The sequence below is a fragment of the Dreissena polymorpha genome, chromosome 1 (assembly GCF_020536995.1).
Source record: "Dreissena polymorpha isolate Duluth1 chromosome 1, UMN_Dpol_1.0, whole genome shotgun sequence".
NCBI lineage: Eukaryota > Metazoa > Mollusca > Bivalvia > Myida > Dreissenidae > Dreissena > Dreissena polymorpha.
Window position 1 is genome coordinate 169,251,589 of NC_068355.1, and position 72,089 is coordinate 169,323,677.

At 34.5% G+C, this 72,089-nt stretch overlaps 1 long non-coding RNA gene and 1 other non-coding gene across 2 annotated transcripts; both read left to right on the forward strand.

Moving 5' to 3' along the window:
• The first annotated feature begins 18,552 nt into the window (after positions 1-18,552).
• On the forward strand, positions 18,553-18,634 carry Trnat-agu (transfer RNA threonine (anticodon AGU)). Its single transcript has one exon. It is a non-coding gene; the product is annotated as a tRNA-Thr (tRNA).
• Positions 18,635-28,780: 10,146 nt separating this feature from the next.
• LOC127860272 (uncharacterized) lies at positions 28,781-35,156 on the forward strand. Its single transcript, XR_008039663.1, has 2 exons — positions 28,781-32,169; positions 32,270-35,156. It is a non-coding gene; the product is annotated as an uncharacterized LOC127860272 (long non-coding RNA).
• The last annotated feature ends 36,933 nt before the right edge of the window (positions 35,157-72,089 follow it).

The window sequence follows — 72,089 nt, forward strand, 5'->3', positions numbered from 1 at the left end:
TGGCATGTCGCGTGCCGTCCTGGTTGACTATCGTACCACGCGGGTCTTGCATCCAACCAGTGAATTGCAACAATTTGCAAACATAGGGTGCGACACTGGTACTGAATTTCACGCTTAAGATTGTTTTAAAGTTCAGAGAATAGGTGTTAATGCCTAAACCATTAGTTCACAAACTGTGTTCTTTTAAAAACACTAGATATATCACCGTTTAGTTGTTAAATGTAACACAAAGTTCTTAATCAAACGAATTGGAAATTATGTCTTATTTATTCTCTTCTTGTCCTGTTTTTTCTTTCAATGTTAGAAGTATTAATACAACTTTAACATTCTATTATATAAGGTGATGTCAAAAGTAAAACATATAAGGGACATTTTAGCAGCCACCGCTGATTATTTTTTTCTTAAAACATCATGCGGGTCAAAAGAATAATAATAATAGGAATAGGGGACTCAGGGGAAGGGGTATTGCAACTCTTAAAAACGTAAGGACCTCGCCCTAATGGAAGGACTATAACGAGTTTTTTTTTGTAAAATAAGTAGTGAATGTACATAGCATAGGGGCAAAGAACAATGAGCTAATTATAGCCCCATCTATTCGGATGGATCGACATGAAATGTCGGTACGTTGAGAAACAATTAGATGCCAAAATTATGATAATTTCAATTAGGAAAAATACATTACCCGGAAAAACAACTGAAAATATCCACGGCTTCTTCCCTTTTCCTCCCCGAAAAAAGCACGTAAGACGCCATGCTGGTGGCAATAAGTGATTTATTCTTATCTAAGGGAAAACTACGCGTAAAAAGCCACGAATGAGTAACCTCTCCAAGACAGCAGCAAATAGCAAAGATCTTTTAATAAACATGTTTAGTTAAAGATCTTTGCTCAGCGCCACTCGTTTTTCGTTTACCGCAATATCAAACCAAGAACGGTAAACGTAACCAACAATCCGTTTCAAGTTTTAATCATTGATTTTCTTAATGTGAAAATTAAAACGAAATATGAAAAGGAAAATACATTTTGTGTTTTGTTTTATAATTAAGTACAACGAAACACTGTATAAAGAAGTTAATTTTGTTTTCGTATTTTGTTTTTGTTTCGGTTATTAGACAATCGGAATAGGAACTAATATGCGTTAAAGTTAATGTTTCGTTGTTTCGAATGCAAAACGAAAAACGAAAAGACGGTTTATACACGGACCAGTAATAGTCAGTAACACCAAAATCTTTGGGCGCAACCTTCGTGTTTTGCGGAAACTGCGACATATCGTATTTTTTTTATATAAATGTTCATATGTTTTCCTCAAATACTCTACCACGAAATTGTTATATATTAATACACAAATAATTTAAAAGTAATACTTTATTGATTTTTTTTTTGCGAAAAACACTGTCTATAACTGCTTAGAAATAGGCCTCAAGGCTTAACTTGAGTTCATAAAATATTGTGAAAAAAACATATTTCAGTTTATCCTTCTATTCGATAGTTTTTATCACTTCCTATAGCTCGGCCAACCACTTGTTTTAAAAATAATGACACTTATCTGATATAACTTGAATTAACTCTTTTTTTAAAAATATCTATCACATAAATGGTTTTTGGCTTAAAAATGTCAATTTTATATATAGTTTGAAAAAATATATGTAAAGATTAACAAATATATTATAAAATGCCAATAATTTTGAACATATTCCCTTAAAACTAGTATGTTGGTTTTATTAGTCAATAACAATATAATTTTATTGATTTTTTTTAAATTTATTACAAACATTAAATGTTTTCGAATAAAATGATGACACAACAGATTCATAGGAAGATATGACCAAATCAGGGTTTCTAGGGTGCCCGCCTAAATGTCACGTTAGTAAAGAAGAACCTGATATCTAAATTTATTATATACCTGTTTAATGCTTTTAACAAAATACATATCAATCGTTGAAATAAAAATCCCGTATTACGCTACTCGCTGTTTCCAATTCCGTATTACCATACTAGCCGGACTACTTCGACCCATTTAATGACGTCACATTACACGCACCAAAAATAGAAATATTTTATGTTACGAAATATATTACGTAGTACATCGTGTGACGTCATTTCTGTGACAAAACACAACAGTTTTTTCTAAACTCTGTAAGGACATGTCGGACGTGGTGTTTTTTAACAGTAAACTATGTGTTAAAAACGTATTCTAACACGGCACGCGACTTGTTTTCTATAGACAAAGAAGGAAATCAAGTGTGGGTTATTCTGCAATAACTTATGGGCGGAGCTTAATGTTTCGAAAATAGTTCCGAATAAATAAAGAAAATATTGCAGTAAAATGCACGTGCTAAAACCCGCCCTAAAAGAAATGTAATAAATGTAGCATGTATATAAATGTAATGAAACAACAAATTGTATATTTGGTGATAAGTGGCATAACCACACCTACAAAGAATGTTATTGGTTAGGTAGCGTAATTCAGAAAACATTTATAGCATATCAGCTTTTCAGTAGCATCAATAAACGTGACGTCATTAAGTTTCTACGATAGTTGTTTTCAATGAAAGTGACGTCATTTGCAAAATATTTATGAATGAAAACGACGTCATATGTTTGTACAAGTCAATGACGTCACTAATAGTGAACTTTGTACTAAGAAGGGCGGAGTATTGAAAAATATAGTTCACGTCCTAAAGCTTGAACCAAATCAATCAGAATCGTGTTAGAATCGAAATAATATTTTATATGATGGTTTGTTGTCGAATAACCCACAGTAAGTTGTATAGATGCGTGTTATCAAATCACTCGTGCTTCGCACTCGTGATTTAATTCCTACGCATCTATACTCCTTACTGTGGGTTATTCGACAACAAACCATGATAGAAAAATATTATTTCTTAATTTTGGAGAGTGTGTTTTTCATGCATAAATGTATATTTCGTTAGGAATACAATAAAATAGTGTGGTTTAAACTAAGTTTCGATAAAGACATGGAAGATAGAAGTGGAAGTGCATATAGTTTAAACATTTTTGTTATTAACATCGGATTAAAGTTGTCAACTTAATTGTTATAAAAATTGGATTAACGATGGCATTAAAAGCGTGTCGGAAACCTGTGTTTTCCCGGTTCGAATGTTTACACGTTAATTTACATAATCTTTATTTATACGCGTCTTAAATAAACTATGGCGTACCGTTTTAGTCATTGTTTTGTCAGTTTTGTTAAAGTAAAAAATACATTTGTTAACTGTTTTTGTTAGTTGTTGTATATAATAAAAGGACTATTACGCTAGTTATATTGTTCCAAGAGTTTGTATCACTCTCGTGGCCTGTGCTATTTCGCATGACATTCGAGGCTCCTTCTCTCGTGTGATACGTCATCACACAAGCCACTCGAGTGATACAAACTCTTGGAGCAATTGACTAGCGTAATATTCTGTATGTATTTGCTTTTATTTTATGTTATGACATACACTTTTTAATTTAATGTTTCGAAGTGTTGAAAATACATCCATTCAGTAAAAAAAGTAAATTTTACTCTAAAGTGGCTGAGAAGAGCTTGTGACTGAATAAACGGGAAAAGAGGCTATTTTCTTTTCAAGAATAGACAATATAATTATAAATGTTTTGAAGAATGTGTGCATTTCATCAAGAAATAGCATAGAACCATTTTTTGAAAGTTCGTAACCCCTTGTTGCCAAAATAAATCATGAAAACTATCAGTTTTAGAGTAATCTATTAAAACAAACAGAAAATGCTTTCTTAAACCCTAAAAGTATTTCTGCTCTCATTTGTCACCGATTATTTATATTTAAAAAATCAATGGTTCATGCTACATCAGGTCTAATATTAGAAAACCCTTCCAAACACTATTAATGCCACATGTATGACGTTAATTACAGTAAAACTTAGTATGAATATTTTGCTTGACCTTATCTCGGCAAAGATCAAAACTGGGTCATTTTAAGCGAATAAAAGAGGTCGAGTCATACATAAATGCAGATCAGTGCTTTGTAGCCAACAAGGCCCTCTGGTTTAATAAAAACAGCTTTTGATTACTTATTTTTATGGTCATCGCCTATGAAACTCGATATAACATAAAGATCCAGTGAGTTTGTATTAAAACTGAAAATGATATTTTATCATCCACTAAATTTCAGTCAACAGAACATACACAAGCTCCTTATTATAATATATTGAAATACCATTCTCTTTTACACAAAGTACAATTATACATTACCATCTTTGCACTTGAGTTGTTTTGATATTATATCTAACTGGAGCTGGTCTGAAATAAATAAGTGAAACAAATTTGATACAGAATTTTATGTTAAACTTACTATTCCCTACTTTAGTTTGTATGTGCATTAGTCCATTCTATCTGTCCGTCTAGATCCTGTGGATTGCTGAGATGGTCTTAAGTAACCTCATAACTAAGATGAACTAGACACATTTATAAACTGCAATGTACAACTTTTTACTTTAACAAGAGTTTTGAAGGTAAGGTAACTGTAATTAAAAATAATAAACAAACTATCATTCATTAATAACAGATAATAATGCCCCTTGCAGTTAGTATATATTACAATTGCATAACAATTATAATTTAAAAGCAATTAAATTATTGCGCAGTTGGAGATTTATTCATGTTAAACAAACCATTGACTAGAAAATCTAAAAGAATCATAACTCTTATCAAGTCATGACAGATAGGATACATTCTGCAAAAAGCAAACAAAACTGACAACTATGTTTGAATATAAATGGTTACATTACTCTAATTCAAAGTGGTCAGAATAATTATTTTGAAAATATCTAGGCAAAGTTTGCATCAAGGTCACGTGTTTCCAAAGACTATGTCGTGGTCGTTTGGTTTGTTCTTAGCATCCAACTGAGATTAAAATTGACCTAGAATGTGACATATGTCCCAAAAGTATGTGCTTCATAAGTAGGGGGGGGTAGGGGCACTTAATTGACAGTATAGAATGTAGTGAAGACAAATTAAAAGAAGAAAGAAGAATAACAATGGAACATGAAACATCATATCGTCTTCATGTGAATTAAAATTAACAAGAAATATCTTACTAAAAGATATTCGGCGTATATAGTGACTTTGAAATTAAGGTAGAAAGACACGTTGTTTAAGTAAAAATCAAAGGTTTAAGTTGTGTTGTGTTCTTTGTTTTTTCATTAATAGAATAGTCGCATATCCACTGCATAAAATGTTTGTTATAAAGTGCATGTATATTATATTATAACAGCCGATTCCTTCTCAGATGAAAGGTAGGGACAAAAAACTATTTAAATAAGTGATCAATATAACAAATATTTCATTGTGTAGAGCAGAAAAAGAAAAAGAAAATTGTTTGTTTTTTTTCAATATTCATATACATTCCATCTCTGTATTGTTCATAATGATAAGTTAAATACTGTTAATTGAGAAAATTCACGACAATCGGAAATAATTTATCCATACTCGCTTAAACTCAACAGAAAACAACAGTAAGGATTGTTTTGATCATTTCCGATATTATTGTATTCGATATTTGTTTTAATAATAAATCGCATTTAGACTTGGTACTTGGTCACTAAATCCTCTGAGGAAGACATAAGGGACTATCGATAAACGTTGATAACACAGTATTGCTTTCAAGATGAAGAAAAAAAAACTACCGAAATAACGTAGTGTCTTGGTAAGACGGAAATTGTTTCATTATCTAACCACAAATGTTCGCGTAGTCGTTCAGTTGGTATGGAAATTGTTCTTTAAAGACTGAATAGGCAACCGAAAATTGCCAGTTTGCTATAAAAAACACTGTTTGACTTCTCATCTATCGGAAAGTATTGTGCTAAGATGTTCCATTTATAAGAAACAAATTATATTTTTAGACCCCGTCATGCGAAAATGGGTGGTATGCCATATGCAGGAAGCGTAGCTATGGTCCAACCTGCGCATCTCGGTGTAGGTCAAGAAATACCTAATGAGACAATGAAACCTTACGTTATTTATAGAGGACAGCGCCTGACCAGACTGCACAACTGCGCAGACAGGGTTTGGCTACGCCTAGAAAAATAGCGTCGCTCCAGATGACAACGGTATTGCATTACGCTCGTAAAACTTCCAAAGCAAAGCATTATTGTAACCCTTCTCCAGCAATAATACCGTATCGGACAGTTTAAACCGTCCCGGACGGTTTATGCGCACGAACGGTTCAAAACTTTCCCAAACCGTCCCTGACGGTTTATAAACTGTCCGGGACGGTTAAGAATAGTTTTGGACCAGTTCGTACACAAAAAACCAACGGTGGCGGTTTTCCCCTTGTCTATCGCATGCTATATCGTATTTTTCATATTATTTGGGTTATAGTGCATGGTATTTGCTTTATATGAGCGACGAGTAAACAGTCTAATTTAGGAAGTAAGATGTATACATATTCTGCAATTTGGTAGATTCTTACTCACTAATATATATGGTTATAAGTGTGTGTGTAAATAATTTAACAAATACCATCTTGTCCGTGCACGCTGGCTCTGTTGACATGACCCACCCAAAATGACAAAACATAAGAATGATGACGGTATTTATTGTTGTTGTTTTCCCTACTGTAGCGTAGAGCATCAACAGTGCATGGTGCCCGCTATATGACAGGAGTGTTAAATGAATAAGTTAAGTAGTTCTAATGTACCCATGAATGCAAACCAAATCAAAGGCAAACATAAAACCAATGGTGGCGTTTTTTTACCTCTTGTCTATCGCATGTTCTCTCGTATTTTTCATATTATTTGGTTTATAGTGCGTGATATTTGATATTTATGGGCGACGAGTAAACGGTCTTATTTAGGAAGTAAGCTGTATACCTATTCTGCAATTTGCTAGATTCTAACTCACCGCTCATATATATGCCCTGTTTGAGCATTAATTGATTCTTAATTTAAATACTATCTTTTCTTGTAATTTACATAATCTTGTAATTTAAATAATTTGATAAATGTTATTGCAATTTACATAATCTTGTAATTTACATAATTTAATAAATGTTAAAAGCCTTCATCCTAAGAATATATTTTAATAACTGTTAAAAGCCCTGTTTAAGCATTATTGATTCTTAGTTATAATACTATCTTTTCTTGTAATGTTTATAGCGTATATATGTTCTGAACCTAATAACGGCAGTATGCTACATATGTGTTTTTATGCATAAATTTGAACTTAAGATAAAGAAATAATTAATAACATGGAAACATTTTCATCAAATCCAGAAGCTTTGCACTTAGGAACACAACAATAAAGCACCATAATTACAGAGGAATGTATACAAGTCAGTGATAAACTGATATGGACAGCCTGGCTGGGAAAATCTTTGTTTACCTGTTTCAATTCACTGGCGGTATCTTGTCGATACAGTGTATACTTTGTTTTTGTTTTCAAATTTACACTGCAACGGTTTATGGATAAACCATGTATAATTAGGTACAACCTTTTTCTGCTAATGCAACACAATAATACATCAAGTAATGTGAAGCCCAACAAGGCTTATCAGAACAGACAACATATTTGCTGGGAAACTTTATCCCTCAACACAACACGTATCATGATCAAACATCAACACATTTCGTGTGATAACCCCCATAGGAACAGTTCACAACAAGGTATGAATTATGTTTTAAATATTTAGTAGTGCATTTTTTTATTCAAACAAATTAATAAACTACGTGTACGTACAAATTAAGAGTTATTATAATTAATAGATTACAATATTGTAATTAAAAGTAATGTTGATTGTGTAAAAGTGGCAAAAATGTTTGTTTTGACACATTGTTTATGTTATAATAACTGCATGTATGTATGTATGTATTTATTTATTGCTGTATTCAATTATTATAAGTTGAAATAAACTACTCCATTTTCGTTTAGCTTTTGGCAGATGTGGTCTGATTCTGAAGATGACCGCTTGATTAAAACTGCTATATAACTGGAAGTTACATATTTCACACAACAAGAAGTTGCCCATAATGTTACACCATGTTGCACTGAGCAAGAGAATCATCAACAACAAGAAAATACAACACATATAATGTATAGCATGTGTGAAGAAATGCCCACAAATCAAACGGAAACAAAGGAGAATGATTATGTTGAAACAAATACAAATGTTCAACCAAAAAACAGCATACGAGAAACTATTAATCGTGAACAAGGAACTATCACTTCAGAATTAGAGAGAAATAAATACCAAGAAGAAACCGATATCAGTGTAAATGCTGGATATTGGTCCAGTAAAGTGGCCGACTTTCTTCCTCTTGCACTCGCAAATCATACTGGATTAACAGTGCATATTTACACCAGCAAAGCTGAACAACCTGTTATAGTTGTACAGCCTTCATTTGCCCCTTGTCGAGCTTCTGCATCTATTAATATTGCGTACATATCGGCAATAAATGTTCTTGAACACTATGACGCACGTGAACCGATAGCGACCACCAGCAATGGTGCAACTCAGACTAATTGTGAAAATACAGCTGCATCAGCTCATGGAAACGAAAATGAGCAGATGTTAATTGCTACTCCAATACCAGCATCACAAACAACTACAAGGACCCCACGAAAAATGGCGAAATTCTTAACACATCCAAAGAAAAACTCTGCAGAAAACGAAAGGCAACACCAGAAAACTGGAAACGGAATGTTCGCAAAAAAACTTATATTAAGTTGACAGGAATACACATCTGCAATTGGTAAAATTATGCCAAAGAAGTCTATTAAACCCTGCAACTGCTTCATGTGTAGATACAAATGTAACCAAAAGTGCACAGAGGAAGACCGAGTAGTAATATTTACTTCATTTTGGGCACTTGGATCATATGAACGGCAATAAGATTGTGTATGTTCAAGAGTTCAACAAAAGAATTCAAAAACATTGCTTGACGACCATGAACACAAAATATCAAAGAGGAAGCAAGTAACTAGGAATTACAGTTTTGAAATTGGCAGTGATATTATTAGAGTTTGCAAAAGATTTTTCTTAAGAACACTGCCTATAGGTGAGGCCTTTGTTGTTCATGCTTTAGAAAATAAAGTTGCAGGACACTGCGAGGAAAGGAAAGACGTGGTAAAGACCCATCTGCTAATAGAATCAATGATGCAATGCTAAACGGTGTTCGAAGTCACATTAAGTCTTTTCCCACTGTTGAAGGGCATTACACAAGAAAAGATGCCAAACGACAATACCTGGAAACATCACTAACCGTTCCAAAAATGTATGAACTGTACAAAGAAAAATGTATAAAAGAAAAGCAACAGCCTGTTAAATTATCCATGTATCGACGCGTGTTTAATGAAGAATTTAATTTATCTTTCCATGTTCCAAAAAAAGATCAGTGTAATTTATGTTCAACAGCTGACCACGATGGTGTCTTAACTGAAAAAATGAAAGAAGAATTCAATCTTCACCAGCAGCGAAAGATAAAGGCAAGGGAAGAAAAGGCCAAGGACAAGGAATTAGCAAAAGGAGATAGCAAAATCCATGCATGCACTTTTGACTTACAATCGGTCCTGTAAACCCCATGCAGTTTAGTCAGTGTAATATATTATATGCGCAAGTTATGTGCTATAATCTCTCTTTATACAATCTCGGAAATTGTGATGGTTCTTGTTTTGTTTGGTCCAAAGTAAATGGCAAAAGAGGTTCTAGTGAAATCGCGACATGTATACACCTTTACCTCAAAAGTCTTTCGAGCACAACTGAACACGTGATACTATATTCAGACGCATGTACAGGCCAAAACAGGAATCAAATCATGGCTTCAAGTCTCCTGTATGCAGTGAATCGAATTGGAAATATCAAATGTATTGACCACACATTTCTTGAGCCAGGATACACACACATGGAGTGTGACAGTATGCACGCTGCACTGTAATTACCATGGCAAGAAGGCACAACCCATACCACGTTGTTCCACTCAGCTACAATGATTTCATTGACTTTATCGATCTGAAATCAAGAAATCCCAAAGCGGTGAATACAGACAGTGGTGTGAAAGTTAACTGGACTCACACGAAATGGATGCGGTTTACTGCCACTGACCCGGTGCATGTCTTTTCAACTACGATTCGAATGATACGGATTGTGAAAGAATTCTATTTCTAACTCAGAACCAAAAAGTACTGAAAGACTTACTGAAGAAGTACACATCAAAATTACCAATAAATTGTGCGAAAAAAGGATTTAGTAACGCTCTGCAAAAATGGAATCATTCCAAAAGAATTTCATGAATATCATCGAACATTACCAACCATCCAATCTGCGAAGGATGTACTTCCAGACACTGACATTCAAGAAAGTGACATTTCAATTGATGATGATTGATCTGCTTCAATGAAATATAAAGATAAAATTGAAACAAAAATGCCTTCCCAATGAAAATACTGTATTTACATTATAATTGTGCTTGCACACTTCCTTATTTTCGGACATGTATATAACAATACACCATTTTTATCTTATGCATTTGTATTTTTGCTATGTTCCATTCGAACTATAGACCTGTATTTCCATATAAAGGGTTGATGCACAATACAAAGCATAGAAACGAATGGTTTTGATTTGTGTAAAACTGCTGCAGATGATGATACTATATTGTTGCAGGATGCATTTTCTTATTGTGTATTGTGAATGCTTCCAGCAAAAATCAAGGATTGACATTGTTGGTGCAAAAACAAGTTTTGCTTAAATGTTTGATTTAATAGCATATTATCATAAATCTTAAACTACATGATTAAATACATATTTCATAATCTTACTGTCAAGTTATGTAACCAAAATAAGGATATCAACAAGAATAACATGTGTTTTGCTTTTCCTGAAAACTTTGTAAAAGCAGAGATACTAGGTGTTTGCTCAAAGCCCTCGATATAGTCATGCACATGGGCATGCGAAATCACGTCCGTACACATAACATCATTAACTTAGGAAAGGGAACAACAAAATATAAAGTTTGGTATGATATACATGTGTAATTTAAGAGCATGGTGTAATTAAAGAGCATGTCAAGTTTTGAATATATCTGCTGAAACCCACAAACGTTGTACTGTAACAGAACGTTTTTTTTACGATAAGTGGTACAGAAAATACACGCCGAATATCTTTTTAAAGATAGTTCTTGTTGTTATTGTAGTCGTTCAATCAATTAGCGTTTACCGCATATTGATTATCAAATAATTACAGTTTTACCATTTACGTAGTATTAAAAATAATTAATATATTAAAGACAATGTCGGGCATCATCCTCACACATTTTAAATGAAACAAGAAATATCTTTTAAAAAGATATACGGCGTTGATTGTGGTTGGAGTTTGTGAAAGGTAAAGAGTTCAATGAATGAGATCAAGGATAGCGAATGTCTTTTTCTGTGCAGTTCTTAGCTGAATCACACGCAGAACGGGATGTTACGCGGAGTTTTCGCGGCTTATTTTACATTATTACATATTGCTGGTCATAAACCTATAGATACAAAACAGAAAACCAAAAGAAGAATGGAAGTACAATTAAAACATATGAGTCAACCGGCCACACGCGAAGTATCCGTACATATTTTTAATATTTATATGCGCGTTCTTTGAACAAACCTGTTGTAGTGGTTTGTCGGGCATTGCTATTTGATTCGATTTTTAACAGTATCGAGAATCATCGCACTCATGCTTAATACATTAGTCAATATGGTGGAATAATTCTTGTTAAATTAATTGAAAATAATATGTATCATGGTATTGTTAAAAACACATTAAGAATCTATTATTGACATACCATAATTATATCGCTGAATATCTTCATTTAACATATTTCTGGTCTAAAGAAAATTCCAGTTCACCTAGTTCACACAATAGCGTCTATATTATATAACGATTATTTATTGGCCGCGAACTCAGGTCAGCACATAAGGTAGTCGTGAAGACGCAGCAATGATCTGTTAATAAACTCTGACATTCACACACACTTGCCGCGAACTGACCCTGATACCTCGCGGGTTGAAATGCAATGCATTAAAGTGAGGCCACGTTTCCACTGCTCTTTATACGTTTACATGTGTACATGTTGAAAGGAATATGGAAGTCAGTACTAAATATGAGAACATAGCCTTTAAGTACAAATGCTCTTGCGCTAGCAATACTCTGAAAATAAAAGGTGCACGCACAATCTGTATTGATGTCGAGATTGAGTGTAAAACTGTTCTATATATTAAGCCTTTTCATTAGAGATAAAAAAAATTCATGATGAACACGCAGTAAAACAGTGTTACAAAGACGCGGACATGTTTCAAATGTTCTGGTGGTATTCTCAAATCAGCCCATGGGATAAATGAAGTGTATTCATTCTGACCTAGCCGCGAGAAATTTTATTTGAATTTTATTGGACAGTTACAAAGGTCAGGTAAGGTGAAAAGCTGGCGTATACAGCTACGTCGAAAAAAATAGTTACTTATGAAAAGTAAAACGCAAATGGTGAGCAATTGAATCCTTATGGCGAGTAAGTTGTGAAAACAATAACCTTTAAACAATTTACGCGAAAGCAATTTAATATCAGTACATGTCTAGTTCGCATTGCAATAGCCACGTGTGAATATTTGCTTATTAAAGTGCTTGTGTACGCATCTACACCATTCGCTTTACATGTACGCCATTTAAAACCGGTGTTTTAATAATAGCGCGAGCGCAAACGTCGTCTGTCAAGTTTGTCACGCATGTAAAGCGTGCGTTTTGCAACAGACCAGGTGCTGTAACTACATACAGACGATTAATTTAGTACATGTCTTATTTTATGATGAAAAATTTAAATCGGTTTAAATGCACACGAGGAATAAGAATTGACCCATTCAAACTTTAGAACAAATACGTAAATGTACGACTTGTACATTGCGGTAGATAGTACGTTTGTTAAATAATTGGTGACCAGAAGGCGGGGGGGGGGGGGGTTGGAGAGGGAGAAGAGGAATGTTGATGTCAGTACATGAAAATGAATTAAAATGAAATGGAAATAAATTAAATGAAGCATATATTTTCTTATTTCGGGCGAAAACTGTGGAATGTGTTTGATATGGTTTGATTATGAACTAAATAAATTACATTTATTATTATAAATATTTTGTGGTTAACACTTTGTTAGACGCACATACTTTTTCTTAGACCCAACTTAGATATACGTTTCATATCCTGTTTCATTTCTGTAATCATAAGTGGAGTTTGTGTGAATCCTGTATACAATTGTAAGAGATTGTAAATCAATGTCATTTTCCTCCTTGATGTTTTTGCAAAATTTAACCACTGTAGAAAAGTAAATTACATTGGTGTTTGCATTTTTCGTGGCCATTCGATTGGCTAACCTAAAAAAGTCGAACTTCATGTCCTGATACTGTAATTAAAATTAAATACATTCAAAAGGTAAACAACTGCAGTGTTTTTAGCACTTTGATTTGCATTTAGCATCAAATGATGGTCCTCTACCAAGTTTCAATCATGCCCCTTGTGTACAAAATGGTCCTTGCCTGGAGGCAACTTGTTTCCTTCGTATGCATTAAGTGAAAACTTAGATGGCATGCTCCTCTGAAACTGCAAGGCTTGGTATGTGTAATGAAATATAATGATAATAAGTATCCACTACCAAATTTGTTTTCTTGTTTGAAACATCTTAACCCATTTCTTTCATATTTTGATTTTTCATCTGGAGGTATTGCACCAAGTTGGTTCCAATTAGGTCTCAGCGGTCAAAATTGGCCACAACCTTGTTGTATTGACGTCGATTGTAAGATATTTTCAAATAATGCACATGTCATCAAAAGTAGACCCGTGTCAGTGGTCTCTTAGTATAGAACCACTAATTTAATTTTTTCAGGGGAGCGTCCAAGGGCCCTCAGAGTAAAGTTGTCCTGATTGTAGATTGAGTGAAACTGTAAAAAGTGTTTGTCCAGCTAAGATTTCTCATTTATCGCTTTGTGAAAAAAGGTAAGGGAGTCATTGCTATAATTGTCCCCTTGTTGAGCCTGGTGGAGTCTTACAGTAGGTCACTTTTTTATAAATTGGTATTTTGGTAGAATCTTACTAAAGTATTGTAACCACTATAAAAGTCACATTTATTATGTGCTTTCAACCACATGATACTTGGTAAAGGCTTTTATCTGGACTGTGCATTTTTGGACAGATGTGCCCGGAAACTAGATCAGATCTAATAAATTACCTTGTTAACACTCTATAAGCCGCAGTTATATGGATCTTTATGACAGTGGCTCAAAATGTTTATCAATAAATTTAATCTGTGTGACGTTATTCAGTTTACTTAACAACGCCATGCGCAATTTGCCGTAATGACGTTGCTTGTATTAACTGAGTGAATGCAGTTCATTACACAAGGCAATTCTTTTCAATCCCAATATTGTCAATTTCTCCATATAATAATTATGTGGTCAAATGTATAACAAAGACATAGATTAATTCAAATCCAATTTAATTTATATTTCAATTTCTTTATGCATAATTAAGTCCTCAAAATATACAACAATTGTAAGTTCATAAATGCGTCCGTATATGACTTTAGTACATTAGTCTTTTCTAACTTTTCTTTTAATATCTTATTAAAATAATAATTTCACTAAACACAGTTAACAAAGATATGCTTAGTCAAAAATAAAATCCGGGTCTGTCTCTCCTCGTTTCTATACGTCTTTAAATACCAAATCAGAGCTCCAGATAAGGGTCGTATTTTCGTAATTAAGAATTATTTTCAAGTCCGTTACGTATTTATTTAAAAATCTGGTCGTACCATTAAGAATTACACAATAAAGTTACGAATATTATTTTTTTACATCGGTTCGTATCGATTTTTATTGAGTTCTTTTCGCGTATTAAAGATCTTTTCGGTACTTATAAAGAATGGTTATCGGGTTTGTTAAACGAAGTGCTTTTTTCCAATTAAAGCGGCGTGTACAGTCGTTCTGTCAAAAAAATGGCTGCGTCCACAGGACGTCCTAAAAACTGCAAAGAGTGCACAAAACACGCTTTTATTATATTTTACGCGAAGTGAGCTGAAGTATAATCTTAAGAAAGACATTATAGAAAAGAATTTTAAGATCTTATTCGATGACACCCATTATTATTTAGTTTTAGGTCATTTAGAAAAGTTAAGAATTAATTTTCAAAAACTTAGTAGTAACGTTAAAAATAAATTTTTAGAGAAAAGAATTATTTTAGAAAATCTTGTAGTAACATTAAGAATTTCACAAAACCTTATCTGGAGCTCTGCCAAATGTTGCGGACATACAACCGGGAAATTAAGGCATATTAACTATCAGTGGAGTATAACCGAATCGTAAGAACATGTCAATAGCCGGGAAACAACCCGTCTATTGAGATGTAATTTACGGTCATTTCGGCTTGCTTATAACATTACTGGTCTATTAATTGAAAAAAATGGACGAAATGACTCGGGATTATGAATATTATTGACAGCTTTACCTTTTGAAACAGGAATCGTTTACATCAATGGTTCGCTGATCACGCGTTAATACGTACTTTAATCGGACAATTTTCGAAACTTAAACAAAATAACTTTCAATACGAATTTACGAAATTGGTATTTAAATTGTATATATTTCATAAAGATAATTTCTTCACGATTTAATAATAACAGTCCCGTTTTATAAACATGATTTATGCGTGATTTAATATTTAGTATATGTCTTAATGATAATAGTTTCTATTTGATTATACAATAATAATCATATTATTTATTACTTTTTAATATTTGATATTTGTCTTTATGATAATAGTTTCTACTTAATTATATAATAACAAATATATTCTATATTACTAATTCCTATATGATTTAGTAAATGTTCTATGAAGATAGTGTTAACATAACTTGATATACTTAAATAATCTAAATTGTTTTCGTATCTGTTTTGTATGTATTACATGACATCTTGGTCAAGTGGGGTCTAAAACTTGGTTTTCCAAGTGAAAGTATATAAAGTTGGGTGGAAAACTAGGTCACCAGATAAGTTGAAAAATAAAACTTTGTTATCATGTTTAGGACAATCTTTATGAAACTGTGTCAGGAGGTTTATCTTGATATTTGCAAGTTTGATTCTGGTTTTATAGTGTCCGAAGCTAGGTCAATCGGTGAAATCTGACAAACGCCTTTTTGTTGTTCTCAAGGCCACTGTTGACAAAAAGTAGGTCTTAAATTTGATGTCCGAATCTAGGTCGCTAGTTCAAATGGACTTAAAAACTCAATCATCAAGTTAAATCTAAGAAAAACACTGTAACCTCTATAAAATTCACATTTATAATTTGGTTTTCATGAAACTTGGTCAGAGGGTTTATCTGGGCAATCTGGGCAATACCTAACGGATTTTGATCAATTCTTTGCAAGATGTGATAAAAAGATTGGTTTATAAGCTTCTTACCTTGCTGAAGAAGTTCATCTGATCCATGTATTTTCTCTTGTACTGTACCTTAAAGCAAGAATTATTATTAAAAAAATTTATTTATCATATGTCATCATTATAAAAGCTTACTATACTCAAATTACTACATTTAATATAAAGAAGTGAAACTCTAAGTTCACTCTTGAAGCCCAACTGTTCACACTTAGACTATTGAACATTGTAATTGATTTCCTTTTAAATATCGACTTATGACTGAGATTTTTTTTAGAAAGACACAGATCAATTAAGTTAAACTGTTTGGCAACAAATAAAGTCTGACCATGTTTATATATATTACCTTCAATAATGAAATATTAATAACTTTATAATGTTAAACTCGTTTGAGCAAAAGTTGCTCGTGTTGAAGTTTTGTTATCGCCGACAGCTCTTTGTCAGTAATTGTTATTCAGGAATCGTACCAGGTCATCATTTACCTTGTTGACACTTAAGGGGACACATTTTTTTCAAATCTTGATGAAATTTGGTAAGAACATTTGTTACAATACTATCTGTACTTGGTTGAAACTGGGCCATGTGATATTGAAACAAGGTCACTTTATAAAACCTAAAAAAAATGTCTCGGCATATTTTATGTTAAAACTTGGCTGAGATATCATTCGACAAAAAGGTTTTAGTTATAGGAAGATTAGACTAGGTCATTGGGTTTATAACGTTCAATTTTATTTATATTTTCTCTCTGATAGGCGTTTCTTGTTTGATTTAATTATTATTATTTTATTTTTTAGCAGTCACATGAACAATTAATCAATGTATTATGGAATTTTTACACCCATTATTGCTGCTTCGTCCTGTTTTTGCGCGATGATTATCTGAAATATTAACTTAATGACGCTAAATTCTTAAATCTTTTTCTATAAAGAAGGAATGTAGTTGACACTTGTTTGTAGTTTCATTTGATCGTTTGTCAAAAAGTTGTAACTCTGTTGCTCTGGTATCTTCAATACCATTGATTAATTAAATTGTAACTAAATTGAATGCGTTTTAATTCCCTTTTATTTTATTATTTCAATTAAATGTATTATGAAAATTGCTTGGCCAAGTGTGAGGTTAAGCGCTCTATAACCGGTTTAAACCCCCAATGCTTTGCATTGACCGTTCCAAGGCGGTGACCCCAGCTTTATTCATATTTTGTGTTTATGTTGGTTTGTATTGTGCTGTATTGTGCTGTTTTGTACTGTTTGGAAAATCGGTCACTTGCCTTAAATAAAGGACCAACTAATTGTTTATAATGAGAATTCAATACTGCTCCAGCAGCTGGAGTTTCACTTCTTTATATTGAGATGTAGCTTCTAGAGTGTAAAGAAGCTTTTTCTTTAATTATACTCAGTAGGGCACTGAGTTTTTAACTCATGTTACACAATGTCAAACTTGTCAAGATCATTTGGACAAATGGTGTAAACAAGTTTCATGAAAGTTGGAAATAAATGTAACCTCTAGAGTGTTCATTATGTAACTTACTATTATTCACAGTTTATTCTCATTTGTGGTTTTTGTTGGTTTAAAACCATTGTCACTAAAATCAAAAAGATCAAAGAGTTATGGCTCATGTTATGGATATTGTTTTTTTCAAAAAGGTTTTAGGTGTACTTTATCTACACAAGTTTAAATTAGGACCAACGCACTGTGCAATCGTCTTTGGAGATACAACTCTGACCCTGTAAAATGTCAAACGAAGGCTAGAATTTGTAAAATCAAGATTGCAGATGTGTCACTCCATTTATAAATCTTGTTAAGCACAAAACACGAGCGCTTCAGATATCAATTTCAATGATTATCTTTGAAAGGACAAAAAATGCTAGCAAAAGATTACAAAAAAGGCAATGTTATATAATTGAACAAAGTTTAATAAAAAAACTAAATATTGCTCAACATGCATCGCGTGTATCTTTTGTCTGTCGTAAATCAATTATTGAATTAACTTTATTGCATACACTTTATATGGAGTTTATACGATTTATTATGGTAAGTCTCGCAATGTTTTCACGTATATATCGAATAATATAGTTTGAGGTAGTGCACCTCTAATGATTTCCCGCGATTTCTTCGAAGGTTGAAGAGCCTACTATTAGGTGCCGTAGCCTAGTGGTTAAGGCTATAGACTAGTAATCTTTTGGGATATTCCCGCGCAGGTTCGAATCCTGCCGACGACGTATACTTTTTTGCGACGCGTTTTATTTATTTTCTAACGTAATTTGATTTAATATGGCATATAAGCTATATTTATTGTTAAATATGATGCAATTTTTATGCACATTCTTCAATTATTAAAATTAAAACAACGTTATGGCGAAATTGGGTGATTTACTGTTGAAAATACGAACCATGCATGTTGCATTTTTATTTTTATTTCAAAAAGTAAACGGTAAATCTGTCTACTTCTTGGTATTTTTGCTGTATATAGTGTTTCTATAAAAACTAAGTTTAAAATATGACTTAAATGATACTATTTTGAATTTTATGACACTTTGTTTTTAACCGACCCAATTTTTACTTGGCTGAAATCACTTACATTTCATGGCGCTCTTCCATAGATAAAAATTTGTAAAAAATAAATGTCTGTAAAAGAATACTTATTTCATCTTGTTTAAACTTTAAACACCTTTACAGCATCTGTACACACCAACTGCATGCCCATATTTGGAAATTTGAATGAATTATGGAACTTTTATATACCCCAGGGGTGAAAATAAACTGGACAAAAGCCGAGCGTGGGGGTGGTTTTGGAAAAATCGGTATATTTTTTTAAAAAGCATGGAAAGCCTACCTACAAATTTGCATGTAGTTCAGTGAAATGATGCTGATTAAAAAATTAATTAATTAGATTATATTTGGATATGTGCCCATTAGAGGTGCGCTACCTTAACTATACGGTCCCTGTGTCCATTTTTAAATAAGACAATATTTGTCACGCACTCGTTTAATCTGAATGAACGTCACACATGTGTTTGATAATTTTCGGTAAATGATTTTCCTTATATAACAACTCGATACTATTTCTCTAGTTCTTGTTCTCACCATGCAAATAAATTAAGAAGCATTTAATGATAGGTTTTCATTTTATTTTCTATAATTCATATTTTTAATATCTTTAAAGCAATACTGTGTTATCATCATAAGACAGTAAATAAAGCCAATTCTGTCTTCCCCTGACGATTTACTGACCGAGTAACTGGGCCAAAATATGTGTTTATGTATCGGATACAAATTAAATAAATACTTTCCAGCAGCGTTTATCCTTCATGCTATACTGCACAACAAAGAAAGAAAACTAGTTTTGTTTAAATAATAATTTAGCACTTTTTGAAATCAGTGCAGACATTATTTATTTTGCTTAGTTAGGTATTTTTACGCATGCGTACATTCCCGGCTATTCATTCGGGAATACTGGTGGGATATTTCTTTTAAATTTTATTGGCTGTTGATTTAGGTCAACTCAGGTGTAAAGCTGGGTTAAACAGCTTCACAAAAAATATTTTGTCTGTAATACATCAATTCCTGTCAAGATGTAAAGTGTAGTTGAATGGAATAAGGGCGCATGCAACTCGAAAAACTGTTCATTTAATTTTCATTAGCTTTTTTTACATGAACGCTGTTCAAGCCCTAAAAATAATCTAACGAACAAGATACTTTTGAATTACGAATACATGTTTTTGAGACTCTAACAAGCCTTGCTAAAACAAGAAATTGTGAATCCTATATCTCTTGCCGTCCGGCATGTACTGGCCAAAGTAATGCAGAAAGTGAATGGTTATTTACCCATGAAATGTCGTGTGTAGGTAATATACATCGTTAACTGTGTAAATTAAACAGGGAATTTTCAGCTAATAAGCAATAGGTGTAATTATTGAATGACATTCACGCATAGGGGATTGGTAGGGTATTGGTAAATCTAATTTATAAATTGACATAGGGCCACACCATGAAATTCGTATTATTGTAAATACAAGGTTGTATCAATGTAAAGAAGATAAGGTTAGTTTGTTTCACATACAAATAGTTTTATCTCGGTATGAGAAACTTTTGTGTTTTAATTGTTCGATTCTGGGGCATGTCCGTTTTTAACATTTTACATCATTAACATTTTAAAGGCTATATTATTGGCTTATCTTCTTGAAAATATATTGGTCGTAACAATTTATATGCAATTGTATATAAATAATATATCTGGCAAAGTTCTTTAATCAGTCATGTGGGGTTAAAACTAAGCCAGTATTTCAACAAATACCTGTGTAAAACATTTGATGTTATATTGTTTGCATAATCATCATGAAACTTTTGTTTCAATTATAACAGTCAAAAACTGAAATAATTGCTTACCTTTACCAGTATGTGTTGTCAGAAAAAATGCTGTTGTTCCTTCATTATTAAAATGCACGTTTTTTTTATAATTAAAAGCATTTATTGAAATACTATAATGTCAACACTTTATACAAATCTGCAATAATTTGGTACTGACCTAAAAAAAAATTGTAAATATCAAGAACCTATTCAATGTACAAAAACGGTTAACCTTCCAATTTTTCCCAACGGACACTTGTTTAATTCACCTATTAAAAACAATGTATTTTAACACTTTGCGTGTCATTTTTTTATGAAAGTGATAGTGAGCCATTCTTTGCACTTGTTGAAACCCAAGTGTTGAAATTCTGTGCAGGTATATTTTGCAAATATATGGTAAATCATTGCTAAAAAAAACCAAATGCCTTGTTTTATGTGAACAAACCAATACATATCAAAGTTTGTTTGATAACTTATTCTGATTTCAAATATGTAATACAGTTTTTCTTACACTTACCGGTACAGTTTCCGGAGCTGGTGCTTTTGCCACACTTTGGGCAGAAATTGGCGTCATCATCAATTTTCACCCCACAATGTTTACAAAACATTCTGAAAGAAGTACATTCAAATTACTTAGTAACATAATACATATATATTTAAAAAAAAGATATTCAACGCTTATTCGACTTTGAAATAAAGGTACAAAAGTTCCATTATAAATTATTAAATTAAAAACTAAGGTTTAAGTATTGCGGTGTCCTTCTTTTTACTTAAAAGTTGCATATTCACTGCATGGCATGTTTTGAATGGAGTGCACGTAAATAAAACCATATAATAGTGTTCGAAGATACACGTTTTACTAAGTGTGATCACATCATATGTGTCGCCACACCGCTTTAAAAAAATCTTGTCATGACACATTTGATACTTGATTAAGACGCAGTTTTCTTTCCACACATTCAAATAACACGGTTACATCCGCGTCATGCGAAAATTGGTCTTATAGCATATGCTGCCAGCGTTATTCAAGTAGTACCCTCCTAAGAATGCATATTTTGCGAATGCGCAGGCTTGACTGGAGCTACCTGGGAAGCATATTGCATTAGCCCATTTTCGCATGACGCGGGTCTTTAAAAATTTCATTGCATGTTGTAAATTGAATTCATAGTAATTGTAGGTGTATTATGACATAAACAACAATTTACTATGCATAAAATATTTTTAAATGTACTGTCCTAGGTGGTAATGAAAAGTCCAGACGGACTCATATGACATGCAGGAACGAACAAACACAATATAGTTGATTAACAAATGGCATTTAATATAAAATGCCGTAAAGATGATTAATATGAAAGATTCGTAAGTGAATGAAATAACAAGTGGTAAAAACGTCACGCCACAAAGGGGATTTTATGTAGATTTCAGAACAGGACATCATCGACAAAATTATCTTATTGCCGTGGTATGTTTCTTCTATTTATTGTTATGCGGATAAATTTTTAAAACTTGCAAGATTCCTTTTTCCTTTTAAATTCGAATTCAACTGACAATCATGCTTTGCCTGTATCAAAACACGTGTTATATTATAAGCAATCACATTGCTTTGCTTTGAAATGTATCAAATCACTTAAAGACCAACCTCCAAAGTATGTAAATTCGTTTAAGATTTTATGACCATTTTTACGGAAGAATTTAATGTATATGTCGTCATCTTACTATGTATTTAAATCTAAAGATTCATATTAAAACAAAAATGGTAAATCAAATTACCTGGGGCATATGTTGGCACAATTTTCTTTGATCTCATTGATTTCACTGATTATATGCTCATATTCTTTTGCTAACATCAATGCATTCTTTGTAAAAATATGTTTTTAAACACTTCCTATCAAATTCTGTATTTTTCTCTTAAATCACCATTCATTTGTAAAATAGTGTGGTTATACCTTTTGAGACCATATCAAACTATTTTATATTTTTAGAAAAATAAGTGAATAGGGTGAAAATGGTTTTGTAATTGAATCTTATATTGCTTTTTTCATAAAGTTGGCAAAGTGACTCAGTTTAAATAAAACATTGTTTTGTCAGTTGCAGATCATTGTCACGTACATCTATGGCAAGCAAAGTGTAACATAATGAGGGTTTGAATTTAAGACTACTAACTTTTAATAACTAAATTTCTATAAAGATTTAACTTTGAATTATTCAATTAAATATAATATGAAAACAGCTTACATGTATGCGAGTGTCCTTGTCTTACTTTAAAGTAGTATTTTCCTTAAGTCAGAGGTGTTCATGCTCTGCCTATTTTATCTTGGCTATGGCATTCAACATTTACTTCTTTATACAGCATAGAGAGTGTGCTATTTTCTGCCAATCAGGTTTCATCAAACAAGATAAAGACGAGGTAAAATAGTCATCAACCGCTTAGCTCACCTGAGCACAACATGCCGATGATGATATTTTATTTGTGAATGTTGTCCCTATCCTTAGGTAGATGGATAGATGGATGGATGGATCGAAGAATTGATAAATGAATGGGTGAAATTTAGGTGTTTGGATTGATGAATGGATGGATGGATGGATCGATCGATCGATGGTCCTTAAGGGGATCTTAAAAAATAAGTTTCATAAAACATGGTATAATAATTGATGCAAATCATTTTCTACAATAAGATAATAGTTTATGCATTGTGCGATTAAAATTATGTTTTAAAAGGGCCTTTTCACAGATTTTGGCATGTTTTGAAGTTTGCCATTAAATGCTTTATATTGATGATGTTAACATTGGATATGAAAAGCTCCAGTAAAAAATCAAGAGTGAAATTTAAAAAAAATAAAAAAGGTAACCCTCAGCAGGGTCGAACCACTGACCCCTGGAGTCCTGGAGTAAAAAGTCTCCCACTTAGACCACTCGGCCATCCTTCCAGATACAATGTCAGGTGTATTTTATACTTGATATAACCAATCCTCGTAGTTTCACAAAATATAACGACAACAACAGAACTCTCCAAATTATTAATTCGTTTCGCGTTGCAACGCTTTATAATTTTCGGGTTTGTAAATCGTCAAAAGATGCATATAATGCCTATTTTAGAGCATAGTTAATGTTCAGTATTACCGTTTCCTCACAAATATCATAAATAAAACGAAAATTTGCGAATCTGACACAACTTTTTTCAATTTTGTTAATTTACCCAAGCGTGAAAAGGCCCATTTAATATTGGCCTTTTATGTGGACTTTCGTATGGTTACATATTGACTTCATTATTATGAGTATTCTAAATATCATTAGGTTGGACAGGGTCATTTACAAAGAATGATAGTGCAGTTTGTTGTTGCGTTGTGTACTGTCATTTCTGCGTACGGTTATTGATACATGAGTTTGAAACCCTTAACTGCTTGGTGGATTTTCACGAAATCTCATAATAATGAACCTGAGAAACTGTTTTTCAAAGTTGTTTAAATCCTTCCAGTCCGCTACATATGTATGTCATAATAGATAAACATAGATTTAAAAAAGTGAACATCTTTATCATTTAAACCGCAAGGTTCAGAGGTTAAATATTTGGTATGTAACATTGTCTAGTGGTCCTCTACAAAGAATGTTTAAATAATTCACCTGGGGTCAAAACTTACCACGCCCCACGGGTCACATAATTTATTAAGACTTATAGTGAATCACTTAAGAGATCCTCCTCTCTGGAACCGCAAGTATACATGGCTTCATATTGGTTTGTAAGATTGCCTATTGGTCCTCAACAACGATTTTATAAATCATGCAATGGGGCCCATAATTTATATTCATGTACACTACGTTATATAATTAATAACTTTGTAAAATCTTCTCTGAAATCATGAGGCTCAGAGATTAAATGTTTTTGTAAGTAATATCATATATGGGTAATATAGATAGTTTATCCAAATCAAGCCGTGTGGTTAAAACTGGCGACTAAGGTTTAAGTATTGCGGTGTCCTTCTTTTTACTTAAAAGTTGCATATTCACTGCATGGCATGTTTTGAATGGAGTGCACGTAAATAAAACCATATAATAGTGTTCGAAGATACACGTTTTACTAAGTGTGATCACATCATATGTGTCGCCACACGGCTTTAAAAAAAATCTTGTCATGACACATTTGATACTTGATTAAGACGCAGTTTTCTTTCCACACATTCAAATAACACGGTTACATCCGCGTCATGCGAAAATTGGTCTTATGGCATATGCTGCCAGCGTTATTCAAGTAGTACCCTCCTAAGAATGCATATTTTGCGAATGCGCAGGCTTGACTGGAGCTACCTGGGCAGCATATTGCATTAGCCCATTTTCGCATGACGCGGGTCTTTAAAAATTTCATTGCATGTTGTAAATTGAATTCATAGTAATTGTAGGTGTATTATGACATAAACAACAATTTACTATGCATAAAATATTTTTAAATGTACTGTCCTAGGTGGTAATGAAAAGTCCAGACGGACTCATATGACATGCAGGAACGAACAAACACAATATAGTTGATTAACAAATGGCATTTAATATAAAATGCCGTAAAGATGATTAATATGAAAGATTCGTAAGTGAATGAAATAACAAGTGGTAAAAACGTCACGCCACAAAGGGGATTTCATGTAGATTTCAGAACAGGACATCATCGACAAAATTATCTTATTGCCGTGGTATGTTTCTTCTATTTATTGTTATGCGGATAAATTTTTAAAACTTGCAAGATTCCTTTTTCCTTTTAAATTCGAATTCAACTGACAATCATGCTTTGCCTGTATCAAAACACGTGTTATATTATAAGCAATCACATTGCTTTGCTTTGAAATGTATCAAATCACTTAAAGACCAACCTCCAAAGTATGTAAATTCGTTTAAGATTTTATGACCATTTTTACGGAAGAATTTAATGTATATGTCGTCATCTTACTATGTATTTAAATCTTAAGATTCATATTAAAACAAAAATGGTAAATCAAATTACCTGGGGCATATGTTGGCACAATTTTCTTTGATCTCATTGATTTCACTGATTATATGCTCATATTCTTTTGCTAACATCAATGCATTCTTTGTAAAAATATGTTTTTAAACACTTCCTATCAAATTCTGTATTTTTCTCTTAAATCACCAGTCATTTGTAAAATAGTGTGGTTATACCTTTTGAGAACATATCAAACTATTTTATATTTTTAGAAAAATAAGTGAATAGGGTGAAAATGGTTTTGTAATTGAATCTTATATTGCTTTTTTCATAAAGTTGGCAAAGTGACTCAGTTTAAATAAAACATTGTTTTGTCAGTTGCAGATCATTGTCACGTACATCTATGGCAAGCAAAGTGTAACATAATGAGGGTTTGAATTTAAGACTACTAACTTTTAATAACTAAATTTCTATAAAGATTTAACTTTGAATTATTCAATTAAATATAATATGAAAACAGCTTACATGTATGCGAGTGTCCTTGTCTTACTTTAAAGTAGTATTTTCCTTAAGTCAGAGGTGTTCATGCTCTGCCTATTTTATCTTGGCTATGGCATTCAACATTTACTTCTTTATACAGCATAGAGAGTGTGCTATTTTCTGCCAATCAGGTTTCATCAAACAAGATAAAGACGAGGTAAAATAGTCATCAACCGCTTAGCTCACCTGAGCACAACATGCCGATGATGATATTTTATTTGTGAATGTTGTCCCTATCCTTAGGTAGATGGATAGATGGATGGATGGATCGAAGAATTGATAAATGAATGGGTGAAATTTAGGTGTTTGGATTGATGAATGGATGGATGGATGGATCGATCGATCGATGGTCCTTAAGGGGATCTTAAAAAATAAGTTTCATAAAACATGGTATAATAATTGATGCAAATCATTTTCTACAATAAGATAATAGTTTATGCATTGTGCGATTAAAATTATGTTTTAAAAGGGCCTTTTCACAGATTTTGGCATGTTTTGAAGTTTGCCATTAAATGCTTTATATTGATGATGTTAACATTGGATATGAAAAGCTCCAGTAAAAAATCAAGAGTGAAATTTAAAAAAAATAAAAAAGGTAACCCTCAGCAGGGTCGAACCACTGACCCCTGGAGTCCTGGAGTAAAAAGTCTCCCACTTAGACCACTCGGCCATCCTTCCAGATACAATGTCAGGTGTATTTTATACTTGATATAACCAATCCTCGTAGTTTCACAAAATATAACGACAACAACAGAACTCTCCAAATTATTAATTCGTTTCGCGTTGCAACGCTTTATAATTTTCGGGTTTGTAAATCGTCAAAAGATGCATATAATGCCTATTTTAGAGCATAGTTAATGTTCAGTATTACCGTTTCCTCACAAATATCATAAATAAAACGAAAATTTGCGAATCTGACACAACTTTTTTCAATTTTGTTAATTTACCCAAGCGTGAAAAGGCCCATTTAATATTGGCCTTTTATGTGGACTTTCGTATGGTTACATATTGACTTCATTATTATGAGTATTCTAAATATCATTAGGTTGGACAGGGTCATTTACAAAGAATGATAGTGCAGTTTGTTGTTGCGTTGTGTACTGTCATTTCTGCGTACGGTTATTGATACATGAGTTTGAAACCCTTAACTGCTTGGTGGATTTTCACGAAATCTCATAATAATGAACCTGAGAAACTGTTTTTCAAAGTTGTTTAAATCCTTCCAGTCCGCTACATATGTATGTCATAATAGATAAAAATAGATTTAAAAAAGTGAACATCTTTATCATTTAAACCGCAAGGTTCAGAGGTTAAATATTTGGTATGTAACATTGGCTAGTGGTCCTCTACAAAGAATGTTTAAATAATTCACCTGGGGTCAAAACTTACCACGCCCCACGGGTCACATAATTTATTAAGACTTATAGTGAATCACTTAAGAGATCCTCCTCTCTGGAACCGCAAGTATACATGGCTTCATATTGGTTTGTAAGATTGCCTATTGGTCCTCAACAACGATTTTATAAATCATGCAATGGGGCCCATAATTTATATTCATGTACACTACGTTATATAATTAATAACTTTGTAAAATCTTCTCTGAAATCATGAGGCTCAGAGATTAAATGTTTTTGTAAGTAATATCATATATGGGTAATATAGATAGTTTATCCAAATCAAGCCGTGTGGTTAAAACTGGCGACGCCCCATGGGTAACCAGATTTACCGTATAGACTTACATAGTTCATTACATTAAAAATAATAAATATATTTCATCTTTGGTTTCAAAATTTTACAAATATATAAATGGGTTCTTCTTAAAAACTAGAGTTCTAATGGGATGTTTGCTGTTATTTTGTGAGTAGGTAGCTTACATTCAGATGTTGGGTAAAACGTTATTTATATGTAAATAAATAAACGGAAAAAATCTAATTTCTTGGCAAGGTAATTTTTCTGGTTTAATTTATACAATTTCAGATTTACAGATACTATATTACTACTATTCAATTTCAAGTGTGACGTTTTGGTAATTATATCAGGCAATTACAGCAAGAGTGCATCATACTATCAAAGTTGAAGAACACTTAAGGGCGCTGCCTTGGGACAGCTCTTGTTTATCAAACCCCGTATCAGGGATCTAAATGTTATCAAAGAAGTGCCTATTTTGTTCAGGTTTAAGCATATTTACCAAAGCTATTTAATACCGACTGGATAAACAAACACTTATTGATTGGGTAATACCAAATATCATCAAGGACTTCCATGAAAATTGACGTTGCAAAAATCATCGAGATAACTGAGTGCACACGGCTTAAATGCATTTTTTTAAATGCCTATAAGATAAAACAGTTTATGACATGAAGTTTGCGTTATCTTGTAAAGAGCAAATCAATAATATTTCTACAATTTATATACATATTGCTTTTTCACAATTCTCACCCACATTGCATATATTTATCTTTCATTTCAATAAATTTTCAATACAATAAATTCAAAAGATTAAGCTTGTTGACAAGATTACATAATGGACTATAAAATGTTAACTAAATTTATAATATTTTATGCACACATAAAAGATTTTATGTCATTGTACGATTTCTTAATTGTTGAACATTATATTGGTTCAAGCCTTATATTTAATTACTTGTGTATAACCTCAGGGTGGGGTCACATGGGCTCTTTTGACCAATCAAATTCAGTGTTTGCCATTGTGGCCCTTTGTATCCTTTTAGACTAACGAGGAATCCAATATGGTCGAAATTAACAATTACGCTCTTAGGCGATACTTCCAAGGATTAATTTTAATAGGATATGATGCCGTTTCATTCCGTTTATGTGAAGGATTATCTCTCGTTGTACGAAGACTTACACCAATGGTGTTATCCCGTGTGATACTAAGTTTAAAGGGCAGTTGAACGAGTACACATGCTTATCACTATCAGTGCCGTGTGCAGAAAACTTTGCGACGTATACGCAGTCTACCGTGAAAGGTTTCCAAGATGGCGGCGCCCACAGCGTAATTAGCGCATATCGCCAGTCACTTTTTTATGCTGATCAGCTACACAGTTGTCGCTGCCCTGTATCAGTCATACTGATTCAGTTCAGATAAGTATTCAAATATCGTGTTAACATTTGTGCCTGACTTTAAGTTCTGGCTGTTTAAATTATTATTTTTTTCTGCCTTTTTAAGAATGATGATCAATTCGGGTCAGCTCTATATATCTTGTATATTTATTATTGTCTTATTTAATTTAAAGTTCAGCCTGGGCTTATACTTTATGAATATTTACGACACATTTGTATTGTCAGTTTAGCTGGGTTTCCCACTGTCACATTAACAGATGTCTTCACGTTTTTATGAAATAAACAATGAAACACCCTTTCATTTTAGTCTATATTACCATACCTCATTTATATGGTCAACTTGTGTATTTTAAAATTCTTGTGATGTGTTTTGTTGTGCTATTGTTGTTCATGTTTTCTTTATGGCAATTATTTGGTCGTTATATTTTCATTAACATATCCTTGTTAAGTCTGTAACTACTAAAAACTATAAGTAATTCTAATATTCTTAAAAGCTTCATATTCATATATATATATATATATATATATATATATATATATATATATATATATATCTTATTTGTATGTGGTGTGGTGTGTCTTATAGTCACAATGTAATTTTAACCTTCAAGTTTTGTCTTGTAGTCACATCTGGTCAGTCTATTTGTGACTTGTAGTCACAATAGTTCACATAAGGTTATACCCAAGGAGTGTCCGTAAAGGTGACCGGTAGCTGCAGAATCCCCCAGCCCGAGCCAGAGAACAGAAATATCCTTTCACGTATCCTTCAGTTAATGAAAAAGCGTGTCTTTATGATGCCAAAAACTTGCTGAAGTTTCTTTCTACATTTTTATTTATCAAACTATTTTCCATTATTATACTTTCATTAATGCTTCATAAGTGTAATATCTATCAATTTTAATTTTTTTATATCAATTTTATGTACAGGTATATGATTTGTAAACACATTTTGATTTATATAATTATATACATAGGTGTTTCATCAAATAAGCAAGTTTCAGGTTTCAAGTATTTGTGTACGTATAACATTTGTGCTCATTATAAGCAAGACATATGTATTTGTATCTATCTAAAACACACTCTAGTGTTATTGTCACTAAAAGCCATGCTCGCTATTTAATATACTATCATTTACCGGTATGTGTCTTTATGTACTTAAGCCATGAACAATGTGAATCATATTCACAATCTTGAACTCGTGGGTTATATACTGTATGAGTTATAAAAAAGCGGCTCTTCTTAACATTTGATTATGTTTTCGACTCACAGTATATTTTACAATAGGATTTTGGAGACAATTATTTATAATCTCTTTAGCAATATTAATGTAATTTTTGTTATCTGTCATTATATTTTCAAGATTATACCAAGTTTAAATCATTTTAATCATCTGTTCTGTATGCTGCTGGTTTTATAATATATGCACGCTGTTAGTTATCATTTCAGGCCATGCCTACCTCTCAACACCGCAATACAAAGGACCTGTCCGCTGGCTGGCACTTCCTGTACAAGTACTACAAAGGGGCGATAAGGCACGTTCCCAGCCCTTCCTTTGAACACTACATTAACCTGCCTACCTCTCAACACCCCAATACAGAGGACCTGTCCGCTGGCTGGCACTTCCTGTACAAGTACTACAATGGGACGATAAGGCACGTTTTCAGCCCTTCCTATCGAACACTACATTAAACCACGAAGGACCAGAACGAACAATTACGGCTAGAAACAGGAAGACTTCACTCTTCAGAACATTGTGTTTTATCTAGTGATCTTCAGTTTTTTAGTTTTATATGTCATGCTTATACATTTTTAATGTTATGTCCGATTATAGTTATCAGCTCAGGCTGATACTAATGGTTTAGTTCTCTCCGAAGTAAGTATGTATATGCCTGATTAAATTTTTTTCAGTTTAGACTGATATTGATGTTATAGTTCTCTACGAAGGAACTATTTTTATGCAGGCCTTGATTATATTTTTCAATATTCGGCCTGATTTTGCTTATACCGTTCAGGCTGATATTGTTGTTATAGTTCTCTACGCAGGAACTATGTTTATGAAGGCCTTGCTTAATCATTTTTCAATATTTGGCCTGATTTTGCTTATACCGTTCAGGCTGATATTGTTATTATAGTTCTCTACGCAGAACTATGTTTATGCAGGCCTTGCTTATTAATTTTTCAATATTTGGCCTGATTTTGCTTATACCGTTCAGGCTGATATTGTTATTATAGTTCTCTACGCAGAACAATATTATAGTTCTCTACGCAGAACTATGTTTATGCAGGCCTTGCTTTTATATTTTCCATTATTCAGCCTGATTTTAGTTATACCGTTCAGGCTGATATGGATGTTATAGTTCTCTACGCAGAACTATTTTTATGCAGGCCTTGCTTATTATTATTTTCCAATATTCAGCCTGAGTTTAGTTGGACCGTTCAGGCCGATATTGATATTTTAGTTCTCTACGCAGAACTATGTTTATGCAGGCCTTGCTTATTATTATTTTCCAATATTCAGCCTGATTTTAGTTGCACTGTTCAGGCCGATATTGATATCTTAGTTCTCTACGAAGGAACTATGTTTATGCAGGCTTTGCTTATTATATTTTACAATATTCAGCCTGATTTTAGTTGGACCGTTCAGGCCGATATTGAGATTTTAGTTCTCTACGAAGGAACTATATTTATTCAGGCTGTGCATATATTTTTCTATATTCAAACTGATTTTCAGTATTCCATTCAGGCTGATATTGATGTTATGGTTCTCTACGAAGGAACTATGTTTTATGCAACCCTTGCTTATATTTTTCAGTATTCTTCCTGATTTTAGTTATTCCGTTCAGGATGATATTGAGGTTATAGTTCTCTACGAAGGAACTATGTTTTATGCAACCCTTGCTTATATTTTTCAGTATTCTTCCTGATTTTAGTTATTCCGTTCAGGACGATATTGAGGTTATAGTTCTCTACAAAGGAACTAAATTTATGCATGATTTTAGTTATTCAGTTCAGTCCATGCTTATATTTTTCAATATTCTGCAGGATTTAAGTTATTCAGTCTAGGCTGATATTGATACTATAGTTGTCTTCGAAGGAGCTATTTTACCTAAGTTGGGTACCAGATCAGGTCATGAATGTACTTACATGTTCTGCCGATTCAGATATCTGGACATGCCATGCATATATTTATCTTTTAATTTCAGCCCAGTCAGGCATCGTTGGGGTTTACACTACCCCTCTAACTAAACTTATTTCTATTTCTTATGACCAAAGTTTTTAACTTATTTTCCCTGTTTTTCTTATTGGTATGTGCCAATTTTACCGTATATGCCAATCTTAACGGGTAGTTATTCTAACAGTTCTAGTGTCAACACATCTTTCCCATTATAAACCTGTGTGCTGGCGTACTATACGAATAAAATTGCCTTCTGCCCGATAATCTTCATCTCCCAAAAGATGCTTCTGGGTCTAAGATTTTGAAGCTACTATTGGGCATATGAGTATTTCATATCTCTGAGTTAAAGGGAATGTCGCCCCACAGGGATCTGCCACATCCCTATGTAAATAATCATGCTCCACTAAGTCACACCAAATAAGATCAATACGTTTCCTAGGTTTTGTCCTCGAAAGCCATTACATATATATTTTCCATCATAATCCATTACCCTTTTTACTTTGCTTACTCATAAGCGATAATCGTTAGCCCAGTTCTTTCACGTTTTAAATCACGGGCTTGTTACCCGAGCTGTTCCATATGGTTATTCCCACAGATATTCCTCTGGATTATTGGTATTTGTTGTATATGTCTCTTTAACTGTCTGCCAGTTTACATCTGCAGCCCAATTGTTTATTAAATTTTGATTGGTCGCTCTTTTTCAAGTACATTCCGAATCTTACTTTTGTCAAGGTTTTTCATATTATGTATATATGTTAACTGACAGTTTATTGTTCTAATGGTCTTTTACTCATTTACTGGTACATGTACTTCATGTCAATGCTGGTTGTCTGTCGGTTCCAAACCACAGCTCCATAGTTGTACTACACAGTACATTATTGCTTTCCCTGTTTATGTGTTACAATTATTAATTTGCTTTTGTTGTGTTGCTTGACTGTTTATGTTTAACCAACAGTTTAACCCCGCAGGTAACCTTTTACCTATTACCAAGGTCTGTTATCAAGGCAATGTTTGTCTTTTTTATCTCATTGTCTGATAGTTTAAGAATGCAGTTCCATTGTTTTACTATATGATTGCTTACTCCTGTATGGGTACATATTTTTACTTTTGTTGTTCTGCTGTACAATCTATGTTTACCTGATAGGTAAAGGGTGCAGATTGTATTTAAAATTTTACCAATACCCTTTATTCAAGCCAATATGTGTTAAATACTTTTCATATGTTGTCTGATGGTTAAGGGCAGCCCCTACATTGTTTTACACTGGGTTCATGATATCATACTACTTAACCACTACATTTTAATATTTTGCTTCGTCAGGTTCTTGAACATTTAAGGTTAATCTTATAGTTTAAAGCTGCACATTCATTTTCACCTCTTAACAGGTACCTGTACTTAGTCTTAATTCCAAAATCTGTTGTATACATCTGTTTGGTCATCTTGTTGGTTTAAGGCCGCAGCTCCATTGTATAACATATTATTGTTTACTTTCTTATCGATACAGGTAATTTTTCACCTATAACAAAGGCCTGTAATTAGGGCCATATCTGTTGTATATATCTCCTATGCATGATGGTTTAGGGCCACAGATCCATTGTTTTCCTATATTATTGCCTACTTTTTACCGTTACATCTTTTTTATATTTATTTTCGTTGCTTTGCTTTACAATTTATGTTAACCTGACAGTTTAAGGCTGCAGGTAATTTTTCATTTATTAATAAGGCTGCTGTTTAAGGCAAGTATCTGTTGCTTATATCTCCTATGTTGTCTGGCGGTTGAGTGCTCGGATCGGGGATTATACTATATTATTGATTGCCTACTCTTTTACCGGTACGTTGTCTTATTTTATGGTGTGTTGCTTTGCCGTACAATTTAAGTTTACCTGACAGTTTTAGGCTGCAAGCAAACGTTTCACCTTTTAACAAGGCTGTTTATTAAAGCCATTATTTGTTGGATATATCCCTTATGTTGTATGACAGTTTAAGGCCGCAGATACATGTTTTTTTTTTTCTTCATGATTGCTTACTCCTTTAAGTGGGCATCTTCTTACTTTACTTTTGTTGTTTTGCTGTAAAAGTTACGTTTCCCTGACAGTTAAAGGCTGCAGGTAGTCTTTCACCAGTTTTACTAGCGCTTTTACTTTATACAAATATTGGTTGTTTTATGTCTGACTGGTTAAGGTCGCAGCTCCAATTATTTACATATAGGTCTAAGTCAATTTTGTTGACAATAAGGTTAAGCAGTTCTTATTAACACTGCTTTTTTCTGGCAGTGTTTTTCTTATGGAGCATACACATATAATTAAGTTATGCTTATTCTAGTGATCGTTGAACACCAATCCTATTGTTTTCAATTAATTTACTTCACTAGGTTTTATAATTTGTTATTAATTAGCAGATGGATGATTTAAGCCTAGCTTATAATGCTTATTTGTCCTTAATTTTCACATATCTGACCTTAATCGTAAGGCTACGTTTATATTCATTCAGGGGCAACTACCCCCTTTTCGAATTGCGGTCCTCTCCCGTACTTCATGGGCGGCGGGGTTCCCGTTCCGGTCCCCTTTGTGGCGTGTTTTTACCACCCATTATGCCTTTCTGGAAAGAATCTGTTCTATTTTTATCTTTTTTATGGCATTTTATAATAAATGCCCGTTTTCAATCAACAATATTGTGTTTGTTCTTTCCTTCAAGTCATACGAGTCCGTCCGGTCTATGACCTTTTCATTACCACCGAGGACAATACATAAATAATATTTTATGCACACATAAAAGATTTTATGTCATTGTACGATTTCTTAATTGTTGAACATTATATTGGTTCAAGCCTTATATTTAATTACTTGTGTATAACCTCAGGGTGGGGTCACATGGGCTCTTTTGACCAATCAAATTCAGTGTTGGCCATTGTGGCCCTTTGTATCCTTTTAGACTAACGAGGAATCCAATATGGTCGAAATTAACAACCCACCTCCACCCCTTCTCCGCCATAAGGTTTTGACTCCCGTACTATGTATGTTTTTACCTGTGTGTAAAACACATTTGTTTCTTATTTTACTGTTATACGCATCAAATATTTTTCTTTTATACTTATTTTGGGCGTGTTTTTCCCGCCGTCATCACATTCAAATTCATGTTTTTGTATGTGTATATACGCGTGGCGTGTTTTTACCACCCATTATGCCTTTCTGGAAAGAACCTGTTCTATTTTTATCTTTTTTATGGCATTTTTTACCACCCATTATGCCTTTCTGGAAAGAATCTGTTCTATTTTTATCTTTTTTATGGCATTTTATAATAAATGCCCGTTTTCAATCAACAATATTGTGTTTGTTCTTTCCTTCAAGTCATACGAGTCCGTCCGGTCTATGACCTTTTCATTACCACCGAGGACAATACATAAAAAAGAAAACACATGGACTGAATTATATCAATTACAATATGTTAACAATGAAAATATTGACACTATCTTAGCAAAGTTAAAATGTTGGTTAAAGGGTCAAATATTAAACCAAGTTCACTACAGATCCGGGATATTTTGGTTAGCGATATAACTTGTAAGGTCATCATGCATATTAATGTATGCATAAGCCTAGTTTAATAATCTTAAAAAAACGTTATTGACCTAATTTTGTGCATTAGGTTTTTTATCAATATGTTACATGGTACAGTAAAACTTTGCTATGAAGACAAAATGTGGGAATTTTGAAAAATGGTCTCAATAGCCATGTGGTCTTCATTTTGAGTTTTCATGAATTCGATATACAGATAATACAAAAACATTAATGTTCAATGAAATTTAACTTTTGCATGCTATATAACAGTAATCAATTTAAACATTGTACAAAGATAGTATGTCAGGCTTTTTAAACAATAAGTGAAGTCTGTTAACCCCTGTTCTGAAGCATAGAAAAATGTTTTTTTGTTGAAGCATAATACCGGAGAGTGGTATATTCTATGTCCGGGCTGTCTTATACCCTTCCCACGTGATATAATTTGTTTATGTTGTGAACCGGTGATCTTGAACACAGCCTTTCCCTATCGTTCCTTGATTATGTTCATATTCTTTTTAGAATGGCTTCAACCTACAAAGGAAAAATAAGAACATTTAAAAACATACCTTAAAAAGGAGTTTCTCATAGCAGGCATTTTCGATTATTAGCGCATTTTTGTCTATGGCGAATACAATTTTGTTTGGTTCCAAGGTTGCGGGTTATGAGCTGCAATACAATCTAATAAAGCGGATACATGTCAAACTATTAAATGATATAACGGATCGGAGCAATAAACGTTTTGGAGAGACGGAACAAAAAATAAAACTTAACACACCTGCGTCTTTCTAATGCCTGAAAAATCGGCAAACTGTCGTTTAGATTTCCCTTCTCTCGTCTTGATTAAATCAATCTTTTATTTCAAACAAAACTCCTTCTGTTTTCCCTTATCCATTTTGAATAATGACATACAGGTCGGTACATCAGATCCATCAGGAACAAAACCATCTTACTCAAATATATCTGTTAAATTATTCGCCGTATTTAATCTTTAAAGCGTGTACCAATCAATAACCAATAGTAAATGAGTAACATCTGATGATGATCAAGGCTTGATAATATAAGCTAATTGTCAATCAAGAATCAAGAGTTAAAAGGAAAAACAAGGGCCCACAATCTAACATCTGCGTTGCAATAGATGCCAAAAACTGTTGTTGTGAATCGTGGCTTTCTGGGTAAAAATGGCTTCGTACACAAATTCGATTGAATCACACCACTTAATCAAGTAAGGTGTGAAAATTACTGGTCGTTTAGCGGGTGTCAATCTAAGCAATTTTGTTGATCGGTACTGATTAAAGTTGTCGGAATAGCGGATTAACGGGTTCGTCGGATTAGTGAGTGTAACGATCATAGAAATAAAGAAGAAAAATTCGGGACTTAAAAATGTTGGTCGACTTAGCGAGTTGGTCGTAGTAACTAGGTGGTTGTTAAGAAAGTATCTACTGTATATGAAATAACATTATTCCGTGAGCTTATTTTTAAATGCGAATAATTATAAATATTTATCTCTTTAATTGCAAGTGTCAGGGGTTCAATATTTGTTGTGTAATTTCATCTGGTAATCCTTCACAAACTCTGTTCATATCTTCCCCTGAGGTCAAAACTGGTCACACCCAGGTTTTAAAATATTTATATACACTTGTATGGTATATAACTTGAAAAATCTACGACATCACTGGGGTTAAAGGTTTGATACATGGTATTTCACATTGCATCGTGGTCATCAACCAAATTTGTTCCAAGCATGCCCCTGGGTTAAAATTAATCCAGCCCTAATATACACTCGGTTTCCTTACACGTTTTCGTGACAATTACAAAAATTATCTCCTAAACCGAATTGGCTAGAGGGTTTTATATTTGGCATGTAACTTTCTTTAGTGATCCTCTGCAAAGTTTCATCCCCTTTTGGTATAAAACTGACCACTGATTTGTACAGACTTATTGAGTAAATATCTATAAACTGTGTTTTAGTATGTTCAAATTATGCCCTTGAGGTGAACAATTAACAAATATATTTAAAACTTTTATAACTGCCAACCGTTTTGCAGCTGTTTTAACATATTGTGTGTAACATTATATGATTGTCCACTGCTAATTTATAAAAAATCATGGCCCTTTGGTAAAAATCGGCCCAATCCTATGGGTTTCTTATTATTTGTATGGGATATAGTAACGACTGTAATTAAGTATCAAGTCTGTGTCAGAGTAATAAACCTAGATTAAAAACACAGTTAGTACAGAAACATCACATAACAGGTAAGTTTCTACTTCTCTGACAATCTGTCGTATGCAACTTAGGGCTTCAAGCCCCCTTGTTATTTATATACAAAATTGCATACACTTAAAAAAAACTGCTTTAAAAATGACCGTCCATATGTACATTGGCCCAATATCTTGTGTACTCAACTCCTCTTTAGCTTCTGTGCGGATTAATCTCAAACTTTAATGAATTAAGTTCATGTATGGACAACTTTAAATAAATAAATTAGCTGTAAGCAGTTATGGAATTATTATTACTCTATTTGTCTGATATTCCACCAATAGAATACATTATTCCCAAGCATGTGTATACTCAAAACCTCTTTAACAAATTGGCCGATTCTTCCCGCACTTTTACTGCAGAATGACCTTCATGTGTCTATATTCATATAAATAGGATTTCTAACTGTGACATGGATAGTAAATGTGAATTATGCAGAACATATACACGAATTGCAGTAACTTCATTTGGGAAATTGTTACGCAATCAAGGTTATAGAATTGGTTGCGAAAACTTCATCAAACACATCCCCCAACCCCTGTTTAGCCTATTCAGGATGCTCACTTTTAGAGAGATGCAAGGCGGATTTTCAAACTGAAAGATCAACACGTGCTCAGGCTCCTGTCTGTGACAACTATATATTTAACATTAGAATCTCTTGTGTGGGTAATATCAAATTATTTCAGAGATAACGAGAGAGATAAAGTTGGTGTATCTCTATCCAAACCCGAATGGTCGACACACAGACATTCCCAATGTACTTCCCTGCCTTTCAGAACAACAATCAAACCATGTTGTTGGACGTTCATGACTTAGATTCAGAACCAGTCTAGTTTTTGTCATGATAAATACTCTCAGCAAGTTTCATTATGATTGAATCATAAATGAGGGTTTTGGAGTTGTAACAAGTTTCGATCTTGTGACCGTGTTTTTACGCACATGGCCTTGATTCAATGATGACTTAGCTATTTGTAATGAACATTCTAACAAAGTTTCATCAAGATTAAGTCATAAATGTGGCCTCTAGAGTGGTAATATTGATTTCTAAGACTTTGCCTGGTGACCTATTTATTAGACGCACGTGACCCAAATCCAAACTGTTCCTAAATATTGTCTAGATACACATCCCGACCAAATTTCATCCAGTTAGGATGAACAAGAAATATATGGGCATATCATATATCCTGACTTTTAAATAAAGGTAGAACATTTGTGTTTTTTTTTAACTTATTAAATTAAAAACAAGGTGTAAGTAATGTTGTGTTTTTTTTTCACTAAATAGTCGCATATCAACCGCATTAAATGTTTGTTATGAAGTGCACGTATATCAAACAACATTATATCGTGCGGATCACATCATATGTGTCCTCACATGGCTCGCTGTGAATTTATTTCTTCTTCATTGAAACATATGGTATGTTGATATTTGATTAAGGCGCAGTTGTTTTTTCCGCACATTTAACTAACACTGTTACATCCGTGTCATGTAAAAATTTGTATTGTGGCATATGCGACCAGCGTAGCTTAAGCGAAGCATGCGCACGTGCGCGGTCTAGTCATGTGCTACGCCTTCCTCACTTACGTAGTGTGGTCATTGGCTACGCTTTCCTCTATAAAATAGCTTGCAAGGTGTCGTGGCATCCCCTGAGTATCCTCCTCAGTATTCATATCCTGACAAGACTGAGCGGATGCGAAGGCTGAGCTTCAGCTACCCTGGCAGCATAATGCATAAGATCCATTTTCACATGACGCGGGTCTTTAAACATCTAATTGCGGGTTGTGCATGGAAAATCAATCCACACTTATTTCCAATTTAAAATTGAAATCACGCTGTATTATTTATAGCAACTGGCAAATGCCATAAGCCTATTCTGACAGATTGACCGCTTACGTCACACATGTGTGGGTAGATAATTTAACGCTTTCCCTTCTATCATGGACACTATACTATTTCGGTAGCTGTGTCTCACAATACTCGTCGAATAGCATTTTCCGACAGGTTTTCATTTGTTTCTTTCCCTAAAGTTCGTGTTATTTTATATCTTGAAAGCAATACTGCGTTATCAACATAAGACGTTTACTGGTACGGCATTCTGTCTTCCCTGACGATTTACTAACCCAGCGCTGACACTGAACGTCTTCGGGAATTGGGGATGGGACTTACCGGTAACGCGGTTATACTGCATATGTTCCTGAGGATTATGCTAAAATCAGCCAATGGAATGCATGGATTATATCCATTTGGGTGAGCTGGCGTTATGTAAAGGTCATCTAATGTGAAAAGCTGGGTTAAACAGCTACAACGAAAAAGTAGCCTCTAAAGTGGTAACGAGCTTAAAGTTTACTATTCACGAAGCCGGGCAAAGGATGATCTCAATAGCTTACATTGGGCAGTTTGTGTTGAGGTTGGCTAAACGTGTTCAATTACACCAGTTGTGTTGAAAATCAGCTAAGTAATATATGGAGGGGGACAATCTCACATGCTGGTAAATATTTTTATATAAGTTTTACTCTACTAGCAGCATTACATTTTTGCAAGACACGAGTTGAACAATGAAATAGTTTGCTATTACGGCCATAACTTAAGTTGTTTAAACAAATAATAACCAAAAATAAAATTGCGCAGGCTCAACTGCTGATTGTTGTATTTGTATATTTGTATTATTCTAACGCTAATACTTTTTAGTAACCCAAGATACAAAGAAATGGGACTAACGGAAGGAAGGACAGAAAGTGGACAAACAAGGATACATATATATGTCCACCCCCTACCCCTAAAAACTAATGTGATAGTTGGAAATAAGCACATGTTTAAACAAGAGCACCGCCTTGCGGGTGCAGACCGCTCATCTATTTTCTTTTTAAAGGTGAAGGGACTCTCAATTTAAATTACAAAGGAGGGAGAGGTGGAGTGAAGAGGGGTGTATAGTGTGGGGGTGTGGACATTTATTACATTATCTTCCAAAAATGCGAATTTTCGGGGGGGGGGGGGGCTTCTTGGGTGCGATGGTTGGACTGTATTTCAAAATAAAATAATAAAAATAAATATTTGTGTTTTTTAACCGTTTCAAAAAAAAAATTGAGGGGTGGGGGGGTGGGGTGGGGGGTTATAGTGTGAGTGTGTGGTGGTCATTTGTGAGATGTTCTTAAAAAAAATTAGGGGCGGGGGATTCGGGGGGGGGGGGGGGAGGGGGGGGGGAGGGGGGGAGGGCACGGGGGATGGTTTGGGTGGAGTCTATTGTGGTATGTCAGGTAAGAGTAGTTTTATCAAAGTTTCAATCAAATCTAATCATAAATAAATAAGTTATGGCAATTTTAGCAACATTTAATAATTTTACCTTGAGAGTCAAGGTCATTCAAAGGTCAAGGTAAAATTCAACTTGCCAGGTACAGTAACCTCGTGATAGCGTAAAAGTATTTGAAGTTTGAAAGCAATAGCCTTGATACTTAAGAAGTAAAGTGGATCGAAACACAAAATTTAACCATATATTCAAAGTTACTAAGTAAAAAAAGAGCCATAATTCCGTAAAAATGACAACCAGAGTTATGCAACTTGTCCTTTTACTGTCCCCTTATGATAGTTTGCGAGTGTTCCAAGTATGAAAGCAATATCTATGATACTTTAGGGGTAAAGTGGACCAAAACACAAAACTTAACCAAATTTTCAATTTTCTAAGTATAAAGGGCCCATAATTCCGTCCAAATGCCAGTCAGAGTTACATAACTTTGCCTGCACAGTCCCCTTGTGATAGTTAATAAGTGTTGCAAGTATGAAAGCAATAGCTTTGATACTGTAGGAATAAAGTGGACACAAAACTTAACCAAATTTTCAATTTTCTAAGTATAAAAAGGGCACATAATTCTGTCAAAATGCCAGTCAGAGTTACATAACTTTGCCTGCACAGTCCCCTTATGATAGTTAGTAAGTGTTGCAAGTATGAAAGCAATAGCTTTGATACTTAAGGAATAAAATGGACCTAAACACAAAACTTAACCAAAAATTTCAATTTCCTAAGTATAAAAAGGGCACATAATTCTGTCAAAATGCACGCCAGAGTTATCTAACTTTGCCTGCCCAGTCCTCTCATGATAGTTAGTAAGTGTACCAAGTTTGAATGCAATAGAATTGATACTTTCTGAGAAAATTGGACCTAAACGCAAAACTTAACCGGACGCCGGTTTCAAATAAAAATTCAAAAAATAGATGAGCTAAAAAGTGATGCATATGCATATAAGAAGACATAGTGATAATCCTATAACTTAATAATGACACAAAGCAAACAAGTTTTAACAACCAAGAAATATGTCCCGCATTATCATGTAGGCCTACTAATAGGAGCTTAACCAACGTTGACACAGCACTAAAAAGAAGGGTTATTGCCAGTTTTTATCTTAAACATCATCGTGTGCGGTACAATGTTTTGACAAGGAGATAAGATTTCATATTGAGTGTCCTTAACCCAAAATTGGTAGCATTTTGTCAAGAGCTTAGTATCTCTTAAGCTCAACGTATTTGTCTTGGGAACTCTTCTGATAAAACATTCCCACGATGTCAACACACAATTATTTCTCCTTTTATAAACCTTTCAAATAATAAACATTTTTTTGGTCACCAGTCTTTATTTAATCATAAATGTTTTGTTTCAAAAATGTTATCGCAATCCATTTGCAAATAACAGATATGTGATGGCCCGTTTTACTCAAGCATACTTCATAACTTGAGCCACATAAAGGAAATATTCAGGCAGGTTTCATTGAAACTTGGTATGAGTGTATATATGGATAAGAAGATGATTCACGTCAAATGATAACTCAAACCATCTGTCAATAACGGAGTAATGGTCCTTTTTGCTTGAAAATACCATTTAAGAGGTTGTTTTTGCATTGAGCTGTATCTCCAATATAATATAAGCAACAGCAACAAAACTTACAACAGTTGTTTTAAATAATATGGGGCTTATATGAGCCCAATTAAGACCCATACCCTAGAGGCAAAGTCAAGGTCACACATTAAGGTCAAAGTCCACAAATTTGATTATGTATTCATACTTTAGCCTTTAATTTACAATAAAGAAGGAGATTCTGTAACTGTCTACAATTAGTCTCTTATATCTGGCTGTGTATCACAGGCAAAAGTCAGGTTCAGGTTCAAGGTCACACACTAAGATCAAATGTTTCACATTTTTCGGCATAGCTGTTTAACACATCATTTCACCTTAAATGGCCTTTCACATAACGCCATCAGACCGGCATGAATACACTTTATTGATTACATTGGCTGTTTTGATGTTTATCACCCAGAACATTGGAAATATCACTGCGTCTTTGAAGTATAGGATGTATTAGGTATTAATCCGTTTGCAACCAGTTTTCACCAAATTCATCTCTATTATGGATTAATTGCGATGAATTAAGCTCTCTAAGGGATGAATTCATCGCTAAAGATGAATTAATTCCTCTTAGAGATGAATTCAGCACAAGGGATGAATTCAACTGTACAAGGGATTAATTAATCTCTACGCATGTGCAGTCAATGTCAGCGGTGAATAGAGATGAAAAGGCGGTGTTAATCAACGCCGCAAACGAGTAGGCGGGGCATGGACATCTTTTTTTAGATGAGGATTTAATTTTGTCGGTTTTATGCATAATACAATTTATTAATGGTCTACCAGTGCACATTAAGGTCTCATTCTACATCTTGCATTGGTCCATTTGGATCAAACTTCTTTCTTTGACCAACACCCGGGCAGCCGGGGTAAATTTGACCTACTTTTGCTCAAACTTTAATATTTTGCTCTGAAAAGGCACATACTCTTGTCATGAAAACTCAGACTTGTAAACCAACTTTGAATTACAAACACACACGCATACTACAATTTATAATATTAGGATGCATGCATCATTGTGTTTCATAGCCTTAAACAACGCGCGTCACTTGTAAACACGACAAAGATTTTTTTGTATTAACACCTAAGATCATAAAACGAAACTGTGTGTGCATTTAACACGATACAAGTAGGATTATACATGATATATGCAATGCTGCACACGAACAATCCAATTCAGTATAAACTTCATGTTCGTGATCATTTGTCTTGAGTCACATAGTTAAACAAGATGCGTTTGTGAAACACAATGTCCACCTATAGGACGTTTGACCTTGAAGGATGACCTTGACCTTGACCCTTCACCACTCAAAATGTGCAGCTCCATGAGATACACATGCATTTCAAATATAAAATTGCTAGCTTCAATATTGCAGAAGTGACATTACATGAGCAATTTTGACCCATATATTTGACCTTGAAGGATGACATTGACCTTGACCTTTCACCACTCAAAATGTGCAGCTCCATGAGATACACATGCATGCCAAATATCAAGTTGCTATATTCAATATTGCAAAAGTATTCATAAAAAATAAGCGATTTGGGCCACATATATTTGACCTCTGACCTTGAAGGATGTCCTTGACCTTGACCTTTCACCACTCAAATTGTGCAGCTCCATGAGATACACATGCATGCCAAATATCAAGTTGCTATCATTAATATGTCAAAAGTATTCATAAAATAAGCGATTTTGGCCACATATAATTGACCTCTTACCTTGAAGGATGACCTTGACCTTGACCTTTTACCACTCAAAATGTGCAGCTCCATGAGATACTCATGCATGCCAAATATCAAGTTGCTATCTTCAATATTGCAAAAGTATTCATAAAATGAGCGATTTTGGTCACATATATTTGACCTCTGACCTTGAAGGATAACCTTGACCTTGACCTTTTACCACTCAAAATGTGCAGCTCATTGAGATACACATGCATGCAAAATATCAAGTTGCTATATTCAATATAGCAAAAGTTATTTCAAAATGTTAAAGTTGGCGCAAACAGACCAACCAACCAACCAACAGACCAACCAACAGACCAACCAACAGACCGGGCAAAAACAATATGTACCCCACTACTATAGTGGTGGACATAAAAATCTTATTGTTGCGGCATAGTTTATCCTGAAATGTTTTCGCGATTCATGATTTTCTTGTCGTAGGTAAATCCGTGAAAAGTCGGACGACTTTAAAAGTCGGACAATTGACAATGAAACACATTATAAACAATCCAGTTAGAGACTTGTAAATCCCCAGTAACACGCATTTAGTACACCTAGTCACTCACTTTGAATAATACATTTGTACAGTAAAAAAACAACATCATTTATGTCAACACAAAACCAACGATGTTGCACACACAGCTTATGACGATAAGCACATGATTGTTTCTACAAAGCGTGCAATTTGAATGCTAAGGTTCGTTCAGTGATTGTCATTGCTCAACGGCGATACGATTGTACATGCATTAAGATATTGTTATAATGTTAATGAGATAATATTAATAGTTATATGGAGAATATCGGAAAAATAATTGTGTATTTGAAGAAATTTAAAGTCTCCGGCACTGAACTACATATTTTGTATTTCAGTTAAAACTCAGACATGCGAAAAAAAATGAAATAAGCAAGTCTCAACAGGCCTCTTTAATGTTAGACTTATATTCACGTATGCACAAGTTTTATGTTCATATTCAGAACATAAGGTAACTTAAATTAATGTGTTGTTATTATTATTAGTAGTAGTAGTAGTATCTAATAACAAAGAAACAACAAACAAAACAACAAATGAAGACGTTTATTTCGTATTTGAATTCGCTTTATATCTCGACTTTACTCCCCGCAAATTTTCTTAGTGGAGCCCTAATTAGGTCATCCACTTAGAAATTTTGCATCAAGTAAAGTCGAGATATAGAGCGAATATTACGATGAAATAAAAGCCAGTAACTTTCTTCCTAATATGGCTGGAAATTGAGCGGAATAAAAATAATAATACAAGTAATAAAGGGTACCAAACGACGAAAAACACCTGCCTCGGCATGGACGTCGCCATCTTGTCTGTCACGTGATAACCCCGTCTGATATATGCCAATGATCAACGAACAATATATGGCTTTCTTACAAGTTTTTTATCTGAACTAAATATTTTCTCACCTTCAGCAGGGCTCAACATTAACGGTTGTCCTATTACGTTTGGGTGCCGGCAAGTTATTAAATTAGGTTATTTAAAAACCTAGTCGTCTGGTCAGGCAGTTCCGGGCAAGTAGATTTTCAAAGTACTTGCCTGGCAAGTCAAGTTAGTTATGAGTTGAACATCGAGCCCTGAACAGTTTTGCATGACAATAATAATGTTCCTTCTTGATATTATTCAGACTTTATGTAACTTATAATAATTGTTTGAGAACAAAAAAGTCAAATATGCGTTCATGTATTTCATTCTTCATTAGAGAAAAGTAAGATTCAAGGTGCTACAAATACAAAAGTCTGCACTGACACAAAGACATGTCTCGAGACCAGCCATAAAGCTAAAGCTATTCAATGCAGCATGTTTTTCCTTTTGTTTTATGACAATGAAAGCAAGGCCTGAACATAAGCTGATTTATAGCCAACGAACAATTGAAGTGTATATATAATTGTGTATTAAAGAAAATGAATAAAATGCCATCAACAAGGATTTTCTATACACAAATGAACAACACAAATGGAAAGTTCATTAATATTTAATATCCCTTGTATGTTTTACGTTTCTGATAAATTGTATTACTTTCGTTGTTTTTATGCCCCCGGAAGGGTGGTGAAAGGTCAAGGTCAGGGCTTCCTTCAAGGTCAAAGGTCAAATATATGGCTTTGAAGCGGTGCAGTAGGGGGCATTGTGTTTCTGACAAACACATTACTTGTTCTTCATTTTTGTAGTAATTGTCTAATTCAAGTTAGACTTGAAAATACATACCATATACATATGGTACTATAAAATTATTACTGGTATACATAATTAGGGATCTTTTGTAATTTGAAGACTATAAACTTAAATCTGGTGTTAACAGTAATCGCGTTAGGAAAAAAAGTTGAATCATTTAATAATGGCAGTGGCTAGCCCTACGGCCCCGTACGACTAGACAATAGGCTAGCCGTATTGCCCCGAATGGCCAGCCTATTGGCTAGTCGTACGGCTCTGTACGTATAGCCTTTCCTTTAGAGACTGTCTAGCCGTACTTCTTAATAAAGTATAGAATTGTCATTGGGTGCTGTTAATCAGTAATAAGATTGTTTAAGCTCATAAAAGTACACAAATTTCTCATCCGTTTCAGCTTCCTTTCATGAAATACGGTTTCTTATTTGATTCTTTAATTAGTCCACATTCCTTAGTATGGAATGAAAACTGATTTAAAGAGTTGCAACATTGATATTATGAAATTCAATGACGGCAGCCGTCAAAGGGAGGTCTAAGAAATTGAATTACACAAATAATTGAATTTTCGTTTAGACTGTTAGACAATTGATTAAAAGATGGTTTCATACATATTTCAAGTAGCGTTGTATTACATATTCTTTCTTGATTATACAATATAGATAACATATTTCAAGTATCGTCAACACATATAGAAGGTAGAACGGATAATCATTTTCAACATGAGCAATAAAGTGCGTAGATGTATAAACGAGGCAGGTAATCAAGTGTAGTTTGTATAATTTCTCGTGCATCGCGCTTAGTGGTTCTTTTCAGTTACATGATTTAAGATATGAGCAACCTCATGTGTCATACATGCAAAAAACGAAGACACGGATAAGCCTGTGTATTCACACTGTCTAATCAGCGTCTTTTCACGTAAATTTTCCTCTTATTTGTTTTGTTATAAACTTTTCTGATTGTGATGTCGCAATTTTCATTGACTTAGTTAAGATTATTTACTATATATTGAATGTATGCATTTCATACAGGGGTTTTCCTCGCTTCATTGTGAAGAGGCCCTGGCCTATGGATTTTGGGAAGAAATTGCTAATTTTGGGAAGAATTCTCTCTAAAATTACTGCTTTGGGAAATGAAAAGGCTGATGTAAGTTAGGATGTTGGGGAAAACTGCATGATTTTCAAGAAATTTTTATTTGGGATATAAGAGATATTTGTTATATAAGGCTGAAAACCCCTGTGATATGTGCATGTACAATGTGTATTTACCGTATAAACAGTACAGGCACCATGTACTTAAACAAACGCCACTCGACGCGGTGCTCATTTCACTGTGTTCGCTTACCAATATGAACCCCACAATGGGTGTTCAGATCAAATGTCGCGGGGGCTGTTTATATCCATAATATCTACCGCGGTGTCCATTGTGTCCGCTAAAAATAATAATTGAACATAAAAGTATTGTATTGATCCCTTTCATTTAAAAGTGATAATGAATAATGTATTTCACACCCATGCTCATTACAGTGTTTTCTGTCTCTATAAACGCCGCGTTTAAAAGAAAACTGTGTTCGCACGTAGCTGTATGAAAACGCACCTGGAAAAGTGATAATTGCGTGTTTGATTATGCAATTCACAGTTTAAAGCCATGCAGAACTCATAACTGATTGTAGTAATCGTATTATCCCGAGTCTCTTGATTCCCCGATACATACATATCAACTGTCTCAATCGCATACATGCAACTTCTCCCATCTTTTTCCATTACTCGATAATCCCATATATGCCCGATTTCCATTTTTAAAAGCAAATTTAATATGGTTGTGTAATATAGACGATAATATTGACAAGAATGTCAACAACACAAACGTTGGCAATTTTGGAAAGTATCAAATGACTTTCAGCATATGATTCTATTAAAAGACTTGATGAAATAGGCATCCAATCGGGCCAACATGCGTAAATAACTTAATGTGGTGTGCGCGCATAGTGTACAGTTCGTGTTCTGTTACAAATTTTAGTCACAGAAATACATGTATATGCACATGAGATCTTCGTGTCCAGTTTTTGTCTTCACAAAAAGCGCGCGAAAAATAGGCATGGGTGTATTTATTTATACACACAAAACTGTGAAGAGCAGACAACATTGTAAAAGCTTCGTTGCGAATTTCCATTTAAGTATCCGGGGTATCTCGCAAATGATTTAGAATTGGCATTGCACATAAAGTTCCATGTACAGTTCATGAATATTCTTGGACAACGACCAATGAACAACCTGAGCCTCAGATATATTTAGATTTCTTTCAACATGTATAAGGCATTTTCTGGAAATCGGGAGAAACATAACGCGATATTTTGAAAATAAACCAACTTTTTTTTTTTAATTTAATTTGTCATTATTATTTATATTTTGTGTTGTCTGTGTACGTTTGTTTGGTTCTCATTTGTTTTCAGCAAATCTTATGAAAATAAATATCGTAATTGTAAATGTTTAAAGCAAGTCCCGGTTTTCGATATCATAAACGAGAATTACTTCGATATTTTAAATGACATGTAAAACGATTGTTTTGACAGAAGACACGTGCTTATATGAAGTTTGTGTTTCGAATACATAGGATCTTGGATTTTCGGTGCTTGTTTGGGTAATATAACAAAGACGCATTCTGCGGTTTTATTTAGGCCTTTTGTACAGACCCCCTACCCCCCACACCCCACGAAATGTCACCCATCGGGAAAAGTGACAGCGGACAGGCGTTTTTGTACACGGTGCCTGTACTGTACTCCATAACTGTGAAATAAATTTACATGTCCATACCTAAAACAAATGTACTGATTATCTTGCAGAACGTTCATATAGCGAAAAACAATCATCATCTAATCAGCCTGCGTGGTAGCACACAATTTTAAGTGCATGCATTAGCATGTTTTCAAATTACGCGTGAAATAGAAATCTGCACATAGATATCATCAATAAATAATCTGAATATTTTTTTGTTATAACAGCTGTACGACTAGACAGTCCCTATATGAAATGTACGTACGACTAGCCTATTGGCTAATTTTACTGGGCCGTACGACTAGCCACTGTCTTTAATAATATCATCAGGTATTAAAATGTAATTGTAAATCAATTAGGGTCTACTTTATTTGTACACTAGTGATCAGTCCAAATTTACTGGATATGACCACTAGAGCTATTACCATTTGTTTATAATGTAAGGAAACAAAGTTTGGCTAGCAATGAATAACATTTCTCATCCATTTTTAGCTCTACTATTATTATTAAATATAGATATATAGTGGAGCTATCCTTCTCAACCCGGCATCGGCGTTCCCGTAAGCGTTGTAATGTTAGTTTTCCTACCACCTCAAATATTTCTATGTCCCTTGACATATTGCTTTTATATTTTGCATAATTCTTTACCAACATGATCCCAACCTATTAACAAGAGCAGACAACTGTATCAAGCCTTTTGTAAAAATTGTGGCCCTTTATTCACTAAGAATATGCATCTTATTGATAAATCTATGAGAAAGTTTGTGTACCACCTCTAATATTTTCTATGTCACTTGACATATTGCTTTCATATTTTACATACTTCTTAACCAAAATGACCCCAATCTATAACAGGAGCAGACAACTGTAACAAGCATTTTGTAAAATTTATGACTCTTTTTCCACTTAGAATATGCAAGTTATTGATAAATCTGTATATATAAGTTTGCGTACCACCTCAAATGTTTTCTATGTCCCTTAACATATTGCTCTCATATTTTGCATACTTCTTTACTAATATGACCACATTACTAACATGACCACAATCTATAGACAAGAGCAGACAACTGTATCAAGCATTTTCTAAGAATTGCGTGCCCTTTTTGAAACATAGAAAATTCAAATTTTGGTTAAGTTTTGTGTTTAGGTTCACTTTATTCCTAAAGTATCAACGCTGTTGCTTTAATACTTGCAACACTTACAAACTATCGTAAGGGGACTGTGCAGGCAAAGTTATGTAACGCTGACTGGCATTTTGACAGAATTATGGCCCTTGTTATACTTTAATCTTAGATAATTTAAATTTTGGTTAAGTTTGTGCTTTGGTGCATTTTACTCCTAAAGTATCATAGCTATTGCTTTCAGACTTGGAAAACACGCTAACTATCGTAAGGGGACTGTACAGGGCAAGTTTTATAACTCTGGTTTGCATTTAAACGGAATTATGACCCTTTTGTGTCTTAGTAACTTTGAATATGTTGTTAAATTTTGTGTTTAGATCCACTTTACTTCTTGAACTTTGGATTAATATTATTATGTGAGCACACCATATCACATAAGTTGTTTTAAATTGCTTATTAGTGATATATTTATGATATGTTTGTGGTTATTTATGCCAGAAAATAGTTTATGTTGCTAATTATACCCACGTTTTTCGGAGAAAAAGTGGGGATATTGTATTGATGTGCGTCCGTCCGTCCGTTCGTCCTGGCCACCTGCTCCTCCTACACTATTAGCACTAGAACATTGAAACTTACATACATGGTAGCTATGAGCAAATGTGCGACGGTGACAGTGACGGAATTTTGATCTGACCCCTTGGTCAAAAGTTATGGCGGTTGGGGCGGGGCCGGGTCAGAGATTTTCACTCATTTTTTTTTATGTTATTTTACATTAACTTCTTCATTTCTGCACCGATTTACTTCGAACTGATACTGAGCCTCTCTTATGACACTAAGGTCAATCTCAACTATGCATGGCCCCATTACCAACCCCGGGGCACCCTGGCCACAAAGGCCACGCTCACCCAAAATTGCCTTTTACTATAATTTCTTCATTTCTACACCGATTCACTTCAAATTGATACTGAACCTCTCTTATAACAATACGGTCAATCTCAGCTATGCATGGCCCCATTACCAACCCTAGGGCACCCCGCCCACATAGGTCACGCCCACCCAAAACTGCCTTTTACTATAATTTCTTCATGTCTACACCGATTCACTTCAAATTGATACTGAACCTCTCTTTTGACAATACGGTCAATCTCAGCTATGCATGGCCCCATTACTAACCCTGGGGCGCTCCGCCCAAATAGGCCACGCCCACCCAAAATTGCCTTTAACTATAATTTCTTCATTTCTACACCGATTCACTTCAAATTGAAACTGAACCTTTCTTATGACAATACAGTTAATCTCAACTATGCATAGCCCCATTACCAACCCTGGGGCGCCCCGCCCACATAGGCCTCGCCCACCCAAAATTGCCTTTTACTATAATTTCTTCATTCCTACACTGATTTACTTCAAATTGATACTGAACATCTCTTATGACAATACAGTCAATCTCAACTATGTAAGGCCCCATTACCAACCCTGGGGCGCCCCGCCCATAAAAGGCTACACCCAACCAAAATTGTCTCTTACTGTTATTTCTTTATTTCTACACCGATTCACTTCTAATTGATACTGAACTTCTCTTATGACAATACGGTAAATCTCAACTATGTATGGCCTCATTACCAACCCTGGGGCGCGCCGCCCATAATAGGCCACACCCACATAGGCCATGCCCACCCAAAATTGCCTTTTACTATAATTTCTTCATTTCTACACCGATTCACTTCAAATTGATACTGAACCTTTCTTGTTACAATACAGTTAATCTCACCTATGCATGGACCCATTAACAACCCTGGGGCGCCCCGCCCACATAGGCCACGCCTACCCAAAATTGCCTTTTACTATAATATCTTCATTTCTACACCGATTCACTTCAAATTGATACTGAACGTCTATGCATGGCGCCATATCCAACCCTGGGGCGCCCTGCCCACATAGGCCACGCCCACCCAAAATTGCCTTTTACAATAATTTCTTCATTTCTACACCGATTTACTTCAAATTGATACTGAACATCTCTTATGACAATAAGGTCAATCTCAACTATGTATGGCCCCTTTACCAACCCTGGGGCGCCCCGCCTATAATAGGCCACACCCACCCAAAATTGTCTTTTACTATAATTTCTTCATTTCTACACCGATTCACTTCTAATTGATATTGAACTTCTCTTATGACAATACGGTAAATCTCAACTATGCATGGACCCATTACCAACCATGGCGCGCCCCTGGGTCAAACATGCGGCGTGGGGATACGCGTCAGCCTCTGCCGCGCCATTTCTAGTTTTACCGATTAAAGTGCCGCCTGGATTCAGGGCGCTGAAATTTCTATGATAAACTGTGCTAGAGGTTGCAACTGCCAGCGACCCGTAGGGTCAATATAGCTGGGAGTTGGATTATTGCAACTAATATATGAGCAAGACTGGGCTAGAATTTGTAAAATAATGCACTTTGTTGGCGATAACTAGTATACTATATAGTGTAAATAACGTGCAACAAATGAGAATTAATGGTGGAAATTGAGTATTCCCAATTTTTGTTTAAACAAATGAGTACAGAGTGATTTAATTAATTAGCAATAATTATTTTTAACAATAGGGCCTGAAATGCCCAAAGTCGCTCACCTGAGATAAAAGATATTATTGGGAAAAATCTTCTGACCAAGTTTCACGAAGATCGGAAAATAAATGTGGCCTCTAGAGTGTCAACAAGGTTTTGCTATAGCCATATAAGGAAAAATGCCATGCCCCCTGGCAGCCATGTTTTTCAACCAACCGGCATCATTTTTCAACTCTTCCAAGATATTATCGGGATGAATCTTCTGACCAAGTTTCATGAAGATCGGACAGTAAATGTGGCCTCTAGAGTGTTAACACGATTTTACTATAGCCATATTAGGAAAAATGCCCCGCCTCTTGGAAGCTATTTTTCAAGCAAACATTATTATTTTCGAACTCATCCAAGATATCATTGAGACCAATCTTCTGACCAAATTTCATGAAGATTGGACAATAAATGTGACCTCTAGAGTGTTAACAAGGTTTTACTTTAGCCATTTATAGCCATATAAGGTAAAATGCCCCGCCCCTGGTGGCCATGTTTTTAGAGCAACCAAAACCATTTTCAAACTCATCCAAGATATCATTGGGACAAATTTTCTGACCAAGTTTCATGATGATCGGAAAATAAATGTGACCTCTAGAGTGTTAACAAGATTTTACTATAGCCATATAAGGAAAATAGCCCCACCCCCGTGGTGGCGATGTTTTTCAACCAACCAGCATCATTTTTGAACTCGTCCAAGATATTATTGGGATTAATCTTCTGACCGAGTTTCATGAAGATCGAACTATAAATGTGGCCTCTACAGTGTTAACAAGATTTTACTATAGCCTTATTTAGTCATATGAGGAAAAATGCCCGCCCCTTGGCGGCCATGTTTTTCAAGCAAACGTAACCATTTTCAAACTCATCCAAGATATCATTAAGACAAATCTTCTGACCATATTTCATCAAGATTGGACAATAAATGTGGCCTCTAGAGTGTTAACAAGGTTTTACTATAGCCATATAAGGAAAAATGCCCCGCCCCCTGGCGGCCATGTTTTTCAACAAACCTTGACCTTGACCCCAGTGACCACAAACCTCATCAAAAGGTACAGGTCCATGCAAGGTACCTACATGCCAAATATGTAAGAGATCAATAAAGTATTGAAAGTGCTATGAGAAAATGTAACAAAAGTGTGACGGAAAAATCTATTATTAGCCTCAGTGACCTTGGCCTTGACCCCATTGACCTCAAACCTCATCAAAAGGTAGAGGTCAATGCAAGGTACCTACAGGCCAAATATGAAAGAGATCGGTAAAGTATTGAAGGTGCTACGAGAAACTGTAACAAACGCATGACGGACAAATCTATTATTAGCCTAGGTGACCTTGACCCCAGTGACCTAAAACCTCATCAAAAGGTACAGGTCCATGCAAGGTACCTACATGCCAAATATAAAAGAGATCGGTAAAGTATTGAAGGTAGTATGAGAAACTGTAACAAAAGTGTGACGGAAAAATCTATTATTAGCCTCAGTGACCTTGACCCCAGTGACCTCAAACCTCAACAAAAGGTAGATGTCCATGCAAGGTACCTACATGCCAAAAATGAAAGAGATCGGTAAAGTATTGAAGGTGCTATGAAAAACTGTAACAAAAGTGTGACAGAAGGAAGTAAGGAAGGAAGGACAAACTGGCAACTATATGCTCCCCGAAAATAAAATTAAATAAAAAGAAAAAATACCCGCACGTGATGAAATATAGCATTAAACAAGATGCGTTTGTGAAACACTTTGTCCACCCCCCATATGTTTGACCTTTAACCCTAAAGGATGACCTTTTACCACTCAAAATGTGCAGCTCCATTAGATACACATGCATGCCAAATATCAAGTTGCTATCTTCAATATTGCAAAAGTTATGGCCAATTTTAAAGTTTGACGCAAACAAAAACAAAAAAACAAAAACAGACAATGCAAAAACAAAATGTCCCCCAGTATAGACTGGGGGACATAAAAAAAGAAATTGAACTGAAAAACCTGCGCACACAAAAACAGTGACAAAACTTGGAATACTGTCTTATCCTTGCAGTGTGACAGCTGACAATGAAAAATTAGGACACTGAAGCGTTGAGGTGGCTTAATTCTGATATGCCACCAAGAGATTAATGGATTTTCTTTTTCACAAGACTAATTACATGTATGCAAGTTTTTTGGACTTGAACAATGCAAGGCTCATGTTTCATTCTGAAATAGTGTTTTCTTACAATGTTGCAGAAGTTGAAAAATAAATTGAGATTTTATGATGTTTCGTTATGACTTAAGATGATAAAAGAGATGTCTTATTTGAATGTTAGATGTTAATAGTTTATGCAAAGTTTCACAGTATATTCATGCAGTTAATTGATTTCAGTGTTATGAAATTACACGTAGTATGAAATTTAAGTGTGTTTTTTCGTTCAAATTTGGGTCCGGTAGGGCGACCCTTTCCCAATGGAAAGTATATATTTTTTTCAAATGGGACCTAAAAATGTCCAATCGTCTTAAGTATCAAATGAATCTCGGCATATGTTTGTATTGAAAGATTTGATAAAATCAGCTCCAGTTCAGGACAGAGGTATTCCAACATGCATCACCCGACACAGTGTGCACGCATTGTGTATAGTCCATGTTCTGTTTTTTAGGCAACAAATACATAGTACACATAATTACTTCCTTTGTGCTGATAAAAAGCAGGCTAAAATTGGCGTAGGTGTATTTATTTGTAAATAAAAAATTTGTAGTGCGGACAACATTTTAATCACATTATTTTCTATTAAAATTTTCGTTGTGAATTTCAATTTAAGTACCAATGTATCTCGCGAATTATTAGGCATTGACAAATCCTGTGAATAAAATTCAAACACGCTGTATCGTTATTGTTACGCTCTTTTAGTGTGTTCATTATTAAAACAATAATTGTACTGTATACTGATTGCACAAAGCTTTCTGTAAAGTACATTTCTTATGCAACGACCAATAAACAACTTAATTTATATTGAGATTTCATGCACCATGTACAAGTCATTTTCTGGAAATCGGGGAACAAGTCAAAGTCAAGTCTGTGAATAAAAACAAAAAAAAACAATTAGTTGTATTTAAATTGTGCTTGTATGGGCCATACAACACAATCCCAATAGCTATTTTCAGTAGCACACATGTTCACAAACTAACAAGTTTGAGTAATAAACCATAGAGATAATGATCTCAAAATCTGCATGGAGTCGTAAATGAAACAAAATGCAGACAAATCAAAAGATTCACCGCCTAATGTTTAAGTGCGAAAATCTATATTTCCATTTCCATTTTCATTGCATTTCTTATTGCATTCGCATACGATTGTATTAGCTAACATGGGTGTGGGGAATGTCATGTCCGGACTCTCCGACAAGAGGAGGACATAAAATTACCACACCCGATATCTGAAGCAGCAGAAGGAGACGAAGCATGTGTGTGCTACTTGCGGTGTCCATCTGTGTAGGGATGGATGTTTATAGAGGTATCACAGCCTGTGATGACTTATGACTCCGTGCTATGACACGTTTTTCTTAAAAGCTTTATGCAATCAAGAAAATGTTAGCCTGGACATTTGGTTTTGGAATTTCATTACCATATTGCTGCGACTTTTTAAGTCTCTATACAGTACCCGATTATTCTGTATTATCACGACTTCCATTTTTAAAAGCAAATTCTGTTCAATATTGCTCAAGAATTTGTTAAAACAAATGTTTGCCATTTTTCCATGATCCAAAAATAAGCGAAATGGCAATATTAATTTTGCAGGGCCACTGTGCTCAATCTGCCTGGGGGGGGGGGAGTCTGGTATTATATTATATGAGGAAGAAAGCAGTATTTCTTTATAAAAATGTCACTTTTACTCAAGCAAAACTATATAATCTGCTTTGGGATAGTAAGATTGTCTTGTAACAAAAGTGCTATTTTCTTCCAACAAAGCCAAGAAAAACATAAAAAACTCAAAAGTTAAGACATAATCTGTCTCAAATTGACGTCATTTATGTATGGTATATGTCATGTCAAATGTTTTTATATTAATCTTATAAACTATAAAACCCATTCAAAAAACATTTCCCAATCCTTTTGATTGAGCATTTACGCATACTTAATTATTTGTAAATAGACACTTCAAATTAATTACATATTCCTTAATTAATTTCTGGTATGACACGACACCAGTCTCCAATGGAGAACATGGCTCATGTTTTTTTACCTGGATAACATTTGATATTTATATATATTTATCAAGCTGTGCAAAGATAGACATTATAAAGTTGTGGAAGCATACACCCAAGACATGGTGTAGATAATATCATTTCAAAATGCCATTAACAGAAGATACTACATACAAACAAAAGGGCCTAAGGTGCTCACCTGAGACCCCAAGGAAAAACGTTCTGAGCAGGTAACGTTTGAAAAGTTTCACAATACACTTATAAAGAAAAATAAGTAGTCGCAGAAGTGTAGTGGATATGGTGTCCTCGTAGCGATCGAGAGGTCACGGGTTCGATCCCCACTGTGGGAAGTTCTTTAGATTTCCTCCAAAGACACCAAGTACTGGTTCTAGTCCCAGGAAACGGACTCGAGAGCGTTTCAAATAAGTCTTCATCTTTCTATGCAATCAAGCTAAAATATATAGGTTTAAACTAAAGAAAAATACCCCAACATCTGGTTACAATGCTTTCAAACAACCAAGAGTTGTCAAACGCTTTTATTAATTTTGACCTATAGTGACCTAAAATATGACCCCATGGGGCCCGGTTTCTAACTCAGGCAAGGTTTCATTGAGAAAAAAGTTGTTATTGAGTTTCATGAAGATTGAACTAAATGTGGCCTTAGTGTTCACAAGGTTTTTCTTTTATTTGACTTAGTGACTACATCGCTGATCCCACATGAACTGACCTAGATACCATTGGGACAAAATTAATAGTCTATCAGCCATATGGGTTGGGGTGTACCACTCAGGGGGGGTAAAACAACACCTATCTTACTTGATTGTATTCTCAATATAAAGAAACAAAATGAGTGATAACAATCTCAGTTGGGCAGCTTTAAGTTATTATTGAGCTGTTTCTATGGCAACCGTCAGGCTTTGACTAAATAGCTAGTTTAGCTAGTATAATGCTCAAATATTTCTTCAAAATTAGTTCAAGAAAAAAAGTTTCGTGTTAAAATGAAGATTATGATTATAACCTAGTATGATCTGCCCTTAAATATGCAAATTAGTACATTTGCATATCTATGAATATTAATGAGATTGCAAGAAAAGTTCCTAAAAACTAGCGAGCCTCCAAAATAGTAGGGTCAATATATGAAAGAAAAAAATACATTGAACTACCAAAAACATTCTACAAAAGGTATTTTAACTGAACCTGGTAGGGTAGAAGTTTCTTTAAAACATATTAAAAGTTTACCACAATTGGACCTCCGGAAAGTTTTTTTTTTCAAAATGGTCGCCAAGATGGCCGCCAATACCTATTAATGATCACAACTATATAACTATTCAATCAAATTTGATGAATTTGGTGTCTTTTCCTAAGTTTCAAGGGGAAAAACACAAAAAGATCATCAGACATTGTTTAAGTTTACAATAGTTCTCACATATCCAACATGGCGTCGAAAATGGCCGCCAAGATGGCCGCAAAAACCTATAAATGATCATATTTTTGTAAATATCCACTCAAACTTGATTATTTTGATGGCTTTGTATGGGTTTCAAGGAGCAAATAACACCTTTGGATCATCATACATTGTATAAGTTTATTATATTACACTCAAATCCAAAATGGCGTCCAAAATGGCCGCCAAGATACCCACCAAATCCTATTAATGATCATAACTATGTTACTATCCACTCAACGTTAATGGATTTGGTGTCTATACATACGTTTCAAGGGGCAAAGAACACACAAAGATCATCAGACATTGTTTAAGTTAACAATAGTACATACAAATTCAACATGGCGTCTAAAATGACCGCCAAGATGGCCGCCAAAACCTATTGATGATCAAAAATGATCTATGTAAATGTCCACTCAAATTTGATTATTTTGTGGATATAAATAGGTTTCAAGGGGCAAAGAACACATAAAGATAATCAGACATTGTTTAAGTTTACTATATTACACAAAAATCCAACATGGCGCCCAAAATGGCCGCCAAGATAGCCATCAAAACCTATTAATGATCATAACTATGTAACTATCCACTCAGATTAGATGATTGTGTTGTCTATACCGAGGTTTCGAGGGGTAAAGAACACATTTCGATTGTCAGACATAGTTTAAGTTTATTATGTTACACAGAAATCTCACATGGCGTCCAATGACACAATACGAAGGACCGCAAGTCCATTACTTTTGACGTGATGCTTGTTATGTGAAACGCCATAGTTTTGACCTGCCGCAATTTCTGGATTTTGACAAGAAAATCGATATTTTTCAGCTTCAGGCAACACTGAATTGGAAGGGAACGATGCGTATCTTGCATCAGCAAAGCCAGTACCCTGGGCTGTTGTCAGTCAAATTCTTGCCTATGATTAATATGTACAATGGGGACAAAGCGTGCATTCTGTCAACATAAGTCTTAGTTTGCAACCTTGCCACAACCTTCACACCATTGTAACGTTTGACCAACCCTTGTATTGGAAATAATCATTGATGCGCCACAAAGTAGTTGAAAATGTTGTTCAGAATTTGGGATGTTTTATAAATGTATGAATTTGCGGGCGGGGTGGGCAAAGGATCCTTCGTGGAAGAAACCACTCTCAAAAACATAATTGAGGCTCTCTATTGAGTAATGCAATTGTGCACATTGTGACACGAAAAGCTGTCAAGAGGGCTTCACGGGACCATCTTCTCGTTGAAAAGTGCATACACAGCAAGCTTTCAGCCGAAATGACCAAGGAAGATAAAGACATTCAGATGCTGCTGGATCATGCCAATAATTTGTACTCTTCCCTTTTGATGGGAAAACGACGCTAGCAGATGATATGTTATGCGATTTTGATCAAACTCGAGAGGGCTACAGAGAAATAGAAACATAAAATTGTCCAGACCTCAAATACAAGCATAGTATGGCTGAATTATTAGCTTATGATTAACAATTCAAGGGTGTTGATTAAACCATATCGTACTGGGTATTGGTTGATGAATTAGGCAGTGCCCAATTTGCTATCCATCTTTGCTACTGCTGGATTCATTACCTGCAATCTGCGTATTACTACATATATCTGCAGCAAATAAGCAACCTAGAGGAAACGCACCCGGACGTTTATCGAAAGTTCGGTATTGGTTTTCACGTTGTTTGTAGGAGCCATCTGTGCTGAGCTGGGCTAGGACTGATCTTGTTATTGAGAAAACATTGATGATGTTTTTATAGAGCACATGTGGTCTAACTCGCGGCAGTGGAATGACTGAGGAAATGCAAACCCCTTGAACCCTATCTGCAATATCCGAGCACAACAGTGCGATGCAGGATTTAACAGACCTGACCTATACTACACGTCCACAACACAAACACTCAACTGAAGGATGCATCAAAGGGGATTCTTCTGATCTAGAGAAAATGCAGACACAGATTACAACCTGATCACCATACACAGCTGACCCTACTCTCAGAAACACATAGGAAAGTCGGTCTTTGGTTATAAATTCACGAGAAAATGCACAGCCAAATCTCTTTGAAATAGCTTGGCTGTTAAGATCGCTTCTGACAGTGCTTTTGATCATGCTCTTCTGTTCCATCGTTTTCTGGTCGTGTTAAAATATGGAGATCCTTCCCTTGCAGTCATATTGTCTTATGAACTGAGCTCCCATCCTGCTGCCCTCTTTGAAGCCAAGAACATACTTTGTACAGCAAATAAGCCTCAGATCGCTCATTAATTTGAGAGTATGCTGTAGACACATCATGTGAGGCTGTGATGAACTGTATTAATGAAACAGATGCATGATGGTGGCACTTCGCTGCATCGTTAACCATGGAGAAGGGCGACTCATATAACGCAATAGCAGAGTCTTATGTAGATGCAGTGAAAGGCATTACGGACAAGCGACAGTGGGGTTCGATGTCTACAAAGACGGTGATTATAACAAAGACAAAACGCACCAGAAACGTGAATCATATTGTGAGTTTCAGCAAAGAGACAGAATGCTCATGTTAAAAAGGAAGACGTTTTGTCTCGTGACAGAAACAAGGCCGGCATTATTGCTCTAATCAGCACAACTCTGACTAAAATGGGATGCTATGTTGTTCTGTCTTCAGGGGATGCAGACGTTCAAATTCTTAAATACAGTATAACGCACCACAACGTTGGTGAGCGAAGATACATATTTACTCATCTTGATCCTGCATTTCTCCCAAAGGGACAATAAGACCATCTACTGCTGCTTTTATGTAAATAAATAGTCAAAGGAACGCAAGGTGTTTAATACTAACCTTTTGAAAGAACTCGTGCTTATTCAGGCTGTAATTAATCTGCAATGATTTTCAGCAACGGTAAAACATCAAGTCTACAGAAGTTAGTAAAACCTGATCCTATCATGAAGTCATATGTGCTGATTCATTCTCTCTTCCAGATGTCGTAAATTGAATTTTATGAGTATTCAACTTCTTAGTGATAAGCTCAATTCGATTTAAGTGCTTCTTGTCTCCTAAACTATGGCATTTTACCTAACAACCATAACGTTTGAGTAACAAGTTATGGACTTGTGGTCCTTCGTATTGTGTTGATGGCCATTGGACGCCGTGTTGGATTTCTGTTTAACATAATTAGCTGACATTTTGTCTGATGATATAAATGTGATAATAATGTGTTGCTTGCTCTCTGAAACCTGGGAATATACACCAAATTTATCAAATTTGAGTGGATAGTTACATAGTTATATTTTATAATCATAAATAAGTTTTGGCGACCATCTTAGCGGCCATTTTGAACTCTGTGTTGGATTTGTGTGTAATATAATAAACTTAAACAATGTCTGATGATCTGAATGTGTTCTTTGCCCCCTGAATAGACTATGTATAGACACCAAAATCGTCAAAGTTGAGTGGCTAGTAACATAGTTATGATCATTTTATAGGTTTTGGCGACCATCTTTGCGGCCATCTTGGCGGCTATTTAGGACGCCATGTTAAATTTCGGTGGAACATAATTAAATTACACTTTGTCTGATGATATTAATGTGTTCTTTGCCCCCTGAAACCTGGGTATAGACATCAAATTCATCAAATTTAAGTTGATAGTCACATAGTTATGATCATAAATAGGTTTTGGCGGCCATCTTGGCGGCCAATTTCGACGCCATGTTGAATTGGTGTGTACTAAATTAAACTTAAACAATTTCTGATGATCATTATGTGTTCTTTGCCCCTTGAAACCTAGGTATAGACACCAAATTCATCAAATTTTATTGGATAGTTACATAGTTATGATCATTAATAGGTCATGGCGGCAATCTTGGCGGCCATCTTGAAAAAACAACTTTCCGGAGGTCCGATTGTGGTAAACTTTTGATATGTTTTAAGGACCTTCTACCCTACCAGGATCAGTTAAAATAAGTTTTGTAGCAATTGTTTGGTGGTCAAAGTGTATATTGACCCTACTTCGGTTCAATTTCTCCCAAACAATTTATGAAAATTAAGCTAAAGAGGCCCCATATTCAAAGGAGAAAAAAATACCAAAAGCTGCCAGTACACAACTGTTATCAACCATTTTCACATGCTACTGGCATGCATCTTCCAAGATATATAGGTGTAGTTTTGCCCCCCTTACTGGTACACCCCACCTTAATTTTGGGTACTTGGCAGAAGGACTATAATACTCTGACCAAGTTTCTTGAAAATCAGCTGAGTAATGTGGCCAGTAGAACTAAACAAGGCTATTGTCAAGCAGTATGGTCCTCTACCAATGTAACTCCACTATTGTCAGGGTTTTTTTATATTATTTTTTTATATTTTTTTATTTGTTGCCATAGCAACCAGAATTTTTGACGTAGGAACAAAATGAAATGACGTGCATTATCTCCATATTGCCATCTATCAATGTTTCAAGTTTCATGAACAAATATGAAGAACTTTTAAAGTGATGGCAGGATCCAGACAGGTGTGACAGACTGACTGACTGACGGACACACAGAGCGCAAACCATAAGTCCTCTCCGGTTTCACCGGTAGGGGACAATTATGCCCTTGAAGAATTTTGACATAATATTAACTCGGCAAAATAAAAGGTTCAGATTATTGTATTTGCTGATAATTATACATTCAGCACATGCTTTTATGAACTGATGGATAGACAGTGTTTATTTATCAAGCAGTGCTTATACATTTTTTGTTCAAATTTGGGTCCGGTAGGAAGATTCCCAAAAAATAATATATCTTTAACAACTCTTAGCATGTCATTCATCTCTAAAGTTGAACCTTAGAAAAAATCATATTGAAATCACTTCCATTATCATTTTTAAAGAATTAATTAGCATAAAACCAACAACATTAATTTCCCAAATATTAGTCAAAATGACACGAATTTTCCCAATCCAAAGGGACCCTGCCCCAGCCCCATAAAACACTGTCAAGCAAATAAAAGTTCTAATAAAATAATATCTTCAAGAGTTTTCTCCCTTTGACTATACTTTTTTTGCTGTGATATGCACAATTCAAACAAAGTGCTCTTTTCTCTTATTTTTTAATGTTGAAAGTTCACAGAAGCAACAACAAAAAACTTGACACTGATGAATGATTGACACTGACCATGAACACCATGAAAATCATTTTTTATGATAAACTTCCATAAAGAAGGTAGTACTGGAAATATATGATTGATATTTCCTATGTAATGGTGGCCATGGGAGGTCTGCTCATGAACAAACATTTATTAAAATCGCTCATGTCTAAAACAATTACGGATACAAAAATCTTGACATTTCAAAATAACCATTTAGTCTAAGGCGTTTTCTTTTTTCCCATATTGAAGTTACAAAATGCACACACAATCCTTTTTTATATTTAATTAATTTTGAAGTTGATGACAGTTAAAGGGATCTTTTCACGCTTTGGTAAATTGACTAAATTGAAAAAAGTTGTCTCAGATTCGTAATTTTTCGTTTTAGTTATGATATTTGTGAGGAAACAGTACTACTGAACATTAACCATGCTCTAATATAGCCATTATATGCATCTTTTGACGATTTTAAAACCTAAAAATTATAAAGCGTTGCAACGCGAAACGATTGAATAATTTGGAGAGTTCTGTTTTTGTCGTTAAATTTTGTGAAACTACGAAGATTGCTTATATAAGGTATAAAATACGTCAATAATGTGTAGTCGGCGGAATATCTCAGTAGGCTAGAGCGTTTTTACTTCAGGACTCTGGCTGGACTCCAGGGGTCACTGGTTCGAAACCTGCTCCGGGCAATGTTCTTTTCCTTTTTTTAATTTTTTTCTTGATTTTTTACTGGAGCTTTAACGATCCAATGTTTACATTTATCAATATAAAGCATTTAATGAATAAGTTAAAAAAATGCCAAAATCTGTGAAAAGGCCCCTTTAAAGCTTAACCGGATATTCAGACAAGTTGAGGTTTTCCTTTTCTAATTTTTTTTCCCTGTTTAATTAACCCTTTATCACTTAAATACGTATTTTCACGCATTTGTAGTCCCTTAGAAAGTTATATTTAAATTAAGGCCTTTCTTACAAGATTCAAGTTGTTAAGACTTCATCTCCAAACCTTAGATACTGATGAGCAGCAAACAGCATAACACCTGAATAGTCATTTCAGTTCATTTTCTTCGTCTTTAACTAATACACGGAAATCTATTCGATAAGTTTAATACACTCAATACATACACTGTTATAATTCAAATATATTTTTTTAAATGAATTTCAATACTAATTTATTCCTGTAAACTAAGTTTAATCATTTTGTCGGTGAAACAAAAAGTGTGCCAATGTGTTGTATGACAGTTGCGTAGAAAATTGCGGATTTACAAAATGTGTACATGACTGACTCTATTGTCCATGAACAAGTTGTGTTTTTTTTTCATTTCATTTACCTCATTTCAGATTGTATTCTCTAACGGACAACGTTAAAATGGCGTTTCCAATTCTGAACATGTTGCAAAGGCAGCTCTGTCGTAGTTACAAAGCAAATTATACATAACAAAATACACATTTTTATTAAGTAATGTTAAGTATACTATGTTATATAATAAAATATCAATATTTGCAAATACCATACAACAAGAACTTCGTTGAATTTTTTTCAGCCACAAAATTCATTTTGTTTATGGATAGGTGCAAATCCCTTTATATACACTAAGTTATAAAAATCATTAAGTGTAGGGTTATTTTTTTTTGCATTAAATTTCTTCTCATTTATATTTACACACACATGAAGTTATATGTTGAAATTGTGTAGCGTATTTGATAAAAAGCCCTGAAGCCCTGAAAAGTTACAAAAATAAAAAATGCAATAACTCTTATTAAATAAGTGTAGTGTTAATGTTCTTGTACAAGGCAAATCTATTTATTGATATATATATACACCCATGAAGTATCATGTTGAAATCATGATATAGCTCTCAATAGTTAGATCATACAAAAGCAATAAAGGGCAATAACTCTTATTTAAGAAAGTCTTTGTTTATGGTTCTTAAGCATGGCACTTCTCCTCACTGATATATATATATATATATACCCATAAAGTTTTATGTTGATATCCTATATAGTTTCTGAGATATAGCCCTCAATTGTTTTGCGACAGATGTACTGACAGTTGGACAACACCAATTCTATACCTCCTCGCCTTTGGCAGGGGATAAAAACTGAATTTGACGCCAATCATGAAACCTTATTGCGTTACATCAGATTATAATTATGACTTGTACTATGGTATATAACCCATAGTAATATTAGAATATTATGAACATTACTTCCTTCTGTTTTGATTTATGTATTTTATTCAAAAGACAACTAAGATATCTTTTAAAATATTGTACTAATACTTTATCAACAAGAGGGCCTGAAAGGCCCAAAGTCGCTCACCTGAGAAAACAAGATATTATTGGGACAAATCTTCTGACCAAGTATCACGAAGATCGGAAAATAAATGAGGCCTCTAGAGTGTTAACAAGGTTTTACTATAGCCATATAAGGAAAAATGCCCCGCCCCCTGGCAGCCATGTTTTTCAATCAACCGGCATCATTTTTGAACTCTTCCAAGATAATATTGAGATGAATCTTCTGACCAAGTTTCATGAAGATCGGACAGAAAATGTGGCCTCTAGAGTGTTAACAAGATTTTACTAAAGCCATATAAGGAAAAATGCCCCGCTCCTTGGAAGCCATTTTTTCAAGCAAAAGTAACCGTTTTAAAACTCATCCAAGATATCATTAAGACAAATCTTCTGACCATATTTCATCAAGATTGGACAATAAATGTGGCCTCTAGAGTGTTAACAAGGTTTTACTATATATAGCTATATAAGGAAAAATGCCCAGCCCCCTGGCGGCCATGTTTTAAACCAACCGGCAACATTTTCGAACTCGTCCAAGATATTATTGGGATGAATCTTCTGACCAAGTTTCATGAAGATAAAACAATAAATGTGGCCTCTACTGTGTAAACAAGATTTTACTATAGCCATATATAGCCATATAAGGAAAAATGCCACCCCCCTTACCAGCCATGTTTTTCAAGCAAAGGTTACCATTTTTGAACTTATCCAAGATATCAGTGGAACAAATCTTCTGAGCAAGTTTCATGAAGATTAAAAAATAAATGTGGCCTCTAGAGTGTTAACAAGGTTTTTCTATAGCCATATAAGGAAAAATGCCCCGCCCCTTGGCGGCCATGTTTTTCAACCATGGGGCATCATTTTCAAACTCAACCGAGATATTATTGGGATAAATCTTCTGACCAAGTTTTATGAAGATCAGACAATAAATGTGTCCTATTGAGTGTTAACAAGATTTTACTATAGCCATATATATATATATAGCCATATAAGGAAAAATGCCCCGCCCCTTGGCAGCTATGTTTTTCAAGCAAACGTAACCATTTTCGAACTCATCCAAGATATCATTGAGACCAATCGTCTGACCAAATTTCATGAAGATTGGACAATAAATGTGGCCTCTAGAGAGTTAACATGTAAAATGTTGACGCCGCACAACGCACGACGGACAAAAGGCAATCACAAAAGCTCACTATGAGCACGTTGTGCTTAGGTGAGCTAAAAAGTCACAACTATAATCATAACTGGCCATCAGTTTAAGTCGTAAATTATAAATATTTGTCTTAAAAAAACAAAAATCCATGGATCATGCCCGCTATCACAAACCAAATCTGACAGGTAGGTATTTTCAGTTCCACCGAATGACGACCTCTTATCTCATAACTGGAAACCAGTCACACATTGCTGGGATTTCAGTAGATATCCAAGAGATGCAGGGAAAAGATTATTGGCCCAAAAAACTGGCACTGGAAACTGTTAACCAAAGATTCCTTCTGACAATGACAAGGCATGGATGGCTGTATGAAAAATAAGTCACAAGACTTCAGCAGCACTCAGGGTGAGCTCAGAAAGTTATATATGGACAAAAAACTACTCTGGCAATCACCAGGCACACTAATCAGTGTTTTCTGACATGACTCATAAAGATCCTGATTTATGGCCTATGTTGCATCCACAGGCCTTTAGGAAAATACCAGTAAGACAATTTGCTTGTCTTTTACTGGCTCTTCAGTAAGCATGGAGAGTGATTCTCTTTTCATACACAAACACATCCTGTCCATTGGCAAAAATATGTCAGCCTTGGGTTCCTTTAACATTTTAACGATTATTTTTGTCCCAATATTCCACAAACCTTCAAACACCCCTTGATTCACTTGGCAAAACATTGACATGATGAATGTCTTTAAAGAAAAACTGGACTAATTTTGTCCATTCACTAAATGCACATGTGAACTAGAGCTTTTTCACAGACGTGACGAATTGTAACCCCTACATGCCGCATTGACACAGAATATTTTGCATGTTCTCTTCACAAAAAACAGGGGACACCATGCTCAATGTTTAAAACGCACCACGTGACCTAGTTTTTGACCTGGCATGACCCATATTCGAACTTGACCTAGACATCATCTAGATACAACATCTGACCAAGTTTGGTGAAGATCGGATGAAAACTACTTGAATAAGAGAGCAGACACTTATTACGGACTGACCGACAGACTGGCAGACAGACAGACCAACAGACAGACCGACAAGTTCACTCCTATATACCTCCCTAAACTTCGTTTGTGGGGGTATAAAAAGACTATTAACTTTAAAAATGAATGATAAGTTACAAAAAACTGTTTTGAAATAATCTAGAAAGTCCAGAAACTAATGTGCAGTTCAAATTATCACACATTCTATATAACAAATGTCGCTATTTGCCATAAGTTACTAAATGTGCTATTTCTCTGAGAGTTCAAGCTTATAATGTTATGATCCGCTACTTTGAGTTTGGTCGCAAACTGGTCACAATTTTAAATAACATCACGATTTGAAATTAAAATTGACGTCAATAACAGAATATCAGATTCAAATACCATCCATTGAAAGTATTTCGATGATTACACAATTGGGTCTCAATCCGACATGATCGTCATAATAGGATTTCTGAATAAGTATTTTTTGAAGAAATTGATATGTTCCATTATGTTTATAACAAAGCAATGCCGTCAGTTACAATACGGTATGATTGCGGTTACAATGTTTTACACGGTTTGATCGATGGTGTTCACTGTTTCAGCTATGAGGAGATCAAATTTATATAAATAAAACCTGCTACCTAATCAACTTCATTTATTCTTGAGACAGCAGCACATGTTAACAGAAGCGGACATTTTTTTAGGCGATCTGCTGCAATCAACACAAGGTGAAGAACCTTTAGATATGTGTTGAAAAACAATAACATGATTTGGTATGCTCTCTTCCGATTCAAAAGGCTGATTTTACAATTTGTTCTGATGTTAATGTTATTTATTAACATTTTTTAATTGTTAAAAAAATGGTCCATGAGTAAAAACAATAGCACCGCATAGTGGGTGCCAACGCTCGACTGCGGGTGCAGTTTTGAATAAATGAAACCTTGTCAGAAGATTTTTTTATTATTAGAGTCTCAGTGACCTTGACCTTTGACCTAGTGACCCAAAAATGGGTGTGGCATGTAGAACTCATCAAGGTGCAGCTACATATGAAGTTTCAAAGTTGAAGGTGGAAGCACGTTGATTTTAGAGCCAATGTTGAGGTTTTAGCACGACACGGACGGCGGGCAACACCTCAGGTTTTCTCCGAAAACAGCCGAGCTAAAAATAACAGAGCTTAACTGCATAAGATCTCGTAGTTCCACCACAATAAGTTTAGGAGTATCACCCCCAATTTCAAGTGTTGGCAACATAAGCATATTGGAAACAAAGCATGAGCTTGCAATTAAATAAGAGCGTTTTATTAAAATGAATGTTTAAGAGCACTAATCAACTAACGAGGAAGGACCTGTAAAGCTGATAGTTGTTTTTGACTTTTATGCAACAAACTGTTCACATTGAAATTTAAGTTAAAAATGTTTCTCCCTGTGCAATGTGGACAGAGAAATTACCACATAAATATTAATAAAAATCTCCACAATCTAGCTGCCAGTAACTAACCAGTGGAAACAATTAATGACTGTTCACATGTATTCTAAGCAATTAATGGCAATTTATATCATTTTCAGGTATATAAAGTTATGGCAGTCAAAATGAATGTATGTGTACTTTATTCCAGTGTCATTAATGTGTTCCCTATATAGCCTTGCTGGGCCGCTGATATGTCATTAATTAAAAATGGGTAACATAATCCTTGTGTGTCATGCAGTAATTAATTATCCCAACAACCATGAATAAAATGACTTTTATTTCATTTATTTACATCGTTTTACACCAGTTATGTTTCCCTGAATCTCTTAGCTATGTTTACAAGTGTTTTATATTTTTGTCACATTTTAGGTGGAATTTTGGCGCAATCCCAATCTCAACAAGAATATATTGTCCAAGATATGGCTACGGACACACACAAAAAGCATTTTTTCAAGATACAAAGGGCCATAACTCCGTTATTAACAGATGGTGTGCAATGTCATTTGGCATGCATCATCCTCTTATTCATATATATATATATATATATATATATATATATATATATATATATATATATATATATATATATATATATATATATATATATATATATATATATATATACTCATACCAAGTTTCAATGAAATACGCCAAAGCACTTCCAAGATATGGCTCCAGACGGACGGAAAGACGGAGGGACGGAAAGACGGAAGGACGGACGGAAAATGCCAAAACAATATCTCTCCGCCTATGCCACAGGATAAAAAAATCAATATAAGTCATTTGAGTTTTGACTTAAATATTTTTGCTCCCCTGTTAATAGTCGTACCAGGTTTTCTTCTTGAATGAACAGATAAAAGACAGAAGAGGTACAAATTGCTTAATTTTCAGCACACATTAATTCACAGTTAGGTATTTATTAATTGTCAGAAGCTTAACTGGAATTCTTACACAGTTCCGAGAAGATTGAGTTTCATCAGGATTGGATAACAAAACAATGTGGTTTCTAGTACAATATCCAGCTAACAGTTGATGACATTCAAAGTATGACGAATGGCGCTTAAAGACATAGGTCGACATCAATAGCCCAGCATGAACAATTCATGCTCAGGTGAGCTTAAAACACTTTTAATACTCAAATATTTTTTTAAGCTTAAACAAGCGATGTGTTTGTGAAACATTATGTCCCTATATATATATGACCTTTGACCTTGAAGGATGCCCTTGACTTTGACCTTTTACCACTCAAAATGTGCAGCTCCATGAGATGCACATGCACATGCATGTCAAATATCAAGTTGCTAGCTTCAATATTGCAAAAGTGACATTAAAAGAGCAATTTTGACCCATATATTTGACACATGACCTTGAAGGATGATATTGACCTTTCACCACTCAAAATGTGCAGCTCCATGAGATACACATGCATGCCAAATATCAAGTTGCTATCTTCAATATTGCAAAAGTTATGGCAAATGTTAAACTTGGGCAAACAAACAAACCAACAAACAAACCAACAGACAGGGCAAAAACAACATGTCCCCCACAATAGTGTTGGGGGACATAAAAGTAAATGTCCCATGCTTGATTTTTCCGAATCCTTAGGGCACCAGCCCCATTCACCAAATCATAGAAAAACCTGTTTTCCTGAATGCCCACCCACCCTGTCTATAATTTAAATAGCACCAAAAACTACGGTCAAATTAAGGCTTTCAGTGTGCTTTCATTCAGACGTATGTAAGGATTATACAGTTGCATTATAGTCTTAAGTATTTGATCTTAAAATAAGGAATACATGGTTCTATGCACATAAATGGCACTTAATGTAGT